Raw genomic sequence first — 72,089 nt, forward strand, 5'->3', positions numbered from 1 at the left:
CAGGCTTTCATTTGTAACTTTTGTGGGGTTTTTTAATTCTCTCATTTACTCTAATGCACAAAATTACAATTCTGCGTATTACTGAATACCTTGCAGAAATTCTGCTCTGCTAAAATCAATTCCACGTGGTTTTGGAGCACTATCACGTCAAGGTTTTTTATGGCTACAGCACTACTCCATGTAAAGGTGAACACCCAGCCTGGATGACTGATTTTTGTAATATATAAAACCAAAACAGTACTAAATTGCCATCTATAATCTACTGGGAGTTTATATGACAAGGGTACAACACTTTGAAAGAGCATGCGTTCTGAAATCGACCGTGTACCCAGTTTCATCCTTTTAAAATATCCTTAGTGAGGCAAAATCCAGCTCCCTTCCAAGTCAGGAATTTTTATTGAAGTAGCAGCGTCGTAATTACGATGAAGGTTGTCATACAAGTATAAATCCCTGTATTTGGTCACCCCTCCTTAGGAAGTTATAAAAGATTCTTCTAAATTGCAATTTATTGGTTTGGTTTCAAGGATCTTAGCCAAAAAGATGAACAGCAGAGGACTATTTCACAGCATTCCCAGCAGGGCAAGCAAAGCTCTTGAGAGGTGCTGTGTAGACATCTCAAGGAAAAGTAAATGTCAGAATCTGCAGATTTCTACATCTTTGAAGGTCTGAGGCTTCCGAGCACCTAATGCTGCAGCATAGCTGTGCCTAAAAGCCCCGCTGAGGGGAATTAAAGCTCTGTTTCATAAGTTACTGAGAACAGATGCAATAAGAAAGAGAGTTTCTGTCCCAGGGAACATTAGACCTTGTATGTGATGAGACACAATAGACAAACACACTAAATATGTAGGGAATTTGGCCAATGTAAAATCATCAAGTTTAGTATGTGCATCAGTTGAAGTTGAAAGATAGTTTAATATCTCACTTGAAAACTGAGGGGAATAGCAAAGCTGAGTGTAATTTTTCTGTGTCGCTACCAGGACTTCTAAAGCATTGGTGTGTTATCTGTCTTCCTTCACACACTCCTGAATCTCCATGCAGAGTTTGCATGACACCACCCAAACCTTTTTTCCCTCCACTGCCTGCTATACAAACAGCTGCTGATTTGTAAGCATCAACTTTGGCCAGACTCTGCTGCGCTCAGCGAGTGATCTCTTCTTCTGAATGTTCAGAAGAATAATGGAAGTGGTTTTGTTATGAAAGGGAGAGGAAGGAGGAGGAGGAGAGCTGAACACAATAGAAGAGAAAGTTTCTCTGCACCAGAGTTTCTGACACAACAAATTCCCATCGATACTTGTGTCTGAACTAGTAACAGTGAGATGAGAAGGCAATTTGCAAACACTGGGGAAATCAAGTCCCACCTCTTCATGCGATCAGAAGAGAAGTTTTTCAGGTCACTGTGGTCTTGCATATTTGCATGTGAGAAAAACACAAGCTCTAGGTGCCTGAAGGGTTTGAAGTTTGCTGTCACTGATATGACTGTCACTTCTGGTTCTCGGTTATGGCTGCATAAACTCAATATATTAATCTGAAGTGCTGAAGGCAATGAGATTAGCTATAGTGCATTAAGTTAGGCACACTATTGCAGGCTTAGGATCTGTATGTATAAACCTATGGTAATTGGATTTACATACGCTCCTGAGTGAAAGCCCGGGTTCCCCACGTCTCAGTAAGGTGCTGCTTTCAGCACTCTTGGGACCTAGCAGGGCTGGAGAAACATCTCAGCTTTCATTTTATTCCACGGAAACCTCCTTGTGACCACAAAAGGCAGGACTGTATTCCCGCTGTCACCTCTTCGTCTGGATTGCTTTGTCCTCAGAGCATCAGGCTCCTGAGAGAAGAGCTCAGGGCGCTGCCATTGCGGGGGGCGGTGGGCACGGGCGCCCCTGTCCTGTCCTCCTCCTCGCACTGTCACCGGCACCATGTGAGGCCTGTCAGACTGGCAAGGGCCATGATGGCAACATGGAGGGGCGTCCCAAAATTCAGTGCATCAAGCGCAAGCAGCACTGCAGCGGCCGTCCTTGCCTGCCTGGGGACTAGGATGGAGTGATTAGTGTTCAGCCCAAGGCCTGATGCCCTGTATGGGATGGCAGGGAGGGGAAAGGGGCAAGGGGAAGGGGAAGGGGAAAGGGAAAGGGGGAAAGGGAAGGGGAAGGGGAAAGGGAAGAGCCCCCATGCCACCTTTCACTTGAAGGGGTAACTAAGTGCCTAAGTTTGCCTTCTCTTGTTCCAGGGCTCAGTTGGGAAATACTTGCCCAGTGAAAAACCTGGTTTGAGAAACAGGGACAGTGCAACCTAAAGAGTGATCCCTGCTACCCCTTAGGTTCAGGTGGACAAATCCTTCCCTGTAATAGCTTCTTCCACATCATGTATTTAAGATGAGAAACCAAGAAGGACTATTATTATCCATAAAAGGGTATTTTCCTGTTGAAAGAAAACTAGCTGTCCGTGTTGTCCAGTTGTGCCCGGTTCGGTGGCAGCAGGAGCCGTCACACCGTCCCGACGCCTGATGCCAGGCAGGGATTACAGAGCGGTGTTAAGTCACAGCCTGCCCGTGCTCACAGTTCATATCTGCTTGCTTGTCCATCCCGTTCACTGGACTCCTGGTAGTACCACAGGGGTGCTGTTTGCAGGACAAACAGCTTGATATACAGCCAAGCAAATTATGAGAGTCCAATTTTTCCTCATTTACAGCTGCGATGTTGCTTCACCACTTTGTAAACAAGGAGGTGAAAGCAACTTAAAAACTCCTTGGCACAACACGTGGAAGGACAAGCACAGAAACCTCTCCGCAAGGTGGAAGAGCTTAATGAGGGGCACCACGTATCGGCCACTGTATATGCTACAGGGTTGCACCACTCTAACACACAAGCCTGGCTGAACAGTACAAGCTCTGCTGCAAACAAGCTCTTAGTTCTCTTCTTATATTAGGAAAAATTTCTTTGCTGAAAGGGTGGTCAAGCATTGGAACAGGCTGCCCAGAGAGGTGGTGGAGTCACCATCCCTGGAGGAATTCAAAAAAACCTGTAGATGTGGCACTTTGGGACATGGTTTAGTAGGCATGGAGGTGTTGGGTTGACGGCTGGACTCAATGATCTTAGAGGTCTTTTCCAACCTTTATGATTCTATGATTCTGGACTAATACCTTCTGACAGTTTCAAATTGAGGGGCTTGACTAAGTTACCACAGGGATGAATTTAATTGTTTGGCTGTAGGGAGGTTGTCAGCAGTCTTCCCATACCTTCACTAATTTTTTTTGTCCTCCCTCTGTCACCTGGCTGCAGGATGAAGAACATCAGAGTAAAAGAGACATCATGCTGCTCCTCTTGCTGAGGGAGGCTCCTTGTCACGGCCCAACTCCAGGGAGGGTGGCACGTGTCCTGGGGTGATACTAGGATTGTGGACAGGGATATCAGCAGGAAACATCACCCACTCAGATAAACAAGGGGTGTGTAGAACAGCTCGTAAAAAAAAAAAAATCTATCGGATAAATATGATCCTGTCCCTTGAATGCTTATGCCTCTATCTGAAACGTCCTTTTCTACCCTCCTTTCTCTGGGGAAAACAAAATCCACCTCCATCTTAATGATCATTCTGTATCTTGATCAGGGGTTCCTGAATTGTGGTAGATTTGGTATGGAGTGCATAAGCTATTATTTCAGATGCTACAGAGCTGACCAAACAACTGAAAATTTTCTGTAACACACAGAAACCAGGGAAGCAGCTGACAACAGTGACAATGGTGACAGCACAGGAGCACAACAAGTTTGGGAACATCTGCAGAAGACAAAGCAGACAGTACCGGGCTCAAGGGAAAGGATGCTCTTAGAAATTTTGTTCATGATTTTTCCTGTTATTTCCCTGTGGCCATCACATGGTACTGATTGTCGCTATTTATTGAACATACATAAAATTGTACATGTTCCTTTTCCAGGTTTAAGTAAAGGACCACCTAAGTAAAGACCGGTAATTAATGTCTTTTGGCAGGATAGATAATGCATCATGATTCCGAGCCCATAACATCCCTACATACTATCAATAACCTAACACAAGCTTTTGTCACCCTCGGCAGCTTTTGTCGCCTTTGGCACTCCTGGTGGGGTCTGTCTCTCACCTTAGATAGATCGATAGAATCAGTTTATTAATAATTCTTTAAGTGATACAATTACAATTCAATAATTCATTAAGATCTTAAAATAGTCCATGCTTGGCTAGTAAATATATGTACAATATCCACTGAAGAAAATAGCACCCAATTTGATAAATGACAAGCGACCTTTTCCTGTGAGGAACTGGAGAGTCCTAATTCTGCTAAAAACTTGTATTTGCCTTGATACCATTTTCCACGTGCACCTAAAGGAAATCCTATAAATTTGATAGTGTTGGTATTCGTCAATTCTTGAATTTGATCTTTTAGGTGTTGATATTTCTTAAATTTCTCTGCCGCTGCATCTGCCAATTATGTTAATTTACTCTCATTTAACTGTGATGTCAACTAATAGGGCCTGATCTTCTTTAAGAGATACTAAATCCAGTTTATATAATTCATTTTGTTGATCTTTCAACAGCAGTTCCTGACATACGATCCATTCTTTCTTTTTGAAAAGCCTCATCTGCCAGTAATTCACATAGTTGATTATGTCTTTTAATCCTAGCATCCTGTACCGCCGGACAATATCCAATAATACGTGAACAGGTCTCATTCTCTGCCTGACAATGTCAGCATGATTTAATTTGCGTCTCTTGTCTTCCCCTTGCTAAAAATTCTCTTGTGGGGTAGATGTTAGCTCTCAGCTGTAACGCCATGATGAGCTTTCTGTGGGGAATGCCTCTGTGAAATTCCAGCCAGTTACTGATTTTATCCTTCTCAAAGTTGGAAATTCCACAGCCCTGGAATGCATATACAAGTACTTTACAGTCTCCATGGCCCAACCGGGAGGTAGGGAAGCCTTATTTGCCACATTTTACTGACGGGCAATAAAGGCACAGTGAATCTCAGAGCTTTGTCTAAGGTCACTTGGGAAGACTGTTTCAGAGAAGAAGAATGAATCTAGGTTCTTGCAGTCCCTTCTTGTACCTCAGCCACTAGCCCATCATTCCTTGGTGGTTTGTCAGCTTTTTATATTTTAATTTCTCAAATGCTCCCACTCTGTAATGTTTCATCCTAATGCTTTTTTAATGCTGTCCCACTTTTCTGTCTTCTATCTATCTTGTCTGATTTCAGGGAGAAAGACAGACAACTGATGCCAAGGAAACCTATAAATCACTTTATATAATTCGTAACACTACTGAAAAATCTGTTTGGGATTTATGTCACTGCAAATGAAATATGCCATTTGCAAGCTGCCTTTTATAATTTATTAAGCAAGTTGAAAATGTTCTTTAAAACAAGCTTTGTCACCTTGTCACCTACTGGAGCAGAAGAAAGAGTTTGCTGATGGATCACAGAAATTGGATTTTTATGGTGTCCCATCCATTTCGAAGGGCTTTCTTTTCTCTGACAGGTTTGACACAGGATGCCACTTCAGAAGCATTGCACATGCTCCAGAGCACCATCTCTATTTTTAATTCATACAACTATCCATCCTGCTTTTTTCTCAAATTAGCTGAACACCGTATGTTCCAACATCTTAATCTGAAAAAATAGGTATACACACACACACAAGTTAAATCCTTCGGGCTGATGTGATGCACATTTGAAAAGTTTTAAATGGAGCATTCATGTCGCGTAACCTGCTTCGGGCCATTGCTCACTTGTGGCTGGCTGCTGAACAACCCCACCAGGGAAACCTGGTGGCGGGGGTGCGTGTGCCTGTCCCAGAAGAAGGCCAAATCCCAGATCCAAATCCCAGTGAAGCGATGACAAAGTTCCACTGGGCTTCACCGAGGTTTGACAGAGGACCTGAAGGAAGATGTCTGAGCAACCTCTCTGTTTTAAGGCTTTCTTACATGAGCCAAAACACTGGGAAACTGCCTAGAGCAGGGACTATCCTAAGGGCTGTACTGGTATTTTGGGATACAACACTAGAAAAGCCTCCTGTGGGTGACAGCTTGAATACACTACATACAGTTACATATGTTTCTAATGTAAATAAGGCCCAGATGAGGAATGTGTATGTGAAAATCTGTTTCACAGCTTGCAGTACTGCAGGTTCTGCTTGCACACTGGCTGGAAATGTTATTAAGCCAACATCTTCTTGAGTGTTGATTTCATGCACCAAGAGAAAAAGAGAATATAATTATAGCACCCTATTATTTTCATTTTGGCTAGAGTGCTCATTTTGAAGAGAAGAAAGTGGTGGCCCAAACTGCCTCTGAGAGAGGCGAAAGCACCATCAACAAGCTCAGTAAAACTCTTTGCAGGCTGGGAGGTTGGACGATTGCCACAGCTGATGTGAGAGCTCATCTCAGAAAGCTATGGAAAATAAAATTACATAGTGACATTCCTTTGCAGGTGGCAAACATCCTAATCACGCTCACGTGTTAGGGTAACTGAGAGAAAAAAAAAATCTAAATAAATAAATTTCTATCAAAGCTGCATTGCAAATATGGTTCATTGCATTTTCCAGAATTCTCAAGTGTTTCTTTAGATTTCCTCTGAAAATAATAATGAGATATTATAGTGAATGTGCTTATTATTTTCTTGATGATTATAATTTCTCTCGTTCTCTTTTAAAGACGAAAAGTCCCATGTCTTCACCAAATAGTTACTTCTGTTTGCGGTATGCATGCTCAGCTCTTGGCTGCTTCACGTGCTCGCAGTGGTGAGGAGCTCAGAACTGGGGCAGGCTGAATCCAGTGGAAGTCATGGCCGGTGGCCACTGAAGTTCTGCAGAGGAAAGCTGTGATGAGAGCAGTGAGAGCGGGAGCATGGAAAAGTGACAGAAATGGGATAATGCCAGCACAGAAACTGCAGAAAACCAAGAAACTGTATTGCAGTGGTTCGTGATGGGGCCACCCTTCATGGGCTGGTCTGAAATCTCTCCATTTGCTCACTGGGTGAGAGAGGAGAAAGCTCAGGGGTGCAGGAGCCGAAGGCGGTGGAGCCCATGAAGGCAGGCATGGAAAGGTGCCTTGTGTCCGTGCTCTGCACGACTCTCCCTTACATGTGCTTGCCCAGTTGTGCCCTGCGTCTGGGGTAGAGTTTCTCGCAAACACTGAAGCACAGGAATTTTAATTTTTTCTCTGAAATGTGGCAATGCACTGTAGGGAATCATGAAAATCCTCTGGCCTTGATTTGTCTGTCTTTTCCTTCAGAAAATGCTGACAAAAAAAACAGAAGATAGAAAAACCCCCAAGGAAAGCTCAAAGGGAATTTGAAATAGTTGCCAGGGTGCAGAGGTGACAGAGTTATTATCGGTCAAGGGTTATTCATGCCTTTGCCTACAGTAAAATGAATGAAAAAAAAAAAAAAAAGAATTTACCTAAATTATAAATAGCAACATGAGATAGGATGTATTCTGTGAAAGCTTTGTCCTTCAAAGATACCCAAGAGGTGCTGCCCAGCGTTGTACATCACGGAAACATGTATTTCTTAAAAACTGCTGAAGTGGCATTTTAGTCATATGAAAGACGGCAAATTAACAGTGTAAGAAAACAGTAAAACAATTACTGCCTTGCAAGAGGCTCAAGGACAAGAAAGCAGTAACTGCTGCTGCTGAGTTTGTGCATTTGTTTTTTCCTGCGGATGGAAAGAAAAACAAATCTACTCCTTCACCCCTGTTGCAGGTGAGGGAAGGCTGTTTTCTGCCAGGAAGACAAGTGAGAATCCGTCATCCAAGGGGAAGGACCAGCCCTGTTTGGTGCAACTCCCCAGCGGCGAAGCAGCACGACAAAATGAGTGTCAAGCTGAAGCCGTGAGCTGGAATAATTGGAGCTCCTCTTTCAAAGGGAGAGGTAGACAGCATCTCTGGCTTTTGTCAGACCAATTTGGAAACACTTTTGGTCGGAGCGTGCGAGGCTGCGAAAGACGAAGTTGCCACTGACTGTGACCTTTCTTCAAGGCTGTTCATTCCTTTTGTGCGAAAAAAGGGACCTCGTGGAAAATATGGAAAACTCTTAGGACATTTTTTCTACTGAGGAGGAAAAGGAGTTTTCACAAATGTTGCTTTCAGGATTGACATTTGTTGTCTTGAACTTAACACAGAAGTTTTTTGGGGAAAATCAGAAGTTAATTTTGTCCAGTGTTCAGAGCCCTCTTTTGGCCTATTTCTCCAAACCCTGAACTTTACAGAGCTCAAAACCAGCTATTAAAATGTGTAAAACTGAATCTAAATATTAAAAGATGCCTTTTTATTAAGAAAAAGGGGGGAGTTAAAATGAAATTACTGTGGTGGTTGTTCTCTTGCATCTGTAGCGTGGGAGCTTTACTCATCCTAATGCTATCTTGAAGAGTGGAGACTGGCACACAGCCGCCTTAACACAATAAAACTTATTTGAGGCTACTTCTTCAACTAGATACAGCACATACAGTGCTTCTGACATGTTAAATTTGAGGTCCACAGGACTCCAGGCCTTAATGGCAATGTCTGGGTGCTGTTCAGACTTCTCTTAGTTGTTTCTTTAATTATAGAGGCAAAATGCTCAGAAAGCCTTTATTGTGCGTGTTGATTTGCACACTGTCAAAATTCAGCTTGACCTGCAACGCGTGAGCCCTCAGTGCCCTCCTCCCTGCACCTACAGCGAGGGACCTCCGAGGGACAAGCAGGGATGGGCCAACAGCCAGGAGGTAGCAGGAGAGGCGAAATCCTCTCCATCCTGACCTCAGGAGGGCCAGGATACTCCCAAGGCATCAGATGTCTTAATCGGAGATCATAGGTAGGAAAGAGACGCTAGGGGCCCTGTTTTCAGCCGCTCTAAGCGTTTGCACTCAACATCTCTGAAAAGGGCATTTTTCTGGAAAAATCTGGTTCTCCAGCCAAGCTCACATGAGGAAAGTGGGCACAAAGCCACCAAAGAAGCAGAGGTGACATGGCTGCTGTGTGACCTGCACTTCCAAAGTGTGGGCACATCCAGGCCTAGAGACCTGTTACCGGCATGAGCTCGGTCCTTTGCAATTCAACCAGCAACAACAGTCTGTGCCGTGGCTTAGTTAGATGAGAACTGCACCCCAAATCTTTATTTCCAACCTCACAGAGCTTCCCACATCACTGATCTACTTGTCAAGCTACTAAGTAGCCTAAACGTGCCCGTTCAACATTTATTACTTCCTTGCATGTGAGTTCCCTCCGCTAACGCGTTCACCACGGGTTGCATCAGCTCCACCTGCAGCATGGAAGCTGGGAGGTGCTCACGATGCCGAACTTCCCCCGGGCCCTGGCGCCTGCCCAGCCTCTCCCACGCCAGCTCCCAGCCGGGATCCACTCCCATAGGGGAAAAGTCATTTTTATTTTCACAGGGCAGTTCTGCAATTATGGAGGAGGGGAGTCAGTGGGGACAAGAATGAGTAGAAAAGGTGGGAAGGGAGAAGTGGAAGCCAGTACTGCTGCTGAACTCTTTATCGTGCATTTTAACATGACTTTTGCTCCCGGAGCAATGTTAATTCTGCAGTGGTGGAGGGGATACATTCTCTGTCTTTCCCCTTTTTATCCATAGTCAGAGCGCTGCTGTTGATTAAAAGAGGCTACGTGCTAGCTGAAGGCAGACGACAATCTGCCTTGCGTGGAGTTAGTCTGCACTCCTTCAATAATTTCATCTACCTTTTTAAAGAAGGCAGCTAAAAAGGGGGATTTACTCCTGTAAGGGCACTTAAAGGCTGTTTCAGCTGGGGCTTGATAATTAAAAAAAAACCAACAGAAAAGATACTGATGTGATAAGCTATGGCCAGTCTCCTTTTTGCTAAATTATGTCTTAGCAAAAAACACATCAAGGAAGGAAGGAGCCTACGGGGATTTTCTTAGAGAATTCAACCTCACAACCCTTCTGAGAACATCAACAGTTTGCATTCCCACCTGTTTATCTCACCCTCACCTCCTAAGGCCCCTCTGCATTTGCCAAACACCTCCATAAAGTCATTCAAAGATATCACACACACATCCTGCTTTTGCAGCACTCACAGGAAAATTGATATACTAATAAGAAAACCCAACAAGTTATTATTTTTTTCTCAACTATACAATTTTTCTTTTCCTGCACACCTTCATTTAGAGGTTTTAAGTTCTTTAGTGCAGAGACTGGTTCGTTCAGGACCTTGTTTTACGCTCTTCACTTTGACAGCATTTAATAAATAATGGCATGCCTGAGTTATAGCTGCAGTGGGAATCAGCACTGAATTTCTCAACTCCAGTGCAATCATACAGATAATGCTATGCTGTCATTTCACACTGAACATGCTAATTGTATTTTATACAACTTTCAATAGAACCTTACTAATTTTAAATGTACCTGCCATTGCTTTCAAGAGCAGCATTGGGAAAATGTGCTTCATCCAAAAAAAAGAAAAAACCCGGAAAAAAAGGAAATGTCATGACAGATACATTCTTCACATTGGTGTTGAAGAGGCCTCTGCAAGTCTTCTGTCTCAGTACAAGTGTTATACAGAAGGACTGTCAGACTATTCTCTGTCTGCTCATTTTTCATTGTTCGTAGCCATCAGTTATCTATTTGTAATGATGTGAATCATGGAACTCACCAACACTTGTACATCCTCTCCTTGCTTGTTTTGCTGTATTTAACATGTCCTAGAGATCACTAGGTATTATATCTGGTGCTGTTAAGCACCAGACTGGATGGTATTCATACAACCCAGCAAGCAGCACCTAGCTTGGCCAGCCAGTCTCCCTCGACTTGATGAGCAGTCAATGGAAAGTGGCAGGCTCCTTCCCAGAGGCCAGTTCAGAGCAAGAACTGAACCGCAGAGGCTTGCAACCATCTCTCCTCCGGCTCCAGAGGGACCCCAATATTACTCGCCTTCCTGATTGCCTCTTTAATACAATACCAACCAACTAACTCATTCACTCTCATTCATCTGCCTTGTGTCTAATGTCCAGTACTGGAGAGGACGAATGGATGCTCTAATGGCTAGTCCAAGAGTGAGGTCATCTGCAGCCTTGTTTTATCATGTATTTTCCAGGGAATGCAATGCAAGCCTTAGCCTATCCCCTCCCAGCACCACAGATAGAACAATATTCCCTCCCAGCCCCCCCCCCCCCACATTACGGAGACATGCATTAAAGAGGCGGAGGTGTCCAAAATCCATACTTTTGGGGACCATAAAAATATAAAGCATATGAATCTTGGTTCATACAAGTGATGAAGAAATTGCATCTGAGAGGCAGTAACTGTGAGAATGGCTCTTGTTGATGTGCAGGCTGATTTGACTCAGGTCAGCCTACAGTGAAAGAGGATCACTTTGCATTTGTGGGCTTACAGCACCACAGCTGGGTTTAAGTGCCCAGGTAGGGCTTACAGATGCAACTCTAACAAAAAGCAGCAGCTTTACTACAGTGAAATGATTTTTTTTTCTTTTCAAATTTCTTTCTTGAATCCTAATGTCACTCAACTGCAAGTTGCTATCGCTTCAATATTTTCTGCTTTCACTTCCATTTGATCTCATCCCCTCAAGTCTTCACCACAATAAACAATTCTGACCCAAACACAGCTTTACATTAGTCTATGTAGCTCTTCTCATGAGCAAAAATCATTAATGGAGTACCACCTTAAATCTGGAATGTCAAACTTCCAATTTATTTATAGAACAAAGATATGAAAGGATCAGAGCCCTGCACAATATGGATGAAATTATATACCTAGAAACTATTTAATAACGTTGGGTTTCTTCCCTGTGCCTGCATGGCCTCCCTCAGTCTCTCCTCCTTCATGCAGCTCAGCCTTTCGCTTCAAAGGCATCTGGGTTGCTTTAAAAATTTCCCATGCAGCACTATGTGGGGGCAATTAGGTATGGGGGCATTTCAGCTTTTTAATTAAAAGTTAAACTATAAAGCAGACTGGCCCTGCTCAGTGCTGAAACAGGGTTAGGGCAGAACTATAGATCCTCTGCCTTTGATGGCTGACAGGAACCCATTGCATTCCTCTCACCAGGACACAGACAGGATTCCCTCACATTTCAAGAGAAAAATATGAGAAGGTGCCCATCTATCTTTAAAACAACTCACTCCTAGTAAACTATTAAATCTGACATCAAATGCACACCACCAAGTCACAGAGTGGTCTCTGTGTGAAACACTAATGAGGTGAAGGACCAGACTTGAACAGCACTACAATTCACAAGAGCTTATACAGAACAAACATACGGCAGAAGGAAGGGGAAGAAGAGAAAAAAAAAAGACAAGACCTTTCTTCCGATTCAAATGATTAGAAGAAAGGATGGAGAAACACACTGGTCTCTCTCTGACTACTGCTAATAGCAGATGCGCAAGTGAAAAAATAGGGGGTTGGATGGGAACCTCTCCATGTGGAGTTTATGGATCGTAAACCAGAAAAAGAAGTTTGTGCCTTACTGAGCTTGTATTTGCTGAAGGAACAAAGGCACAGTGGAAACCAAAAACATTCTCTGCCTTTTGGAGCTGCAGAGGGTACTGCAAATTAAATACTGCGTGAACATTTTATTCAAATATTAATTCCCTATTGTAAGATTACTTTCAGCACTAGGTATGGTGGGGGTAAGCCCATCTTGTAGAGAGTCACAGGAGTAAGTGAATTCAACAGTCAAAGCAGCCATTTACAGTGATACTGTCTTCATTTGGTGCACCTTCAGAAAAGGCTGCATGATTTCCAGGATGGTCTGCCAAGCCACAAGTATTTATTTATGTCCTAAAAAGTCTTAGTGCTAAAAATCAAAGTCAAATACACTGTTCTTATCTATTGCTTATTTTTTGAGGTGATTTAAGTACAAAAATCTCTCATCAACTCTGGTAACTGTTGCATGCATCAAGTGATTGGCTTTTAAAAAAAAAAAATCTGTGACAATTTTGAAAGATTAGAAATCTTTGTATATGATTGGAAGATTTTGCAAATCCTATAGCTCTAGGGAGTCCTCCAGCAAACTTGTTTATGAAAAAGAGAAATAACAAAGCATATTTTAAACATCAAGGACAACAGTATAGTATGGCTTTCTAAGTTGTTAAATCTTGGATCAAAATGTTGGTAGATCCAAGGAAGATCTGCGTGTTCAGGATGTTGCATTATACACACAATCAACTGAAGATCAGATTAGATTTTTTGAAGAAATCTCCCTCTGGTGGTTAAAGAGGGAATACAATTATTTTTAACCATCTGTTGACTCAGCCAGCCATATTATAATAGACTGTTCAAGTCTTACTAAATAAATATTCTCTGTAAAAGTCAGACGAGGTGGAGGAAGCCTGGTACTATTGTGTCCACTCCATACTGGCTACCTGTAATTTGGAATACAAAAAACCCTAAAAAAAAGCCAGAACCAAAACCTCGGACTTAAGTTTCCCCTCACTACTCACAACTGCTGAGAGTTCAGCAGAGGGCCAAATGCAGTATTTTGAATTTTAAAAACCAGCCATACGACAGCCATAATCCATGACAAACATAAGTCTGAAATTACATTGGAATTTTGTCTTGCTGTGCTAGTACTTTAGAAAGTAAATTTGGTTAGCTGAATTTTAAAGGGTAAATTATTTAACTCAAAGAAATCATTGTTAAGAATTCATTTTTAGACCAGTACTGCTGAAGATGCAAGTGTAGATTTTAGCAGAAGAGACACCTTATTTCAACTAGTGGGCGTTCAGCATCTTCAGAAACCTTGGTGAAACCTTCAGAAACCTTTGCAGAGAGTGAGTGTGCATGCTCAGAGGAAGAGACAGTCTTCCCTTTGCCTTTTGTAATATGTGAACCATGTAAATCACTAATTCTGCTAGGTAAGCAAGGGCTCAGGGTCCTGATTTGTAGCACTGTTAGTGGGATATACAGCCTTTAAGCTCTAAGTCAAAAGTTCAAATGTAGTCCAGTATTGATGAAACACAAGTTTTTCAATGATTTGCTAGTGCCAGCCCAGCTGTGGCAAATCACCTCCACATAGTGCAAGGCCAGTGTATTAAAGCTGAATGAGGGAGCTGTTTTTGTATGCTGCTGTTGCCTGCCACTGCACTCAATAATTTAATTTTCCAGTCCTACAAGAGAAAGGAAAAAAACAAACCAAAACGAAGAACACCCAAAGCTTTAAAGAATTCCAACAGCTCTCATGATTTTGCTTCTGAAGACAGTTATCCAACTTCCTCGATACTATCTCTGAAATCCCAGTGACTGAGAACAGGTGCTAGTTTAAATATTAAAAAGGACACTCTGGGTCCCACATCAAGCACCAAAACTATTTCAATACGAAAAAAGACAATTCAGAAAGATGCCTGTGGTGTTAGCATTAGCTCAGTTAGGATATGCATGCAGAATAGCCACTAAACATACTGTTTCTACAGGCTTTTCTGTTTGTGTGCCCAAAAACTGTTTAGGAAGAGAAAGAAGTCTTAAACACATAGTTTCACTGCCAACAGAAATTTGCAAACCCATGACCAGAATTTTGCTTCTCAAGTCCGCCCCAGAAAGCCTACGGGAAGGCCTGTACAGAACGGTCCACTGGATTTTTGAAGACCAACTATGTTCATCTTGTTATCAAAACTGAGCCCAATGGTATTAGTGTTACTCGACTCTGGAATGGAATACAATAACTTTTAAACTAAACATACAGGATATAACAGGCAAACGTTCTCCTTTCAGACTATAAATTCATTGAAGAGCACTCACAGTTCTCTGTTACTCAAATTACACTTGGCAGAATTTAGGATCCAAGTACAATACAAATGACAGCAGTTTCCAGCAATCCAGGTTTGCTGTCCTTCAAAAACAGACAAAAAACTTCCACCCATTGAATCAACAACTCCTTTTCATAACTGTTAAATTTTTACAGAGAGGTATAAATCAGACCTGACCTTACTAATGTGGACTCTATTTGTACGGGCTAAAATTGGCATTATTGTAAAGCTGATAGAGAACTTGGGACATGGAATTATACTTGCTATGGTCAATCATTATTTTTAAGGTAATGGGTATGGAAAATAAATAAGCTTAACAATACTAACACAGTCTCTTAAAGTGTTCTTTTTTTAATTAAAAAAGTTCGTCAAACAAGATGAGTATTAACAAAACATTGAGCCTTTCAATTCTGTTATCAAAACCTGCTGAACACAGTACACATAAAACTTAAAGTAGAGTATCATACAAATCTAAAATATAATAAAATATCAATAAAATTCATGTGATTGACTTAATAAAAACTACACCATTTCCCAAATAGGAAAGATAAAATATGAACCAGCACAGCTTGAACTGAGTATGCAGACTTCCAATAGCTTCATTAGAGACAGCCTCTGGGTAGTAATCTAACAGTCTAGTAATCGATGCTAGACTGTTAGATTACTACCCATGGCTCATCTGTTGAATGTAAACTGTACATACAAAATTTACAGATATTTTCAAAGGCTCATTCTTAGTCTTTGGAAAGATGTTACAATTAACTCAATACAATTGATGCAACCTCTCTGTCTAGGAGCATTTCTATATAAGGGCTTAACTTGTCTGCCCAAAAGACAGAAAGAATTTAAATTCTTCTGTTGGACAAAAAGAATAGAAATTTTTAATAAGGCAGAACCCAAATTTAAAAAGGCCATTTTCTACCAGGCTACATACATTGAGTGTCTTTTCATATCACATACAGAAAGAAAGGAAAAATCCAGATGACTCAAACGAGGATAGGGAGCAGGATATTGTAAACTCTTCAGAAATCCATGCATTTGCTTGCAGAGAATCTTTACTCAGTGCTTTCAGAGAAAGGCAACAGGTACCTCATCTAGTGTCCGATATAAACAGGTAAGAAGACTGGCATGCATAGAGTTAGACAGCTTCATTATGCAAAAGAAAACAAAGCAGAAATCTGTACATGGTTCTCTTTCCTTTTATACAGCATACCAGATTTCAGATCAGCTGATCTTTCACCTTGTTCAGTAACAGAAGGAAGCCTTCACATCAAGGCCAGCTGAACACTTCATTTCACTGTGTTACTGGCAAAGCAACATTAACAGGCACTTGGCTAGGCTGTTGTGCTGGTGACCCATTATTGAGAGGCTGTTGTGCAACAGCAGCTGGTTCCATTTTGCTGATGTGTGTTATGAAGCGTAACCGAAGTTTCAAAGCTGGTCTTAAATTACAAATTATTTTTTCAACCTGTTTAAAAAAAAAAACAAGCAGACATACATTTGGTAAAACAGGATTATTTTGACATATGTCGCTACTGTACACAAACATCACATTAGCACAATGAAAAAAGGAAAAAGATCTAGTAAATAGTGGTATTTATGTTAATATTTTATTTACCATGTTGACTTCTGGACCTCTTCTGATAACTAACCTTAAAGAAAAACCCACCCTCACTGGTGTAACAGTTGTACACCAAAGCTTTGCAAAACAAGTCACACAACTGACACTTTTAAAAGTGCATACTGTTATAGACTAAACTTAAATTGGGTGAACGATTTTTCACTGAACATAGATGCGTTCTTGCTTTTGTCACATGTCAAGTTATATTAATGAATCAGAAATTAGGTAAAAACTTAAAAGATACAGACTGAAATGAGGAAAAGTTATGAAACATCCAATAGCTTTATTTCTAGTGATTGCTTTAATAATAGTACTTAAAGCACCCTCAAGCTACATCTTACATTTCAGACCGCAGAAATTAATCTTGAAATCTGAGATACCTTGCCTACTGTATCTGAAGATTTTAAATGTGTAGAAGTGCACCAGATTCCTAATTTGCATATAGAGACTAGTCAATTGTTAAGCATTTTGTTGTACTGCTACCTATGAAAACAATTCATTAAAAGATTAAATTGCTATATGGAAAGAAAGATAAAAGTTGTTTACTTACTTGGTCTTTCACACTGTCGCCTGTAAACATATACTTCATATGATACAAGAAGTCACATATAGGATCCATGTAGTTCAGGTGTGAGCTGTATCGATCTGCATTCAGAAGCATTTCATAAAATGCCACTCCAATCTGTTTCCACAGACACAAAAAGCACCCCAAATGAAAACATCTTTTAAAATGCTTTAGAGTAGAAACACAGTTAAACACTGTAAGGAATATATGTACTGCTTTTTAAGTATCTGTGATTCCTAACTATTTACTTTCTTGCAAGGACAAATGGGCAGGTCTAACTCACCCCATTATGCTTAACTAAATGATCCTGTTTTCCCCAAGTTAACTTCCAGTGAGCGCAATGATGGTGTTTCGGTACGTGCTATGTAATTAGTGCTTAAACATCATTGACTGCAATATGGTTTGAGTAAGCGCCTACAAAATTTGGAAAAGTAGACCTAGTAAATAACTAGGAAAAGTTTAGCACAAGATTTGAGTCTTGCAGAGAGAAGACATTACAGTTTACTGCATTGAGCTTTGACCAATTCAGCCCTGAATTGGCCAGGCAGTTGGACTAGATGATCATTGTAGGTCCCTTCCAACTGAAATAGTCTATTCTATCTAGACTCCAGCAAGGTCTTCAGTAAATACGTACAGTGCATTTTAATGGTTCAAGCATTCTCTACAAAGAGTTTACAACTACAGTGTTTGAATACACTTACTAAGGAAGCGTTGTGTGCAAACATATGTACGCTTATGACCATTTAAAGGTGGCAATGTGAAACTTGAACTTTGTGCTTGGTTGTTTAAGTCACAATAGTTGCTGCCCACTCTGAGGGCAGTAACTCCTCGCAATTTCTTCACACTGAAATCAACTCCTCGCAAAGAAAAAGGAGCGGTATGGAATGTTAAGAAGCAGGAAAGATGTCAGCTTTTTAACTTTTCTTGTATTTTGGCTCAATACAGAGAATGCAGGCACAGAAAAAAACTTTCTTCCTGACAGAGGAAGGAAGAAACCAGTCAAAGCAATACTTACAAGCTATTTATAGTACTATACAGGAAACTATAAAATCATACTGATCCATGCCTAAACAGTACTTTCTGTTGCTCTCCAGTACTTTTACTTAAGCACTGCTTTATGAAAAAACTTTTCGGAGTGACTTTTATTGTAGCTTTAAGACCAAAAAAAAACAAAGAAAAAAGAAAAAGAAAGGAAAAAACCCACATTCCTACAGAATTCCATATGTATTTTTTGTTTCATACTTCCAAAGTATACTTAAAAAGAACCAGAAAAGGCCGTAACTCAGGGGCAAAACTGAAAGAAATATGTAAACAAGTATACAGAAACACTGCCATATGATTATTTAACTACCTTATACAGTTTCTTACCATATCCTGCGTTCATGATATATCCAAACCCATGAGTTTTGTAACTTTTGTTCCCTTCTCCCACTGTGTATGCATCCCTACACTTTTTGACTTCTTCGCAAAACAATGTATGCAAACTAAATATTTTAGAAAGAACTGGGCAGGGGGGAGGGCGTTGCAGCACAGGAACTAATGGGGACCTAGGAAGGTTAAGAGTGAAGTCCCCAGCACAGGCATTGGTAACTGGGGATGAAAAAGTAATCAGTGGTGATGATAGACCTATATGTTTCGTTGGTCAGACTTGAGAAGGATACAAGATGCATACTTGACATGTAGGCTTTGTGTATATTTCCTGACAGCATAGATATTTAAAGACTTAGGATTCCCAGGTTAAGCTGTTCTTTCTAGAAGGGTCTCTGCTACCAGCCATTTTTCAGCTCACCTGCCTACTGGCCAGCTCCATCTCTTTTCTCCTCCCCTACCCTTATCCACACTGATATGAACGTGAGAAACAGCTTGTACTCCTCCATCCTCACAATCCAGCTCTCGCATACTTCCTTCCCTTTAAAAGCACAGAAGCTTTTAAAACAGGCAGTAAGTCTGATGCATATTCTGCAAGCAGTTTGAGAACCGAAGAAAGCATGTCTTGCCTGCGATTTTGGGGGTTGTATTTTTGTTTGTTTTTTGTTTTGTTTCTGTTTGCTGCTGCTGTTCTGTTTTTTTTGTGGGTTTTTTGTTTTTAAAAACAAACAAACAAACAAAAGTGCTAGGTGTTTTATCCTGAACCAAGCTGACAAGATTTCAGTTCACTGGGTAGCTGAGTACCAACTCAGCAATTCAGATCCTTGACAATACTATTTAATTTGTACAGAATTTAATTCTCAAAGTTTGTCAAAGATCTCTATCAGATTCTGCCTTGTAATATAATTGCTAAGTTAAAATAATATATACTGTATAAAGTAGACCAAGAGCTACACTTTACCTCTATCATGCATCGTGTCCTCTCCTGCTGGAACCGTTGTAGAAAAGGACCAACAAGGTGGTAAACGTAGAGTAACTGAAACTCTGTTTTCACTATGGGTATCAATACTTCTGTGAGGAACCTGTAGTATTTCAAGACACTTCATATTTCAACTGGAGGTTTTCGGTTTTTTTTCCTTCTTTCCCCTACCCCAAATTCTAGCCAAAACATCACATTTTCTCTCACAGATTTGGGCCTTCATTTTAGAAAATACAGTGTAGTTATGCAAATATTAGTTATTTCAAGTATTAGTTATTTCAGTGAAGCTCTAGCACATTTCCAGACATTATTACTGGCCTAGAACAGGCAACAATTCTAAGCTCAGCAGAATGCTACACACAGTCAAAAAGCTGTCCTCTGATGTTTTAACACTAGCCTTAAATCAAGGTTCAGTATTAACTGAGAGGAATACATCATACCACCTTCATTTTTGTCCAATATTTCAAGACTTAGTAAGTGAAGTCTGTTAGTTCTCTCATTAACATGGCACTGGGGAAAGTCTAATCAACTTTTTAATGCAGTCGTATTTTTCACTTGCTTTAATGATTAAGTGGACCACTACAACTTCCTTCAGTCAGCAAAGCATCTCAACTTGCAGCTAGAGGGTACTTACTAGAATTAAGGATACATTTACTGATTACATTTGATGCTTTAGGAATATGCTACCGTCAATGGTTTAAGAAAAATTGAAATTAATAAAAGCTAATGAAGATAAAAAAGGCTCATTAAAGGCAGTCACACTCTAGATGAAAGCCCTGAAGCTTAGAGATAACTAGAGTTATGTCAGTGGAAGAGGAAGCTGGAAAAAAACTTGTGATCTATATGGCGAGTTTTGGAGCTCCCCTGTACATATTTGCTGGTATAAGTGCTACGGGTACAGCTTTGTTATTTACAATATGCATGGAATTTAAAAGATAGATTAAATCATCAAATATCATTACACCTACTTAGGAATGAGAGAAAGCTGTCCAATGCTAGAATGATGCCAGACAGCATGTGCCAAAGCCAAAGTGTAGCTACAACTCATCTCGGAATAAGACTGGTGACATGCTGTGAAGTCAAACAGCTGGAATGGGTAACCAACCCACTCTGTTTCTGACGTCAAGCTGGGACTGTTGATAACGCTCACAATGCGATCATGGAGAACAATCCAGTACGGCTCCTGGAAAAAACAAAAAGTTGGAATTGCTTCTGAAAAGAACACCATCTAAGACAATGCTTCCTCATCTCTTTCTAGTATTATTGCATTTCTAAAATGTTTTCAACTGCCTGACAAACACTAAATTTAAGAAGCACAATACAGAAAGCATCCATGTTAGCGGATGTGGCACACTCAAGGGTGAGGCATTATCAAGATATATTTCACGAATTTAATTATTTAGCTAGCTAATATAAAGGTCTCCAAAAGAAGCAGAGCAGAGGCAAAAAGCCTTAATGGAAGGAGACTGAGAATCTTCTGAGTACAGGCACAAACATACCAAAAATCTAAGATGGAAACAGGAAACAAAAAAGGTATAAAAGTCAAAGAATACAGATGAAGATGCAAAGAGATGGAACAGGAAGAATAACAAGAAGCATTATAAAAATAAGGATTAAATCCATGTTAGCTTTCTTCCAAGAAAAGGAACCATTTTGCTGGGGGAGAGAAGTTGCAAGGAAAGGGTAACTGTTGCACATATAAGCAACAGGTAAGCAAGATCAAAATTATTCAGGCACTCCCGGTCAGGTATCAAGAATCATTATATTTTGAATATCAAAGTTTCTACTGATGCACGAACTCTAATACTGCATACATTTGCTTTTGCAGTTTTAGGCACCTCATTTACATGGTTTAAGAGATACAGGGTGTGCATGTGCAAGCATTAATAGAAAATTAGCTTTGCATCAGAACCTTTATAGTCCTTCTTATTTCATAGTTCCAGTTCTCAATTAATACTACACAGGTGGCATTTAACTATGTTTTTAAACTGGGGTGATTACTTCTTTTCACCCTAGCCTCAAAACATAACACAAAACCAGAAAACCTGGTCAATTTTTCCATGCAGGAGGAAGAGATGTTTCTCAAACATGCAAGTAGCCTTCTGAATAGCTCTCTGTGGAATCTACAGATGTTGGCTATCACATTGCAAACTGTGGAAGCTTTTACAACATACAATAGAAAGATGATAAACCTTACATGGAAGGAGATTTTTTTTTATTTTAAAATACAACATATTGACTCACTGGTAAAGCTGTGATAATTAGTCCAATTGCATTCATCCAAGCTGTGATATTCTCTCTTGGCACCAGGGGTTGACTAGAGACAGAGAAAAAGAAAACTGAAGCTCTGAAATTCACAATTGGAATTTGTGCTTCTGGTGCACCTAAAGACAAGGTATACTTATGCAAAGAATATTTCTCAAGTTGAGAGAAGTATACACATACAGGTATTTAGGAGAGCAAACAGACTGTATAAATGCCATTGTGATGTTTCTTGCAAAACTTTGTTCAGGCATGATTTTGCATTAGTAGATTCAAAGGCTGTTATCACGCTGTTCTGCCTACTGAACAGGCTTTGGTGATTAAGGGTTACTTGTCCTTTATTGACTCCTTCCCTCCATGTGCCCCAAACAGAGCTAACAATAATATATTACGAAGCTGAAGGAGGCTGAAACAAATCATTTCAGTTTGTCATTGCTCAAAGATGACATGTGAATCATCAAGAATACTAGGTCCTTTCTTTCACCTACTTTTACCAGTGGCTGAGCAAGAAACAGCACTACAGGTCAAACTTAATAGATCATGACAAAAGGCTAGTCTTGGCACACCACTCTGTTTCAAAATACTTCTGATTTTACATTAGCATCAGGAGGATTCAGAGTCCTACCGAATGCTTCCTGCCCCTTTCTTTGCGTTGAAAGATGATGTGATATTAACTGATGAAATGTCCTCCTCCCAGCACAGCTGAAAGGAGAACAGACTTTTTCCAGCCTCCGTGCCACTGAACCCACTGAACAAGTTCTTTGCCTGGGCGAAGTCTTCCCTCTGTCTTTAAGGGGATCATGCTGAATCAACTGTTCCTGAAGCACACACAATCCACTACAGCACAGAAATGCAACACTTTTTCTGATCAATTTTTCTGATTGATCCCTATAGCCTTGTTTGTCCTCCAAAAATACTTTATATATAAAACTTAAAGTACTTAAAGTACTTAATTAAAAACTTATAAAAAACAAAGAAAATTAGTATCACAGACTACCTTAGCAATCTCTAATTATGTACTATATATTGCAGAAAACAGTTTCAGAGAGCCAACGTACCTCTTCAGCACAACATTCAGCAGTGCATTGCCCACATCCTTCCCTGGAACAACCAGAGCCATGAGCTCAACACAGGTAACATGGAGAGCGTGGGCAGCTGGGTTAGGAAACTCATTGAACCTCCAGTCACAATTCGGAAATGGACCGGGTGATTTGCCTGCCATAGGTAGCAACAATTAAGGAAAAAAAGCTGCCCCAACATGGACTAGTGTAAGCAGCACACTGCTTAAAAATATATGTATATACCACACATACTAAGTTGAATTGAAATGAAAGATAAGTTACTGAGAACAAATAAAATAACCACATTTCATAAAAATAAGACATATGGACAAAAGTATGAATATAAGGCAATGATAGTCAATCACTGAAGGACTTGCATGAATACATAGCTATAAATATATCACACGCACAAGGTCATGCAGAGGATAAATGTGCCCAATTAAGAGGTGGAAAAAAACAACATCAACCATCTCATTCACCATCTGCTTCCAAGACAAGAAGATGAAAATAAGAAGAATTTTCTACTCTGCATAATCTGAAACCATTAATTTGCTTCAGTATAAGATCTTCTAGCAGACTTCCAGGGTGACATTTTATGCAAAATGAGCACCTGCTTAGTCTCTGAAAATATTCTACTTTCCCAACCAAGACTAACTCATTTGAGCTACATATAGAAACCATCTCCAAACACACTGTTAACATTTGCATAAAAGTAGGGGTTTATATAATTTTAGCTTTCTTGAAAGACGTTTATTAGATCTCTCAAGTTACACATAAGAGAAAGGCAAGTTAGGGAAGAGGAGTGAAGGAAGACACATAACATCCAGCAAATTGGTCAATTCCCATAAAGATGACCCAGAAAGAAGACAAAGTTCAGGGAGATTCCACTAGTGCTATTCTCTAGAACATAGCTGCATGGGTTCACCAGCTATTTCCACAGAAATTTAAATCAGCTGTAGTGATAATTGTAAAAATTAAAAGGCAGCAATTAAGAAAATGTAGGTTTGCATTAAAAATATAACTTCTAGCTTTTCGCTCCTAAAAACCAGATTCTCAGCAGTTGCTAACAGCACATATACCTATCTTCAACTAGACACAGCTAGTTATATACCATCTTAATTGTGGCACTGTTTACAATATTTTATTCTCAGTAATATTGATAATGGCATTAGAAAAAAGTAATCTCATTTTCTACATTTTTTTAAAATACTCATTCTTTGTATCAAGCTGATATTACATGGCAATTAGAATTCAATTCAGAATGCATAACATCAGTATTCGTATTTATAAGTGATGCATTAAGCAGTGAAATATTTATACAGCTGTACTGTACTTTGTTTTCACCATATCTTCCAAGATGTTTTTACTAGGGCAGCACAGTTCCTGTGTAGAATAAAAAAAAAAGTACATTGAAGTAAACTAATATGAATTTAGACTGATATATGCAGCTAAATAAAGACTCCAAGCTTTATTTTTTATCTGAATAGATGGAAATCAAACTTTATATTTTGATGAAACAAAGCTATAAGACATTGGCACAGCTTACTTAATGCAAACTTTAAGAAGGATATTGTCTACTAGTCTTCCAATGAGTTTACAATAGTAAGTGTCATCAGGAATCCATGGATTATCTTCTCGGGCATTCATAGCACATTTGAGATAAGTATCACTTAGACACCAGCCTAGTGGGCGATTATCTTTGAGAGAGCCAATTATGGCATGAACAAGTTTTCTCTTGAGGTTTGTGCGCTCTCTGAGATGCCTCTCATAATAATGAAGAGTGTTGTACAGGTAAGTCACTGGACGGTCTGCCAAGAAGAAAAGGAAAACAAAACCCAGAAATAACTTCCAGCATCACTGTTATGTTTATGGTGGCAAACATAAAATTAAAATCAACAGCTCTACAAGACTAAGTTGTATGTATCTAAAACCAGCACATATGGAATTGACTTGCGTTCTTTATTTCACTATACTCTACAACATTGATTTTTCTTTGTCTTGTACATATTCTTTAATGTGTGTGCAGAAGGGTAGGAGTCGAGCAAAGAAAATCAGTATTACTAACAGTTTATATCTTAATAATACTAATATATTTGTAAGTAAACTGTCTAAATCATCTCTTCGTATACAAGGTATTAAGTAGGAAGAATCCAGCTGTGAAGTCACAGTAAAGAAAGAATATTGTCTGGGCATAAACATAGCAATGACATCTATACTAAAACTTATTATAAAAGTACAGTTAAAAAAGTGTTGAAAAAAAGCAAGTTCACTGTTAGTAGGCTGAAATTCACTAAATAGGGATCGTACTTCTCTGTGGAAATGTACACAGGGCTTACAGAATAGGAAAGGATTAAAACACTGCTGTGCTAGTAGATGAAAAGTATGAATGAAAGAGATGAAAGAGAATAGAATGATTGCAACAGGAATAAAAGTCTGTATTCACAGATAACTTACCATGGAATTTGTATAAACCTCCCAGATGATCCAATAAAGTTTCTAGTGATTTGGACACTGGAAGCAATTCCAGAAATCTATGGATTACAATGTCAAACACTGGCAGAAAGCGCAGGCATACGTTTCCAAAATAAATTGGTAGGTACTGGGGCTGGATCTGAACTGGGGGATTGACTTGCTCTGCCAAGCCTTCAAAATACAGTTTTTCAGGATATTTCTGGAGGGAAAGAAATCCAACAAAATCAAAAGCTCTTTTCATAAAAGCAGTTCATTAAACATTCAGCATCTACATTGCTTTAAAAAGACACTTCTTAACCCTCATTATCACATATGAATGCAGTGAGACGATCTCACTGTAAAGCTTACTGAATAAAATTCAACTCTGAGTTAAATTATTTAGTTATTAGACTAGTAGATAACAACTTCTTCAGAAAAAAACAAAACAAAACAAAGCTTCACCACCGAAGTGGGCATAAGAGAACATTAAGCATCCCAAGGCAAAGCTGAAAGCAGCCAGTACTTATGTGTCCCTTGTCAAATACTTTAAGAGAAAACCAAGGGGAAATCAGCACTACTGAAAGTTTCTGCATCATATACTGAATCAGAACACTAGAAATAATATGCATGTAATAACTCCCTGGGAAAGAACTGGAGCATACTCAAATACCAGATGAGTATAGCTGAAGGCTGAACTCATAGTGTGTTACCTGTGACTGAAATTTCTATATGCCAGATTGGGTCTAGTAACTATGCAGCCATGTCAGAACACTTCCCAGGCTAATATAATTTGCTTCCCTGCTACCCTTATGCTTTTAGGCACTTTTAAGACACTGTACGGCTAAAGCAGAGAGCTAATACAGACCAAATAGCTTCTGGATCAGAACTAGATTGTATGTGTTTAGCTACATGAGAGTTTGCTTGTATCTATTTCATCTCGGTGTTATCTTCTGACAGAACACTCCATTGGTACATCCTTTTCTAGCCAGCAGAAGTCACTATGTTTACAGCAGCATTAAAAATCTCAGCAATTCCCTTCCCTAACATATCAGGATATCATGTTCTTGCCACACAGGAGATGGAAAAAGCTTTAATAATTAGGAGAAAACATAGGTTTAAGTATTGTTACAGTCATAAAACACCAGAAGGAAATACCTTCTCCCTGATGCACAAAAACTCTGTTCTAAACGAATTTCAGTAAAACCAAGATTTTTTAAATGACTGGAATTAGATGAGCAAGAATGAATTTCCAACCAACTCTTCAACTGCTTCTATCTTTGAATATCACTGCATTATAATTTTAACGTTATTACATAAACATAGTGATTTTTTTTTTTATACTAGCTCAAATAAATGATGACTTACTAAGTAACTCCTGTCATTTACAGGACAAAAGACACTCTGGCTGACCTCAACTCCACAGAAAGTATTACAATAAAATAATTTTATTTGCTTGGATACCTTGTGATAACTCATATGCTTAGTATGCCAGTCATTCTGCAGCCAGTGCTCCGGAGAATTCTCTTTCACAAAATCACTCACTCTGTTTCTGAAATCGTTAGGCTTCAGTAAGAGTAACTGAATTATGAAGTAACAGACTTGAGCTTCATTTCCTTCATGACTACGCATAGCCTTAAACAAAACAGATCAGAAAACATGGAATTACAGTTGACACTGCTGTCTGCTTTATAACACCTAAATATTGGCTAGCAAATTTGTCTGCACATTAGGTACATCTGCACACAAATTCACATGGAACATACGGTCTTTCAACTCTATTTTTCAAGTGAAGACACAGAACAGAGGCAGGTTCAATCACCTCCTGTGAAAAGTACCCATCACATTTTTTATTCCATAGGCAGAAAGTCTTACAACTCCCCAGTGATAGCACATTCTCCAAGAATTCTAGCTCTCTTTTAGCTGTCAGTTCTCTTACCGAAAATAACCAATTAATGATAATGACGTTAAGATTGCTTCAAACGTCTGGCCACTCTGACATGTTTGGACTTCAGTTTGAAAGCCAAACTAAAATTCAAACAACCAGTTTTACATTAAGAGGAGAGTTTAAAATATAAGTAAAGGATAATTACTGAAGGAAAATTTAATTCTCTCTAGGTGAGTTCTGCTTTATTTTGTAGGATAACCTGGAAAGACAGAGAATGCCATTTCTCTCCTACTTTTCTGATGGAATAGGCTGAATTCTACACAAAGAAAGCATACTCTAATGGGTACAAGATTTTCCATTTGCTTCTGAATCATGGCATACCATACCCCTTCCACCTTTTCAGGCTGCAGAAATAGTTGCACAGCTCTGAGGTCAGAGGCCCAAAGCACTTTACTAATACCAATTCAATGGTTGCCATTAAATAACCAAGAAAAGCTTCCTCTGAAAATTCAGAGAACTCTAAGACTGTTAGTTTTATGTTGCTTACAGAAGTAATCTATTATTTTACTTTATTATTGGATTAGCAAAGAGTCACTATTTAAAATCAATACATTTTTAAAAAGATTGCTCCTACAAAAGTGATTCAGAAAGCAGACTCTGCATGAAGAACTGGCATCTTATCTTCTACAGCAATACTTACCAAACACAGTATCAACCTATCCAGTGTTACAATGTTGTATTTCCACACCATGTCATTGAGAATCTCAATACATTTATTGAGCTGCTGGCCTCCTGCAGAGGTAGAGAATTCATACACCAAGAAATCTGCAAATGTCCTGACATGTGCCACCAGAGCTCTGGCCCCAATTCTTTCTAACACTCTAGCAGGGAAGAAGAAAAGAAAAAAAAAAAGGGAACAAAAAAAAGTATTAAGAAGAGTAACAATTGCAACTGGTCTATTTTAGAAGAGCTGGTGGGTTTTAATACAACTGTCTTAAAAAAAAAAAATCCCTCCCTTTATTAAGTGAACTTAAGAAAATCCCAAAGCAAAGCAAAAAAAAAAAACAACCTTAGAGTGATGGAATTCCAAAGTCTGGATACTAATCAGAAGAAATGCTTCAAGTTCACCAATTCTTATGTATAGTATTCTGCCCAGAACCCATGCTTTAGTTATGCATTTTTAGTTACGCAGTATGTGTTTTAATATAACCATAGCATTATACTGGTATTTCCTCATTGCACTGAAGAGTAACACATGCTATCATAAATATTAATTGTTTCAACAGACCTAATAAAGACTGAAAAGAGAGAATCTATTTTTCATGGCTGGAGCCGATGCTGTTACGACTGCGAACAAGTAAAAAAATTGTAGCACTAATACTTCTATGATGAATTTTCATCTTAATCCAACATTTGTTTTTTAAAAAAATATCTGGCCTTTATTCATGTATAAAGGCTAGCTAAATAAATGCTTTGTAATTTCTGTTTACTATTTCACATTGCCTGAAACACTGCCATTACAAGTAAATTGCTTAATTCGAACACCTCACATCCTTGTCTCTTACCAGGAAGAGCATGCATTGCAGAACACTGTGTGGTGTAACCAATCTTAAACACTGCACAATTATTATGATATGCTTGCTAATACCTAGCTCCACTCCTTTTTTCCATGCTTTGCATGCTCTGAATTAATAAAAAAAGTACAAATCAAGCTGCTAATGTACAAGGCCTATGTCCTCAGAACTGAGAATTTTGCTGTAATAACTTTGAAATAGCACATCTTTTAATCTCACCTGTAGCCAATTTGATTAATGTGATCAGTGTCTAACAACATCTTCCATAGGAGACAAAGGAAAAGTGGGGGTGAACCTTGCATAGAAAAGTGTGTGATTATATCATTCTCATTGGTCATAGACTTCCACTTTCGGTATTCTTCTTCCACGTTCTTCTTCAAGTTAAAACGGCTTTCCTGAGGCACGTTATTCTGCTTGAAGAATACCTAAAATAAAGTTGGCTTTGCTGTGACTGAGAGCCTAGAACAAAACATTTGAACAGGAAAACTTTTGCCTGACTTAGCACCTTGTGAGTTCCTACTTCCTCGTAAAATACAAACCTACTAAGTAGGGTTGTTGCTTCACTGTGACACCACAGTGACTGTTTTCTCACTAACGAAGCTACACGACAAATTGCCACAAGAAAAAAGGCTTCTCCAATTTTTTTTAAATTTCATTATTCAATTTTTAAAAGATCTGATTTACCTTCCACCAGAAGTATCAGTTGGCCAAATTTGGCCTTCAAATATTCCAGGAGAAGCTAATGCATTTCTGAAGAAATAGTAATGTTACAATCAGGCTGCATTCTTTAGGGACTTGAGATTAATGTAGTCTGGACAGGGGAAGAATCTCACCAACTAGCAAAAGGCAAAGGATCTTGTTAAGAGAGTAAATTCTCTGTATTTCCAAATATAAAATCATCAGTTTGAAACTATTACCTGCAGAGGAGCTGGAAAACAGCTTAGTGTATGTGATGCCCAGTTATGTGGAGTAAAACTCATGATAGTCTGCAATATATCCTTGCACCAAGTCCCCTGAATTGAATCAGAGCCTGTGAAAAAGTCTAGAAAATGGATTAATGATATTAGAATTTCACGCAAAAAAAACATTTCTTATTGGTATTCCTTTTGTAGTCACATGCATCAAGACTTTGCTAGTAAACAGGATTTCCTTTTTGGCCAACTTCTCCCATACCCTTTCTTTGAATCTTATTTACTCCACAGAACAAGCTGGATATTATCTTTTTTATGCTAGTAACAATAACAAAATTATTTTTAGGTTTTGAGCTAGAAATGAAGCAATCGTGATTTCAAGATTTTATATTTAATTTCCTGTAATGACAGTAAGACAAGCTTTTGCTGATTAACTGATTAGACCTAAAAAAAAAAATTGAGGAAGATAATGATGATGAAATTGCCAGATGCCATTTTATATTGCTTTAAAAAGGCTGCTCAGCAGTACCTTTCCCAATTACACTGTAGAAATAAAATACGAGCCTCATCCCCCCAACCCCAGTGTTGATTTAACATTAAAGGTTGAGCAAAGGTTAAAAAATAAAAAACCTAACACAAAGAAGTTCTTTCCCTTTCAAATCACCTCCACCAGTTTTTGTGAATGTTGTTCTAACTCGCCAGCAAGTCTCCAGATTAGAAGCATTAAAAAGGAAATAGAGGAAACATCCCCCCTCAGAGCTAACAAAAACCTGATCCATGTAATTGCACATTGTTAAAACATCAAAACACACAAAAAAAGCTTCCCCTCTCCCTCCCTTCCCCAAGAAAGAAAACCCAAAACACACATTGCTTTTTCTTAAAGGTAAGCAGTAGAGGGGGCAGCTTCCATGAGTACACACTTGCTGTAAACATTTCTTTTTTTTTTTTTTTTAAACGGCATGTATCAGTAATCAATCCAAACGTTTAAATTTAAAATAATTAAACTGAAAATAAAGACAGTAAAAAAACCTAGTCACACTGTATTCCTGTATAAAAATAAACTTTTAAACAATGTCTGATTTCACTACTGCTTTAATAATAGCTTTTTGCCTAAAAACAAGTAGTTGGATATTAAAATTATACTTTTTTCAAAACCAGCCATGTATGGGATATGTTTTATGACTGGGTCATTTCCATGATATTCTATTGAGCAGTATTTTAGAAAAATGGCTTGACTACAGCTTTCACTTAGTTGTCACCTCACCGTATTGCTATTACCTGTCACATGTGTTGCCCTTGCTAGAGTTAAGATCAAAGCCCTGTTGAGTTCTTCTGATTCAGCTGAAAGAACTGTTTTGGGATCACTGAGGAATCGTGTAAACTGTGGTTGGACTTCTGAGCTTCCCAAAGCTGTGATTAGCCTTAGAGCAGTACTCTCAACACTAAAAGCAGGAAACAGTCCAGTTAGCAAATAATGCTTACACTGCTGCTTTTAAGATTCAAAAATTACCTATTTTTCCTCCATTTTCTGCTTCAAATAATACAAAAACATTTGTTTTGAAAGTGATGTTCTTAACAATTTTATTAAACAGTGGAAAAAGCAAACTTTTCCAAAAGGTTATCAACCATTTAAGTACTTTATTTTCAAATAAAGCCCTCAAATGTTGATTTAGTTAAAATTCCAGGTGCAGAGCCCCTGAAAAAGAGCCTCAAGTCTCTCCAATTTAGAGACCCCTTTTGTTATCTTTTGAAAGTCTTTGTCTAAACAAGGATACATAGATAAATAAATACATGCAACAACAGAATAAAAAAGCATGAATAATGCATGGGAAGTTTCAAAGCTAACTATCACCTTGAAGAAGGCAGCACTAAATTGTCCTTATTAAAGAAATAAGGAAGTACTGCTTTTGATTAAAAGTGCTTTATTTTCCAGTGCTCTAGTTGGAAGCGCTTTTCACACCAGGTAGTTTGAAGTAATTTAAGAGACTTTTATAACATTGTGTCTTTGAAATGCCAAAGCCGTAGGTTAGTTTACTCCAATCTAGTTGCATGCAGTGCTTATCAAAAGTGACTGATTAACATTCATATTTCACAGACTAAGATGACAAAACGAGATTTAGGTGAGTAAAAAGAGCAAGATCTTGAATTTAAGGAAAAACTTGTCTTCACTTATTCTCTTTATTCTTGATAAACAACTGAGCAATTTGAATTTGGACTAAGAAATTACAGTGTAATTAGACTTCCTTAATATGAACTGATAATAATGAGGTTGCTCTGTCTCCCTCACATACACCTACAAGAAGTATTCTACTCGAAGAGTGAATGGACACTCTTTTCCCCAACTTTTCTACAACAAACCCCAGGTTCTACATACAAACTGAATCTCATACCCTTCAACTTTTTGAACAGTAAGTTAAACTCAAAGCTTTTCCCTAGAATTAGCTGCATATCAATTCTAGAGCTTCTTAGCTTCTTTAACCAGCTTTTCCATCTTTCTTGTATCCAAATTAGCCATTGTTTTATGCGTGGTTTACATTGACACACACCATTCAATGGAAGTGACACTTTTTTCTCCACTCAGGTTCACCTACAGCCACCATAGCTTTGCACCAACTCCTTTACAGCTGCAGGATGAATCAGATTATTTCTCTGATCTGACTGAAAACTAACTTTGCTAAAGAATTAAGTGGAACCAGCTCAACTCTTGTAATGGAATTAAACATCCTCTGCAGGAGTAAGCAAGCACAGACCTACTGGCAGACAAGCCAATCACTGTGACTACAAGTAGCAGGCATTACCCTTTATCTCCAGTGCAAGCTCAACATTTGCCCGACACTTCCTGACATGACGGTTCTGGTGTGCATTCCTGTGTTTTGAGCTCTGATGCTGCTGCCATGTCTGTGCAAGAGGCTGCCTTGTGCAAATCTGCAGAGTACTACTGCTAACATCTAACTGTATTTCTGAAACATGACCTGCTGAGATACCACAAAACAATTTAGCCACAGAACTAAGACTGGGAAGTACTTATGTCCCATTTAAAACACAGTTCTCACACAGCTTTCAACATATGATGAAGGAGGAATCCGAGATTATGGTTAAACATGGTAACCATCACTCACCACAGATGAAGCTGGTTCTGATTAGTCTGTGGCACAGCTGCCAAGGAATGAAGATGGCTGAGCAGCTGGACTCTGTAATGAGGCTGGATGTGATGCATCCGATAGCTAAACATTTCTAGCAGAGTGTGCAAAATTCCCCATGCGTGAGATTTGAACACTGTTGGCAGGAGCTGACCTTATGAAAGAGAGTTTGTAAAGTAAGTTTTCCAAGTGATTACACTTTAAAATACAACTACAGAGCACACTGTGGATAGATCGTTATATTTAGCTGCAAGTCAGATATTTGATTTGAAAATTTTATTACCTCCAAAGAGTGCATGTGCAAGCGTTGTCTGAAGATGCTGTAAATGTGTAGAGCTCAATAATCGTTTGAATGAACATATACAGCAGACATGCAAATTATTTTAATGAGTGCAATTAAATATCATTTGCATCTAATTAAGTAACTTTTCTTATGATTTTCCATTTAGCATATTTTTGCACAACGCAGCATAACTAGGAAGGTCCTGACCATAGAAGTGATGGCATAAAGGGAGAGCAGCACACTCATCTAAAACTTACTGCAGGACTAGGATAACTATTACAATTTCTTTTATATTAAAATAGTTTATACATTTATTCAACATGCTTCATCATTACATTTTCATTTTTACTATGGTCTCTAGTTGCCGTTAAAAGAAAATGCTACTGAACAAAAGGAAGGGGGGGGGGGGGGGGGGAGGGGGGCATAAAAAAAAAAAAGGTTTTCTTTCTTACTGATAAAGCCTTTGATGCCCAAGGACTCTATTTCCATATAAACCAACAGGCGACTATAGGTTTCCACAAGAGCAGGAGCCAAGGCCAGGCTAGATTTTGCATGAGCCAACTTAATTACCCTTGTAGCTATGCTATGAATCAGACTGAGAAAAGAGAGAAAGTATTTTTCAATCAAAAACAAGGACTTGAAAGTTAAGAAATTTATTAAGTAAATCAGCAGATCTATACATGACATGTCCAGACACAGGAAACCTTTCCTGATGATAATGAGTTACAGGTTAAAAAGAAACTGTAGCTGCATACTGTACCTCATTTTGGCATGAACTGTGAGTGAGTCCAAGAGGTTCATTGGCAACGGGGTAATAGATCCTGATGCCATGCAATTAGTCCCTGGAAGAGGTATCCTCATGTTGCCATTTCCATAAATAGTCTCTACTAGTACACCCATTGGCAAAGTGAAACACTCTGAATTGGTTGAATAAGCATTGCACAACAGGGCAATCTTGTAGTCATTCATCTGTAAGCTTTTATTTCTTAAACTCTGTTGCAAAAACCTGCATGCCAAAGAGATTAAACATTAAGTGGAAAGAAACAAGCAGAAGAATACACATGCATTCCAGGATTACAGCCACAATAACCCCAGCCAAAAATCCATTGTAAAATAGTAGAAAAAAAAATATTTATTAATTGCACCACATCAAAATGACTACATCTTATGCCATAGTTCCACTGTGTTACCATTCTCCTATATCAGAGAAACACCTCATGAGAAAAATACACTTTAAAAATCACCTTTCCAGACAAAACTTAACCCAATGTACTGCTTATCCACACTTTCCAAACCACAGCATAATAAAACAAAACACTCAATTTGCTATCAGATTCTCCATCAATAAAAAAGATTTATTAATCTGAGATGTAATATATTATTTCCATTAGCTGTATGATAACAGCATTTCACTTTCTATGAAATATTTTGACTTTGAGCTCTTTCTTAGTCCTGCTTCATTCCTTTGGTAACCCTTATACAGCATCCTGTCACACAATACATTCTGAATACAGACTTGGAGCTTCCTATTCCATTATGTCTAGAGACAAATCAAAACATAACAAAGCCCCCAAAACTCACTCATGGTGAAGTTTAAGAGAATGAGGAATAGGAATCTGTAACTTGGAGTTGTCACTATGGGCCTTCCGATTCAGATGAATCCAAATACAGGTCATTGCAAAAGCATGAGTTGACTGGGGTTTGTTAATATCAGGTACAGGAATACACTAAAGAAAGAACACATGAATGTGACATATTGCATGTATTAATGCACAGAAAACCAACTTAGCCAGCATTCACAAGGTCAAGTTTTTCTTTTTTTGACTTGCAACACCATAAGTAACATTTTTAAAGAACAGATTCTACCCTTGTCTGTGTATGCAATTTTATGCAGGTCTCTCTGGAAGAGACCTGGACCTCAGTAATTATTCTGAAAAAAAAACGCAAAACAAATAATCTAAGACCTCAGTAAATGGAAGTCCATGCTTAGAATATACAAATTCAAGGCATATATAGTTACAAAGCATATACTTTTACTCTCAGCCTCCCACTTATACATTATTCAGAAATCAGTTATGGTATGTGCTTCCATAGCAGGTACTCAGTGGTTCACCAGTATTTTCTGAAAAATCTAACTTGTCTAGCATCACCATTATACTTGAAGATTAATATAGTTCCTAAAAAAAGGAACAGATACACCCCAAAATTCAAAAGGTTTTGGCTACAGGCTCAGGCATATTACTGCCATTGAAAAAGGTACTCTGTCTCTCTCCTTTTGCCAACATCCGCATTTCTTTCCCTTTGGTACAGTTACTACCACACAAGCACCACTGATAGCACAAGTGAGACAGCAGCAACACATAATCAAGGGGAGAGTCAAACAGATCCTCTTAAGAGCAATGGCCGTAGATAACGTTTAAACTGCTTGTGAAATTCAATCCTCAGAAATGCCCTAGTCCCACACTTTACACAAGTGTAACTCAGAGCCCATCACTACAGTTAAAGTAAATAGTCCTGTCACTGTTCCCATATTTTGTGCTGACAAAAGCAATTGCGAGCTCATGAAACAAATTGTACTGAAGAATTTCTGTGGGTCAAAACTAACTTAAGAGGGGGAAAAATTGCTATAGCAGTTTGGTACACCACACATTTGTGTTAACATATCTACTGACCCAAAATAGAAGGCACTATGATAAGAGCAAGCAATCAGGACTTCATGCTGACGACACTGTCATAGTGGAAGTTTAAAAACTTCCCTGAACTCCCCCTTCCTCAGGAACCTTCATGCTAGAGGAATGTACAAAGCATGACTAGGATTTGATTTACTACCACAGAATGAATTTTAAGTAACCATTAATACAATACAAATTTAAAGCATCTTATTATCTTCTTTGGACCTGAAAGTGTCTCAGTATATTATTCTGTTACAGCCCAGATGTAAGAACGAAATTCCACAACATTATTCCTTAATAGTATCCTCAGTGCTTTAACAAACTCCTCAAAACCCTAGTCAAACCTACGTCAAGGAAGAGATGATTAACAGAAGTCTTTTTTGCCCCTAAAAACATGGCACAAATGTGGTTACTGGAAAAACATAGCTAGGAAATCCTCAAAGTTTTCATTTAATTATGAAACATCTCTCTCCAACTGTGCAGCACACTGCTGTAACAGTGACTCAAGAATTATAGTAATATTGACATACGAAGGTCTCAGGTTGAATTAAAAATAAAACTTTTAATTTCAGAGAGAAGACTTACTTCTTTCTCAGGATACAGGAGGTCAAAAAGCTTCATAACTGGGAGGAAATCAGCCAGTGCATTCTTCTGGATGCTGCCAGAGATGAACTGGAGTAGGACCCACATCAGATGGTCTCTTCCTTTAATGAGACCACGGCCTGCCAACTGTCAAAAACACTCAGTAACAGACAAATACTGCACGCAGAAGAAAAATCACTGCAAAGATTCCTATAAAAGTAGAAGGGCAGACTAAAACAGTTCCAGCAGAGATTACTGGGATTTTATAGCAGGACTTAGGCAGAAATGTATGTTGTGTTTTCAGAAAGATGGCAAACAGGTACATTAGTTGTTACACAGAAACAGACTCTGGGAGGGCCACAACAATTAATGGTAGGATTTAAAATGTATTTAGCTCTTGAGGATCACTGTTTTGAAAAATTAGCAACTCTTAAATATTGGACTTAAATTGCTAGCCCTGTAGCCAATACAGTATTGGCCTTGCTAGCAGAAGGCCACAGGTTTTATATTAACTCTATCTATAAAGAAAGTCTCTGAACCAGAACAACTTGAGCTCACTTCATCTGGACCCATCTGGATGTTTTATTTTTTTGCTATTTAACTTGCTTTATCTGTAATAGCAATTCTCTAATAACCAGTACTCTACTCTTAACCTCTCTTCTTATCTAGTTTGCTTTAGTTTTAGATTAGATTTGTGCAATTGTATTGTATAGTGCCTATTGCTTCAATGGTTCATTAACAGTAATTAAATGAATGCAACCCTGGTAAAACTAATTTCAGGGATATCAAAGAGAGCAGAGAACTAGAATCCATCAAAAGTAAAACATAACATACATAGTCAATTTTGATGTAACACGGAACTGTGGACAAATGAAGATTTTGATGACTTACTGTAACCCCTCCTCTCCTTTCTTATGGAGGACTAGCACCACCACCCTTAGAATTCAGAGAGGCACTGAGCACCAGAGAAAAGGGTAAGTACTAGAAAGTGTATCAGTTTTAACGGAATTATTATTAGGAAGTAATAATAACTTTGGACTGTGATTGCCAATATCACTGTAATTGGACAAATGATCTTTGATTAGATTGCTTTGATTAGACTGATTAGACAAACTGTAAGTTCTTGCACCCATTGACATGGCATGTTTCTTTAGCTCACAAACTGAACAGGATGTTCGCTCTGTTTGAAGCTTGGTTGTAAATTGGATGTAGCAGCACAGTACTAGGTTCTTCTGAATTATGCCGGTTTATCTCCTTATTCTAGTTACTAGCACATTTTGAATTCAAATATAATGCAACATCCTGTAACTGAATACACTGGAAACAGACCTAGCTCACAGCAATGTAGCTTGAGAATTTGACTGACTTCTACAGAGCACAACAATCAAAAATTTAATTCTTACACATAAGGTACTTCTTGCAGGGGTGAGTGACCTTTTTTTTTTTTTTAAACTTGTTTTGTTTTGTTTTTAAAATCTCTCTTACCAAGTGGGAGCGATACAAACAATTTACCTTTTGATGGAGTGACAGGACCATATGAGGAAAACTTGCAAACTGAAAGAGCACAAAGAAAATGAGCTGGCTGGAGAGATGCTGCCACAGAAGCTGACTGGTTCCACCATCATCAAACTTCTCTTCAGTCTCAGACCGTTCCATGGCATACACCACAAGATCCACCAGCTGGTCCTCCAGCACAGGGCAGCGCTGCTTGTGCTGTAAGGCAGAGATCAGATAGAGTATTCCAAAAGCCTTGCCATTAACTTCAGAACTTGTACAGTTGCAGTTATAGTACAGTATTTTGACAGAAGGCTGGGAAGCATGAAATGAAGTCTGAACTTAAGTTAAGGATAAGCCAGTGTATTAAAGCTGCACTACGTTACAGGTCATGATGATTTTTACATTTTATCACACATTACATAATTCCCTACTCAGCTCCAAAACACAGATCATCAATGCACAAATAACATCTGGGGGTTTTGTTTTTGTTTTTTTAATAAATTCATGCAGAATGTTATTTCTCTGATCTTGCATTCATGAAAACAAAGTCCACTCTTTTATAACACTGGTGGGGGTTCTTTTGTTTGTTTTCAGGCTTTTTTGTTATTTTTTTTTCCTTCCCTCTTTTCTCCTTTAAAGTCCATTTCAAAAGTAGGGATCACCGTAAAGAAAAAGATATATGAATTACACCACCAAACCCAAAGGAAACATCTCAATACACAACATAGGTGTTTAAAGACTATTCTCTTTTTCACTCTTGTTTTAGGCTCACCTACAACTAGCAGCAGAATTAACACCTGGTTAATACCCCTAGAATTAGGTACTGTCCTACTGACACAGCACCAGCTGCTACAAGACAAGATGAGAAAGATTTGAAAATTAATCTGATAGAAGTGGTATGTTCTACATATTGCCAATAGAACAGAAATTACATATCATAGTGACGAGCTCCTTAGATGTTAGATTTAGACTGCCACAATCTCCACAGTGAGCTATGCAAACACAGAAATCATTTAAAATACACACCTTTTGTGATGACTTTTAATAATGATCAAGTAAGGAATGTATTACATATTCAGATACATATGTTAATACAGATGTATGTAAAGCAGGCCCACTACCAGTAGTTTGGAGCTCAGATTATAACTCTTCAATTTAAGACCATCAAGTATAATATCACATATCACAAGTTCTTTAGTACAACAACCTTTTATTACCCTGCATTCATATAGTTATACTGGTACAAAGTACTATTACTAAGGACAAAAAGCTGTGTGGAATTTAACCTATTTCACACAGTGCCAGCACTTTGGAAATAATCTAACCTCTGTTTATTTCATTACAATCTCTATTCAGGAATGGTTTGTTTTTTTTTTTCCCCTCACCTGAAAGTTAGTTTTTTTTCCTCGCCTGTAACATAATGCAGCCTTAAAGAAGACATTATTACTTTGATGATACAAAAGAAAAGGAACTGAGCTGCTCAAACACTAATCATGAAAATGCAGTATCCCTTTCTAGAGGCAAAAAGGTGTATGTAAAAAAGTTTAAAAAGGTCTCCCAAATACTCATAAAACATTTCAGGGATGCCTTAGATGAGTTCTTTGACTTACTAGCCAGGCAGTCTAAAATACCCCTTTTGATTAATACAGAAAGAAATAATAAAAGGAAAGAGAGATGCTGAAAGGAGATGCTTGTTCTACCTTCATGAATGGTAATCTTTTGCCATGAAAAAAAGAGATTCTCTCCAATTAAAAATAAAATGCAAGAATGGGAAAAGTTGAGAAAATATAGTGAACAGCATCCCTTGCTGCATGCTCTTTGCCAGCTCAAAACTGCAGAAAGCTACAATTCTAGCTGTGCTTTCTTGAAGCATGCTTAACACAAACCTCTAACTAGAACAGAAAGCATCGATTACTGTTTCACCTTTTCTTCCAGTACGCAATGCCATTATCATGGATCAACCATGTTACAGGTTTAGAGAGAGCAGTATTAACACCACCAGTTGAGAATACTTTGGGTTTTTTGCGGTTCATTTTTTTCCCCCTCCCAAAGCAACTAATTATGAAGCAGAGCAGGGTGCAACAGACAACACTACAGACTAGTTTATAATCCAGCATGCAAAACTACTACGTACAGGGCTTGAAATTTAATAGTTTGCTAAGCACTGGGTTAATGTCCAAAAGCCTAATCATGTTAGGCTATATTAATTTAGAATAAAGTTATTCAAAGAATACAACAGGAAAATATTACTGTTAAAAAGAAAGCCAGAATTTCCAGTAGGAATTTTCACTATTCTGAATAATTCTAAGATTGGGAAAAGTTTAGGAGCCAGGAAATTAAAAAAATAAATTACTCTTTTATTCTGAAAATCATGCTTTTATTGCTTTAAAAACAATTTTCAATAAGAAATACAGCAGTACTTCACATTCTATCTTCATTAATTTAATTTTCTGGCACTTTTTTTTTCTGTATTTTCAGTCAATATACATTTTTGCACAAATTTTGTATCTATAGTTTTGGAGCACTCAAAAATAAAATATCATGCTGCATAAGAATTTGCAGGATTGGGGCCTTGTTTTATTAATTACTCATGACTGAAAGAACATCTCAGTCTATACTGAGATGAATAAAAACATAGGTGAGAGCTGATTTTCCTCACAAATAAGTAGGAATTCATGTTTTTGGTATGGTTTAACACAAAAACAAAAAATCAAACCAAACACTGTTTCGCATTATATATGGGAAAATATAGCATTCAAAACAACTATGCTTTTTTCTTAAAGAGAACATTATTCAAATTTTTGTAATTTGGTTATATAAATACATATTCTCCATTTTGCCTTGAAAATAATATTTAAAGATCTGACAAATTCATCATCTCATTGAGACTAGCCCTCTGATGGACTTGTGGTACTTTTTTCACTGGATCAAAGCTTCAATTGGGTTTGGGTTTTTTTCAGTTGGTTGGGGTTTTTTGGTGCGTTGGAGGCGGTGGGGCAGGTAGAGTTAAAAGTGTTCCCTAAAAGAAAAGTGTTTTAAGTCAGTAAGGCTAGCTGCAAGCTATTATAGTTTTTGAATATTTTAAGCAAACAGCATTTAGCTCAAAAATATTGAATAAGTATCTACACTTAAGGAATGGATTCAGAAGACCAAACCTCAGAGCCCAAGACCACTGCAAGAGTAAATGGTTTCTCTAGAAGTCCAATTGAAAAAGGGTAAGTTAAATGTCTGAAGCAGTTAATACAAGACAGAACTATAGCCCCCCTCTCACTTCCATTTTCCAAAACTGTATGCTACCAAGACACAAAACCTTAGAGCTTGTTGTTTATGTTATGCCTGATTCTGTTTCTACCAAGTTCAGTGGGCATTCTCCAGTTTTCCTCATTTAAAAGTGGAGTAAGTTTCAACAAGGAAGTTGCACTGAAGTGTTCTCAACACACACTCTTACAATCAGAAGTACATAAAAAATTATCACACCCCTTAATTTAAGTACTTTGTCATGCTAACACTAATAATATTGGATACTAAGTTCCCAGCATCAACCTACAATATTTTAAAAATAAAAGGGAAAGGAAAGTCAATTTTTGAATACTGCGTTATGTCATTCCTTTCACTTAATGATTCTGCTTACACAATGCATGGACAGACATGAAATAAACAACATCTTCCCCAAGCAAACTATCCTGGTTTGTACCTAGGAGAGAATACAACTACACATTCACCTGAACAGAGGATGGCATAGATAATTTCCTATGCAAAGCTGCAGATCACCACTGAGGGTTTAAAAGGTGACCAGCCAAACATACTATTTAAAGAGCAAAATCATTAATACAATAGCTTCTAATTAAAAGTTTGTATAACATTATAGACACGAGACACCTGAAAATTACCTCCTCTTTCAAATATTCCCCAACCCAGAGTAATCAAAGTTTAACAACGTTTCTCATTGTTTAGAGGACTGCAATACAATCCTGACTGCAATTATGCAAGCAAAAATGGCATTTTATTCGTCATGCAAGTCTGTACATACAGAGAAGGTAAAGATATAAACCAAAATGTTCAAAGTGACTTCATGTCCTTAAGACATTACTAAAGCTCGATTTTAAGAACCAACTGTAGGATCTGTAAATTGAATCTTAATTTGGCATCAGTGTATTAAGACACTTTGAACTGTTAATAATTTTATAAAAAACAGATTGCTACATACCTCAACGAATTACTTAAAAGATAATTAAGTATTAGGAGTATCACCCCAGCTAACAGCAGAATATAAATTGACACAGAATGATAGAATCATTTAGGCTGGAAAAGACCCTTAAGATCATCGAGTCCAACCGTAACCATAACAACATACATGACAAAATACAATTTAAACCTCTACTTCCTATAGACCAGTTCAAACAGGTATACAAGAGAAGGTACTGTCCCACACAGAAGTAGACAGTAGCAAAAAAATAAAAATCCCCAGATTCCAACAGAAGGAACATTTTGAAGTCTGTATTATTACGTCTGGACTTAAAGCCATATACTTCATAAAGGTATTAGAGAACATCATCCCACAACAAAACTTAGAATCCTGAAAGGAACATATGAATCTACAAATATATCTAATTTTACCTTCATTTTTCTCTCTGCAACATTAACAGGACAGTTGGATTTGTACTTTTTTTACACGAGTCAGAGATGGTTTGAGTGAACAGTTTTCTACCATAGATCTGCTTAGTTAAGATTGAACCAGAAAATTTCATTGTTCATCTTCAAGAATATTTGAGAACTAGGACAAATTTGGCTGAACCATACCTAGTTTGTGATGCCAAAAGATTCAAATGAAGGCTCCAATCCTGCAACTGGATCTGTGTAAATAGTTGATAGGGCATACAAGCAGCTTCACATAAATAATTAATGATCATAAATAAATAATGATCATTGCTTTGAGGTGTTTCTGTATTTATTTTGAAACAAACTTGGCACTACTTGCATTTCTAAGTGTCTTCTATTATACTGACAATTCATTTATGCAGGTTAGTTCAGTTCTAATAATAAAACACAAAATTATCAGCCATTTTACTGAAAGCATCAATACAGTTACATAACTTCTAAAAAGCATGCTACTGTTTTTTGTCAGGTGACTACATTAACAAATTCAACTATAACATGAAGTTAATTTGTACCTAAAAGTGAGTAAAATTTTAATGTTTTCCACAGTTTTAAACAGAGTATATTAATGTTTAAATGGAACATTATTTCCTGTTCTATACCACTACACCACCCTACTCTATATATTTTTAACTCACAATTTTTCAACAGCCCAAACAACTTTATGCTCATGTAATTGTAGGAGCACAGCTATAGTTCATGTTCTGTCAGCATTTCCTTTATAAGCTACATTCTTCAAGTTTGTTCCTTGGCCATAAAAATTCACGCCAGGTTGAAACTTTGTGTAGGAATTCCTATACTAGCAAACAAATTTTAAGAAGTATAGTTCAATATATTTCATTACTTCAATTAAATTTTCTGCGATTACTTTTAGAAGACAGTAAAGTACAAGTTAAAAAACAGCATTTTTAACATCAATGTTTTTTGAACTGAAGGCACAGACCACCCATAGTTAGAAGAATAAAATGGGTTCAATCTATTTTTTGTCTGAATCTGGTATTATTTACCAGCTACAAGATGCATAGAGGAATAGTTTGACTTATTAACTGAATGTAGACACAGAAATAGACACGGAATACAAATACTACTCATTTCAGCACTAAACCTAGCAGCTCGTTTCCAAGATTTAACATTTCAGCTGCCTTAAGTCTGAAATACAAAAACTTGTCATATACACCACAGAGTACTGTTTGTCAAGATGTAGGAATCTGCGCATTCAAAAACATCGTCCTAATCCAGAAAGAGCACTGGTGTATTTCACTTACAATGGGAAATATACACAAGGTTTCAGGATCATGTAAATTTATAGTCAAGTTACAAATCTGAAAAAAGTTTCTTAAATGGAAACACTGACACAACCTTCACTATAGTATTGCAAACAGCAACGCTATTTTATAAATCTTAATGTTTTTTTAAAGTAGGCGTGGAATTGATTATTGTAACAAAGGATCAGCTGTAAATATAATACCCATAATTTCAAATTTCAAGCAGAAGTCCACTTGGTTGATTTGCTCAGGCATTTATTTATTCAAACAAGTAGTCAAATTTTAAGGAACTACTTTTCACATGGTATTCTGCACTACCTTTCTTTCACCTAGCTTGGAGAATATTATAATAGCCTGTTGGGAAGTTTGTTACAGAGGCTTCCTAATGATAAGAAAATTCCACTAGTAAAGCTTTTTTTTTTTTTTTGGCTTTTTTTTTTTTTAAACAATGATGTATTTACAGCTTTGTAATTTTACAATCAAGTGCAGTGGATGTTTTTCCACCTGCATAAGGAAAGAAATTTTGAACTAAGAATCTCTCCTCATCTGAAAATTCCAGCAGACAAAGTAAAAGTTCTTATGACTGGTAAGGGAAATGGTAGCAGTCCATTCTAACCAAAATTTTAGGACCAAAGGACCACTGACTGTCAGCTTTATGATAAATCTCTCATTTCTCTAGGGATTTGTAGTGAGAATTTGCCCTTGACTAATGGTCCTCCCAATTTCAAGCCCTGACTGTACATGTATTCTCTAACTGGAATCAGTGGCTACAAAGCGGCCAGCGTATCGTTAGTCACAATACAACAGTAAGGTTGTGAACATACCTGAGCAATGTTCAAGGTCTAGAGCATTGGAGGATGGGCAGGACAAGACAGGACAGAACAAAAATAAAGGAAGAAAAAAAGAAAAGACAAAACAGTGACTATGAGGCCAGCCTCAAGGATCCCCAAGTCAGACTAAGCCCTCCCATTCTAAGGTATAAAAAGAAAAAATGTAACAAAACAAACCCCAGCTTTTCACTATTCTAGTACTATAACATGCCAATATAACAGAGTACAACAATGCTTTAAAAACTAATGAACAATAACCATTTTTATTGTTTGAGCTAGCAGTCTCCTACTGTCTGTCAAAGGTGTACTTGAGGCTGGCCTTATAGGAAAAAAAAGCAATGCAAAAAAAAAAAAATCATATTTTAAATCTCTACTTTTCAATTTAACATTCGTAAAGCAATATACAAATGATAGGAACAACAGTGTCCAATTAACCTCGTATGATCTCATAAAAAAATAAAAATAAAAAAATAATAATAAAAAAAAAATCACTCTCCGGACCTAGACTGTTTTGCTTAGTTAGCTATAGCAAAGAAAAGAGAAAAAGAATAGTGCAGATTCTATGCAGAACTAAATCACGTGTTACAGCATAGTACAGTACCTGCTTATTCAGACCTAGCATATTGCAGACCATATCCCTTGAATACGGTTGTTCCAGCACGTATCTCAACAAAGCAGTCTGTGGCTCAAACAGATCCTTAAAAAAAAAAAAGTAATCACATACAAACATATATTGCCTCAAGATTATGTTTAATACTGAGTTTACGTTTAACTGAGTTAAACAACGTAAGAATGAATATTTAATTTTGCAGATATGTATTATCTGGCAAATCTTTTTGCTCTGATACCCCAAAAAAAGGAGGAAATAATCACAGCTCTTGTGACAGATTTTATGTGGACCAAGTAGGAGAAGATTCTTCATCCAATAAAAAGATGGTACACTTTTTGAAACAGCCTTGAAATACTGGAAGACTGTCAAGAACTCAAAGGAAGCCAGGTAAGACAACTGAGGAAGCACATGACCAAGATTCACAAAAATCATGAGTAGCGTGAAGAAAGGAGATACAGAACAACTGCTCACTGTATCTTCCAATAGCTGAATGACTTTAAAGAAAAACGTTATCTGAAGCTAGGTTCAAAACAAACAGAAGGAGCCGATTCCTCATGCAACATGAAGTTGAAATGTGGAACTCCTTGTCAAAGGGATGTTGAGGATGCTAAAAGTTCACACAGGCTCAAGAGGAGACTGAACAAATATTTGAAAGATGAAGGTTTACCAAATATATAAAAACCAAATCTGTCTCAGGAAACACCCCAAATGATAATGGCTGTAGAGTGTGAACACTATGTAAGTCATTAGATATACTATCTTTATATTCTTCCTTAGACACCTAGGATACAGGGAAAGGGATGCTGGACAATATGGATTTTTGTCCTGATCCTTTACAGTTTTCAAATTCTTTCAGTATACCACTATTTCACACTCAGAGTTTTAAGTTTAAATATGCTAACTTATATTTAAGTTTGAATTGTAAAATTATCTTTCCTATGGAATAACAAAGAGCACAGAAAAGAAGAAATTACCTTCCATTCTCCTTAATCTCCCCACTGCTAAACTAATTTTCTAATCAATTCTCTGCTCTCACTTGCTCTCTCACACGCACACATCCACAAAGCATGTTAAACATCTCATGTTCTTCAGCATCCTGGGCAGCAGTTGTACCACACACTACTTTAAAGGTCCTCTGCATATAGCTTGAAATAATTGAAATATATAAGTGTCCTGGTTTTGGCTGGGAAAGAGTTAATTTTCTTTTCAGTAGGGGATATAGTGCTGTGTTTTGGATTTAGTATGAGAATAATGTTGATAGCAACAACTAAAACATCAGTGTGTTAAGTAGTGCTTATACTGGTCACGAACTTTTCAGCTTCCCATGCTCTGCCAGATGCACAAGAAGCTGGTAGGGGGCACAGCCAGGACAGCTAACCCACACTGGCCAAAGGGGTATTCCATACCATATGATATCATGCTCAGTATAGAAACTGGGGGGGAGTTGGCCAGGGAGCAGTGATCGCTGCTTGGGGACTGGCTGGGTGTCAGTCGGCAGGTGATAAGCAGTTGCAACACTTGGTTTTTTTCTTGGGTTTTTTTCCCCCTCTCTCTCTTGTTGTTTTCCTTTTCATTACAATTTATTATTATTATTATATTTTATTTCAATTATTAAACTGTTCTTATCTCAACCCACGAGTTTTCTTACTTTTGCTCTTCAGATTCTCTCCCCATCCCAACAGGGGGGGAGGGTGAGTGAGCAGCTGTGTGGTGCTTGGCTGCAACTGGAGCTAAACCACAACAATAACACAGTGAAAACATCTACATCTTCAATGTTAGCCTAGCTGGAACATTCGGATATTCACAGTTGAAATTATTTCCCCCCCCTCGCAATAATATAAGAGCTTTGTATTTATTGACTATAACATGTTTAAGAAGCTTAATAAGGCGTACCTTATCATATGGTAAGAGACCTTTCAAAGGAAAGCGAAGGGTTGTAGGATCCAGCTTCCATGAGTTACACATGGCACCTGAGTTATTTACCACAGGAAGAAGACTACAGCGACCTACATGCAATGAAACATTATAAATTCTACAACAGTGAAAGTGGCCTATTGTTTAATCATTCTGATGCAAAAGCCAGCCTGAGCCACTTTTATGCTTTCCTTAAATTTCCACCGTTTAAAGCTTTTTACCATAGGATTGCTTCAGGCTAATTTTATTTTTCTAACTAATTTTCACGCAATAAAATATCTAAGGAGTAAAATCCCCATTTGTTCAGATTGGGTATCCCAAAAATACAAGTCTAAAAAAAATTAGATCTAAAAGTTAATCTAAATTAGATCAAAAAATTAATCTAAAAGTGCCCTTTTAGGTTACCAGAAGACCGTTCCATTGCCATTGCTTGATCTAGGGATTTAATTTTGGTGCACTAACTCTTTCCACGAAGAAAATGGTATTACTAATCTAAGTATATAATCTAGTCTTTCAATTTCCCTTCATTCACCTTGTAAGACAAACTGTGGGCAGGTTTCTGTTCAGACACTTGTATTTGACTAGTTTAATGTACTCCAATTACAGTCAATGGAGATCTAGTCAATTCAGTCAGTGTAGGCCAATGTGATTCAGCTGATCACATATGAATAGTTTTTTGTAAGGTAAATTAGACTCGTTAGTAAGTGTAGATTAGACACCTGGGATTTATTTCAGTTGCTTAAACACAGGCATCTGAACTGAGCCCATAGCGCACCTGTATATCAGCATCTAAATTCACGTGCCTCAACTTTGACCTGTCAGTTCAAATTCCATGTCAGTTCAAATTCCATGACTTCTATTGTCCAGACTGGCCATATCGCTAACAGATAAAACAAGGAGCAAATAAGTATTTCTTTCTCCCCTTCAACTGTATCTGTACAGGTAATTTACACATACAAGACTTGTAAAAATTTGTGTGTGATCCCTGCAAGTCATATGCACAAAAGCTATGCCACACTTTCAATAGAAGAATAACTACACGCTTCTGAAACCCAAAATGCTTTGGAGTATTACAGATGAATTTACATTCTTCATCTCTGCACTGAAGAAGCTCAGTTGCAATAAACCTTGCTCAGTTCTAAGATATAATGCAGCTGTTATTAAGCTACTTAATTCTCGAAGCAAACAGAAGACATTTTTATCTTTTTGAAGAAAAATGCAACAGGCATCACAATCGAAACAGCCAAATTGTAATCTTCAGTTTTCTGGCAATAAATGAAGGTGAGTTTTTCTTTCACAGAGGAGGACAGACAGTACTCATTTGAGCTAGAAAATGTTCACACAGAAGCCTGCAACAATAGGGATAAGGCTGAGCAGCTACAAAAGCTCCAATGAAAACTGAAGTCAGAAAACACTCCATGACTAGCACACCAGTGGATCTGTATTAACTCAAAATCCTTGAGCGTAGAAAACCTACAGTTCTCTTAACGTCTACTGTAGTGAGAAACTATATGGCCTTGTAACAAGTAGTATACTTCCACTACCAGCTTGTAGCAAAAAACTATTCGATGTCATCAATAGGAATTTTCTCCTTCAAAGCAAAAACTGAAGAGAAGCAAGTCTGAGAACAAACTGACAAGGGTAAAGATACTACATGAAACATAAGCTCTGAATCATTTTGCTTAGATGAATATATGCCCCAAAAGGTTATAAGAAACAAAATAGTGCAAAATAAATTAATTTACTCTGAAGTCATTCATGAAGTCATTCTCTTACCACAAATGGAATTTATTCTTGCTGTAGGTCTGAAGGTATCCACAAAATCCGATACTAAATTACCTAGTAGCTGGGTGAGAAGGAGAAAAAAGTAAGTTAAGGGTTTAAGTTGCAGATACTGATAAGCAATATTTAAGACTTAAAAACCAGTTTATACATTTTAATAAAATATACAGGAATCTACTAAAATAACTAGCTTCCTACACATTTCGACAAGTTGGAAAAATAATCCAGAACCTAAAACCACAAAAGGAAAAATGTGACTTTATAAAGAGGGGGCAGGAAGCACTCTTCTCAGTTTACACTTGAATGAGAGTTTATACAATAACTGTTTCTCCTATGAGTACTATATTATTAAGTGCACACTATTTACTAACAGATGATTTAAGACAGGCTTTAGAATTTCTGTTCACAACAAATCTCAGTTTGCCTCTGGATAACAATTCCACAAAGACAAAGGAGCTAGATTAGTACACTCTGGATTAAATCTTGGCTCAAAAGAAGTCAGTAACAGTTTTCCCATTAATTCAAGGGAGTCAGGACCTAGTTATTTTAACAGAATACAAAATTAAAAACTGGATCAACATTACATTCTTTTTGGAAACAGTGACCATTTTCATTGCACCAGAGCCCCAAATAATAAAAGTCATTTTGTTTTGTGTAGAACAAAACTCCAGATTACATGATTTGATATCATATCATTACCCAATGGGGAAGTTTTCCTTCAGGATATAGTTTTCTGATTTCTGTAACTGCAAAGTAGGCAGGTAACAAACATGCATTTCTTTCCAAAATGTAGGCTACCACCTATAAATAAAAAAATACATCAGTGTAAAAGACTTTGGATAAGGTAAACAAAGGTGTACTCTACTACTCTAAGGCAGCCCATGAAAAGAGACAGAAGAATTCAAATACTTTTTCTTAAGTTGTATTCTGATAGTACTACATTAATTTAAAGCCTGTTTTTAATTGTACAAGTATAAGTTAGACTGTTTAAGCCTAAGTAAAACTATGCCTCTATGTCTGCCTACAAACTATTGAAAACAATTACTATTTTTATTCACTAAGAAAAAATAAAGAAACTAATCTCAATATTATATCTCATATATCTTACCTTAGGCAAGTCAAGCATTGGGCCTGACTCTTCTTTTAGGCATTTTAGTGCTTATCTACCATATCCCCCAAAAGCTCTTTGTTTACTGTATAATATGCAATTACAGAAAAGAATTACAGCACAATGAGTAAGTCTTTGCTGTTGAACTATACCAACTCTCTAACAAAGCCATCCCAGCTATTAGAAACTCATTAATGATAAAAGAACGAGGCCTATCTTCCTCTACAGTGATAATATAAAATTCAGATAGTTACCTCTCTTGCTGCTAAAAGCTGCTGTACAACAGCTGAGCTCACAGTGTTTGGAATTGTTAAGATTTTCTCTAAGATCACTTTCAACAGATCACGCACACCCTAAAAGAAAGCACACAAAACTAAGGTTCCCAGACATTTTTTATTTCTGCCAGAAAGGTTACACAATCAATATGGTCAGACAGTACTCTGACAGACAAATTAGCTGTTTGTTGCTAAGTGTCAGAAGATGACTGCTACTGAGAATGTGAACGCTAATGACATTAAACTCCTTAGGGAACTTCTCAATCTTAGGGTACCCTGACAAGAAAGTAACTGTTGAAATTTTGATGTGCATCCAGAGACATCCAGCCTACAATGTCTTGCACAGACTGACCAAAGTACAATGTTCTATTTTCTGTTTTTTGTTCTAACACGCTCAGCAATGCTGGTGAGGTGGTTCTCTGCGAGAGATGCATGGTTTCCTACTCCTCCTGTTAAGAGTTGTACCCTGCCAAAGACTCAGCTTCCAGGACCTTTTTCCTATGTAACAACAAGGGTCAGAGCAGACGCGAGAACTTCAGCCTTAATGCTTGATCATATTACTTTTCCATGTGTACCACTTCTGCAACTACATTAGGGTTATTTAGCTTGTAACTGGAAGAGGGATGGAAGATGACTGTGTAATAGAGTAAAGAGTAAGTCCATACAGAATTATCTATTTCAAGGTAAAGCTCAACTATGAAAAAGCATTAAAAGTGGTCTCACTGAATTATTTTTTGCTTTCATAATAAAAGCAGACTTTGAAACACTGGATGTCTCTGACATAAAATCATAAAAACAAAGGCAGAAAATAACATGTCTTATCACAAAGAAAGGAATGGGGGAAGATACCTTGTAGTCTACACCTCCAATAATCTTCCGGACCAATTTAAACGTTAATGCCCACAACTGTGTCCTTTCCCATTCAAGCGTATCTGAGTTTATCAGAGATTCACAAACCATCCTAGCAGAAGGAGACAATGCAAGAATGAATGACGGATAACAAGCACGTGCTCTCCAGCAATAATTTTACAATGTCATCGTAAAATACCCTCCAGTATTAAAACTTCCATGTATGCTATTTATCGATTCATTCTGACATAGCTTACCTGGGTGGCAAAAGTCCAGTTTCTACTGCCATTGCTAAACAGTCATAAAGAAAAGAAATTCTTTTAGGACTATGTTGGCTATGAATGAATCTTACAATCCACTGCACGCACTGTTCATGGGATTCCTGAAAAAGCAGTAGAGGGGAGAAAGAATGTATTTACAGGTAGTGAAACAAACTGTAAAATTCATATAGTATCCTACCATGAAGAAATGAAACTAACAAAACAAGATTATAAATGGTAGCAGTTGTCCAGTTATCCAACATACAGTTTTCCCTACAAGTCTTTTGATCTTATTTTGAAGAAGTCCAGTTGTGCAACAGAAGTTGTCCAGTTGTCCAGTACTGGAAACACCTCCTAGCTGAAACATTGACTTCTACAGTCAACTTTTTTTTTCACATATAAGTTAACACAGAATAGAATAAAATGGAACTGTTCTATATTATTCTTTCCTTTTCACAGTTACAATAAAATTTGGTGAAAACAAAGATGACCAGGTCTCCAATTACAGAAGAGTACCTAGAGGTATCTACCTTTTGGAAGGTAATTTTTGAACATAAACATCTATTTTCTTTCTTTTTTTTCCTACTTATTCACTTCTACCAGAAATCCTGTAACAAAGTATCTTTTTTTGTTTATTTCTTTACTGCTATACTTCCATTTGCTTGTCTTTATTTGCACTGCACACCAACCTCTGCTGAACAACTATATGATCTTATCAATGTCAAAACTAATCTTTTTTCTTGCAAAGTCTTCCTATATTCTTTACTGCGCCACATCTGAAACCAGATTCTGAATGACTGGACGCAGACCTTATAGCTTAAGTGTTTGTCTACTAGACAAGGTTTCACTATATTAAAAAAGTATATAAAGTACATGTAAGCAACAAATCAAAAGTTAACCTGGGAAAGACTGCTCCAGAACTGTCTAAAAGCGCCCAGGCAGCTGATCAGTTTGGTTCTCTCATCTTCAGGAGTGTCCATAAACATACTAATGCAAATAAGAACATTAGTTATTACCAGTACCCAATGAAAGAGCACAAGTAGAAAAATACATGTATACACAAAGTCTTGCACAAATAAACTAACATTACACTCACCCAGGAAAAGCTTCTTCAATTACTTCTGTTTTCTGTAAGAGAAAAACCCCAAGTGAGCTATTGTGAAAAGGTTTTCTACGAGTATCACACCACTAGGATGAAGCACAAAAGAATAACAGTCACGCTGTTATGGGACTGTATAAGAGACAGGTGTATTTCTTCTGCTATGTGAGACTCTTTCAAAGTTGAGATTGCTTTGTTTTCATATAAACAACATAGAAAACATACCTTGTTGTTCCAGATTAAGGCTCCTTGTTCTGTTTTTGGTTTGTTTTTTTTTTTCTTCTAAACACCTAGAGATTAATTTACATCCCGAAGTTGGAGAAATTGTTTCATTCTGTTATTGCAGCTCTTTTTTCATACTTTAAAAAAATTAGTATTTTTCATTCCCATTAAGTTTTTGTCCCACTTATGTTCCATGACACTCAGTTACACAAATCAATTACATACAGTTACTTTCTCATCTGAGTTTAGATCCATTCCTTTTTAAATTCCATTGAACGATTATATGGTCTTGTACTAGGTGAAAGACTATATAGACAGACTATATAGAAAGACAATATCCAATTTATCTCCTCTAAAACGTTCCTTTTTTTTTTTCAGCTCCATTTTGCTCAAAGGCTTCTACATCATTATTCTAATATATCAGCAAAGAGGTTCTGGAAAATACTATCCTACAACTTTTTTTACCTTCTATAAGAATTTCATATTATACTCAGATGTGATCTATAACTGACCACTATGTATTTTCATTTTTATATTGTAGAAATAAAAGCAGGTAATAAAATAATCTTTCTGGTGATCCTTTTCAATCGTATAGCCTAGAACTGCCTGTCACTGCTACTCATAGCTTTCTCAAGAAGCAAAAGAGGAAACCAATGCTCATCTGTTCTGCATAGAAACTTAGGTAAAGTTTCACTGCCATCCACCAAGTCGGTAATAGCAGCAGTGAAAGTAACAACTTGCTATTTTCTTAGTTATGGCTTCAAAAATGCAATGAAATTTTGTAAGGGCCTTTTTTTCTTATGACACAAAAATTTTAGGTAAATACCATTGCTCAAAAACAGGCAATGTGACAACACAGTCAAATCACAATGTTAAACATGTGAAAACATAATCTGAATGACAGTGCCAAAATGAGAAAACAACGGCGTATAGGCAATTAATATGCTATGAGCAACTTAACACCACTCAAAGAAATGTACATTGTGCATTTTATAATGCAAACTTAAAACAGAAAGAAAAACCCAACCTTCCCTCTACTGAAATTGATCATATGGACATCATTTTCAATTACATTTCTCTCTGAGACCTACATATTCTTTCCAGTTCAGACAGTTTGACCAGCCTCTTCTGTCTAAAACATCAGTCAGGCTCCTGTTCAGGGCCTTATCAACTACTGTCACCCCAGTGTTTCAGACCATGAAGTGCTCATATCTACCAAGAAGCTCATTCATTTGTGCTCTACAAAACAATGACTTAATGACCCAATGACCTGGGTTCACAAAGGGAGAGTCCTGTTCAACTAATTTGATATCCTTCTATGATAAGGTCACTGGCCTAGTGCATGAAGGGAAGGCAGTGGATGTAGTTTTTCTGGATTTTAGTAAGGCTTTTGATACTGTCCCTCACAGCACTCTTCTTGCCAAGTTGTCCAACTGTGGGATGAGTTGTTTCACGGTGCGCTAGCTGAAGAACTGGCTGAAGGGCAGAGCTCAAAGGGTTGTGGTGAATGGGGCTACATCTGGCTGGCGACCAGTCACTAGTGGTGTTCCTCAGGGCTCAATTCTAGAGCCAGTTCTGTTCAATATATTTATCAACAATCTGGATGCAGGAGTTGAATGCGCCATTAGAAAGTTTGCTGATGATACCAAACTGGGACATGCTGTTGACTCTCTTGAGGGATAAGAGGCCTTGCAGAGGGATCTAGATAGATTGGAGCATTGGGCTATGATTAATGGGATGAAATTTAACAAGTTGAAATGCTGGATTCTGCACCTAGGACAGAGTAATGCCGGGCACAAGTATAAACTGGGAGAGGAGTGGCTGGAGAGCAGCCCCGCAGAAAGGGACCTGGGGGTGCTGGTCAGCAGCAGGCTCAACGAGTCAGCAGCGTTGCCCTGGCAGCCGAGAAGGCAAACCGCATCTGGGGTGCATCAAACACAGCATAACCAGCCAGTCAAAAGAGGCGATCATCCTGCTGTATTCAGCGTTGGTGCAGCCTCACCTTCAGTACTGTGTGCAGTTCTGGGCCCCACAATTTAAGAAGGTTGTGAAGGTCCTTGAATGCATCCAGAGGAGGGCAACAAAGCTGGTGAAAGGGCTGGAAGGCATGTCCTGTGAGGAGCGGCTAAGGACTTTGGGCTTGTCTAGTTTGGAGAGAAGGAGGCCGAGGGGCGACCTCGTTGCTCTCTACAGCTTCCTGAGGAGGGAAGTGGAGAGGGAGGTGCTGAGTTCTTCTCCCTGGGATCCGGTGATAGGACGCATGGGAATGGCTCAAAGGTGTGCCAGGGGAGGTTTAGACTGGACATCAGGAAGCATTTCTTTACCGAGAGGGTGGTCAAACACTGGAACAGGCTTCCTAGAGAGGTGGTCGATGTCCCAATCCTGTCAGTGTTTAAGAAGCATTTGGACAATGCCCTTAATAACATGCTTTAACTTTTGGTCAGCCCTGCAGTGGTCAGGCAGTTGGACTAGATGATCACTGTAGGTCCCTTCCAACTGAAATATTCTATTCTATTCTAATGATCTACCGAACCATGCTTCCTTTTGCAGGTACCATTGTGCAGGTGTATTTCCACGATTTGCTCATGCCATTCTGTTGGCTGAAGAAAAATGTCTTCTCAAGACATTCATCGTCTCATAGTCTCCTTCAAAATGTCTCCTTAAGCTGCTTATTCTACAGTAAATTCAGCACACTATAAATTGGTTTTGGGCAAGCAATCTGCCTCCCCTTGTTTTATGCTGAGTCCTACTCTGCGTCGGCTTCCTTATAAAAATTCAGTAGACGGAGCATTTCAGCTCTGACAAACCACCTCGCCTCCACTGATCTCCCGGCCGCACCTCGCGATGGGACCGCCGGTGGTAACAGCACGAACTACCGCCGAGGAGGAGGGCGGTGTTCCACACCCCCGGTGATTCAACGCGCAAAGGACGCCAATAAAATAAAAAACCTCTTTCTCCCCTGTTTTATCTTCTTCAGGATGCTCCCCACACACCCCCGCGGGGGAGCACGGCGGGCCGCAGAGCCCCGGACAAGCCCCGGGCCCGGACCGGCCTGCCCACAACGCTCCCCCCCTCCCCGCGGCGGCGCTCCGGGGACGGACTCACCACCACCTCCTCGAAGATGCTCTGTAACTGCGTCTCCATAGGCACCATGGGGATCGCCATGGTGCCGGGCCTGGCCCCGCAGCCGAGCGGCGGCCCGCACCCGGCCCTTTGTCAAGCGCAGACGGCGGCGCGGCGCCTCCTCACCCGCCGGAAGCTCCGTCCCTGATCCCGCCCGCGGGAAGCGACTGCTCAGCCCGGCCGTTCCGGCAGCCGCAGCGTTCCGGGCGGAGCCGCCCGCCTCTCTCTGCCCGGTCCGGGGCTCGGCGGCTGCGGTCCCTGCCCCTGCCCCTGCCCCTGCCCCTGCCCCTGCCCCTGCCCCTGCCCCTTCCTCTTCCTCTTCCCCTGCCCCTCTCCCCGCGACTGACGGCCCGGGAGCCCTTCCTACGGGGGAAGAAAGCGGGAAAGAGGGCGAAGGGGGGAAAGCACCTGCCATGTAAAATTTGGGAGTTGTTTCTTTTACGAAAATATTTGCCTGGGCTTCTTTGTTTTTTGAATAATCTGTTCTTGGAATAATTTGACCAAGTACATGCTCTGGTTCTTACGGTAAAGTTCTTGTAGTAAGGGACTTAATACTTTAAGTTCCTTAAATTATTATGGGACTATTCTTTGCTGTAATTACGATAAAGTTAGAATTATTATTTCCCATAAAAATTCATAAAGTTAGAATAAACTGAAAATGCATTTATCTGAAAACATCTGAGGATACATTATACATGTGCAGTGGTTTTTAGATTAAAAATAAGTGTAAAATGCCAAATCAAGATAGTTTTAAAGTTTTGCGGCTCTCTGACACTGACACTGCATTTTCTGAGCTGCCTGTGGCTGTTTGGCCACAGAGTTTCCTGCAATAGCACTGAACCTAAATTCAGGTAGTGCTGGTAACTAGATACAAACTTAGGTCTACAGCACAAAAATAAAACTGATCATCCCAAATTTTAGCCTATAGATGAAGGCCTCAGAGCAGTGAGAAATTAACATTTCTAGGCTTGGAGTTGAGTGGAAAATAACAGGGTATACCCATAGGGGAAAAGCTCATGTGGAATTGGATAGAGGATTATTTGTTGTAAACGCAAACAGCTTTTGTGTAAACAGACCTAGAAGAACAGATAACTTAAGCAATGAGAAATGTTATAAATAAATTTTAAAAGTAGGAAATTGTGATATGAGGGTCACCAGGACTTGCACAGCTAGCAGAGATACATGCTGTAGCCAACAGGCAGTAGTACACATGATGGAAGTCAGTGCTTTCTTGTCAGTAATGGGAAATACCTGGTTGGGAAACAAAAATGAGTACCTGTATATTATTTACCTACAGATACATGTAATGAATCATCATTGGAAACAGAGAGGATATAATTGAAGGTCTGTTTGTACTTGCTTGTGTTGCTCTTATAATTGGGTTGCCCTCAGTCTTAACACAAAGCTATTTATTCCGTAAGAAATTTTCATTATAATCCTCACTGCGCGCTTATTTAAAGTGTGTTGCAGTACGATCTGACATGCCCTTGGATGTCCCGTCGACATCTTGCTGACATCGTCGACATCAGTACTTGCTGACCCTGGGCAGAGCAGCTCATATTTGGTCAAAATGGCAACACCCAGGATAGGTGTCTAATTCTATGCCAAGCTCCTAATCCTTTCCCATAGTGACCCATAACGGGACTGGAAATGGAGCCTGAGAGAGGTTGTTTTACTCATCATTATGTCTTATCCTTATTTTGAGGACCAGTCTACTGTTCTTACTTTTATCTGCTTTCGTGCTCTGTCACACTCACAGGCTAACAGCCATTCCTAACCATGCCTTGGGCTCCAGATCTTGATCCAACTTTAATATGTACCTAGCCATGATCTGTCTACAACTTTGTGCCTAATATGGCTTTATCTTGATTTTAGGTCATTAACCAACATTCATTCTAAACTGTACTTACCATGCCAGCCCAAATCTAACTGGTTACCTTTATTAGACAGACTTGGTCTAACCTTAACTAGAGTCCTGGTCCACAACTTGGCCCAAATACTATATGCAATTTTGGCTTTTAAAAGCGGACCACGTGATAGCCTTGAACCCTCTAAGAGGTGCCAACAGTGATTTATCTCCTAAGTTAACCCCTCAATCTAATCAGATCTCATTTTAACAAAACCGAACTACCTATGATCCTACCTTTCGCAGAGAATCTGGTCATTGGGGTATAGCTGAGGGCCAGGGGTGCCACAGCAGGTCAGGCCTAAGCGATGGTCATCCTGCTTTGCATAAGGGAACCAAATGTCCAAGAGGAGGAACAGTACAGAATTTATGTGCTGGGACTGCACCCAGGTGTCTCTGCCAAGGCACGAAGCCTTGTCAGACTCTATGTATTAAGTAAAGTAACACAGAGCCGCAAGCCTCACCAAACAAGGAAGAAAACCAGCATTTGAATAAGGAAGAAATTACCCTCGTCATCCAGAGAAAGAAAAGGAAATGGACTTTTCAAAATGACTGTAAATGTTGCGTTACTTGGCAAAAAGCCTTCATCAAAATGACCATTTGTTTAAGAGTGATAAACATTTATGAGAGAAATGCTTAAGCTTTGGGGTTTTTTTCCTATGTGAGTGCCATTCCTTTTGGAAGATGGATGACAAATGAGTATAAAGGTGTGTTTTAATTGATGATATGTAAGGCCTGTCTAGTTCTTGATGGCCTTAGAGGACTTTCAGCTGCTTTATATTAGTACCTTAAAATGACAGGAACTGTAGTGAAAATTGAAAGCAGCTACAACACAATGCTATTCAGAATTGTCTCCCTATTTCCCCAAGCTGCTTGTTAACATATATATGGCAGAGATGCCTGTATTCTTCAAAACCATCTTCCCATTTCTGGATGTGCCAGATGAACTGAGGACAGCAATTTGACTATAGGGGAATGGGTTTGTCTGTACCCTAGCCTTGCATTTATATAGTGTGTCGGACTGTATGCAGAGCAGTCACTTAAATTTATGATCAGTAACTGAGAACAGAAAGGATAATTGATAATTATTTCCTTCTTCCCTGTTGTTTTCTTTACTCTTCAGTATTGATCATATGGATTGCTTTTTTAATGTGAATTGTCTTTTGGTAGGGATGAAAAAAAGTGTTTTTAAATCATAGAATAGAATCATAGAATCACAGAATCATTTAGGTTGGAAAAGACCTTTAAGATCATCGAGTCCAACCATTAACCTAGCACTGCCAAGTCCACCACTAAAGCATGTCCCTAAGCACCACATCTACACATCTTTTAAATACCTCCAGGGATGGTGACTCAACTACTTCCCTGGGCAGCCTGTTCCAATGCTTGATAACCCTTGCAGTGAAGAAATTTTTCCTAATATCCTATCTAAACCTCTCCTGACGCAGCTTCAGGCCATTTCCTCTCATCCTATCGCTTGTTACCTGGGAGAAGAGACCGACCCCCACCTCGCTACAACCTCCTTTCAGGTAGTTGTAGAGAGCGATGAGGTCTCCCCTCAGCCTCCTTTTCTCCAGGCTAAACAACCCCAGTTTCCTCAGCCGCTCCTCATCAGACTTGTGCTCCAGACCCTTCACCAGCTTCATTGCCCTTCTCTGGACACGCTCCAGCACCTCAATGTCTCTCTTGTAGTGGGGGGCCCAAAACTGAACACAGTATTTGAGGTGGGGCCTCACCAGTGCTGAGTGCAGGGGGACGATCACTTCCCTAGTCCTGCTGGCCACACTATTTCTGATACAAGCCAGGATGCCATTGGCCTTCTTGGCCACCTGGGCACACTGCCGGCTCATATTCAGCCAGGTATTGACCAATACCCCCAGGTCCTTTTCCACTGGGCAGCTTTCCATCCACTCTTCCCCAAGCCTGTAGCGTTGCATGGGGTTGTTGTGACCCAGGTGCAGGACCCAGCACTTGGCCGTGTTAAACCTCATACAATTGGCCCCAGCCCATCGATCCAGCCTGTCCAGATCCCTCTGCAGAGCCTTCCTACCCTCAAGCAGATTGACACTCCTGTCCAATTTGGTGTCATCTGCAAACTTACTGAGGGTGCACTCAATCCCCTCATCCACATCATTGATAAAGATATTAAACAGGACTGGCCCCAAAACTGAGCCCTGGGGAACACCACTTGTGACCGGCCGCCAGCTGGATTTAACTCCATTCACAACTCTTTGGGCCCAGCCATCCAGCCAGTTCTTTACCCAGTGAAGAGTACGCTCGTTCAAGCCATGAGGAGCCAGTTCCTCCAGGAGAATGCTGTGGAAACAGTGTCAAAGGCTTTACTAAAGTCTAGGTAGACAACATCCACTTTCCCTCATCCACTAGGAGGGTCACCTTGTCATAGAAGGAGATCAGGTGGTCAAGCAGGACCTGCCTTTCATAAACCCATGCTGACTGGGCTTGATCACCTGGTTGTCCTGTACATGTCACATGATGGCACTCAGTGTGATCAGCTCCATAACTTTTCCCGGCACCGACGTCAGGCTGACAGGCCTGTAGTTCCCCGAGTCCTCCTTCCAGCCCTTCTTGTAGATGGGCGTCACATTGTCAAGCCTCCAGTCATCTGGGACTTCCCCAGTTAGCCAGGACTGCTCATAAAGGATTGAAAGTGGCTTGGTGTGAGGACCTTGATCTTTAAACAGAAAAGTCTGGGTTCTTGGTCAATGTTCATGAAGTTCTATATTCTTATTTTATCAGTGAGAAATTTCATAGAAATTCATCATGTGGGCAGTAAAGTTTGTGAGACTAGAGCAATGATTAGGTAAAACTAGCAAAATCAAATATATAAGATCACATCTTGTTCCATTTGCTAAATTATTTTCTTTGATATCAGTAGGAACAGAAATTCACCCTGGGTGCCTACACTGATGATTCACACTCTCAGAGGTTAAATTTGCTACTTCTGTAAATTTATATACTGGTTTTGGCTGGGATGGAGTTAATTTTCTTCATAGTAGCTAGTATGGTGTTGTGTTTTGGATTTGTGATGAAAACAGTGTTGATAACATACCCCTGTTTTAGCTATTGCTGAGCAGTGCTTGCACAGCCTCAAGGCCTTCTCTGTCAGTAGGCTGGGGGTGCACACGAGGTTGGGAGGGGGCACAGCCGGGACAGCTGACCCCAACTGACCAAAGGGATATCCCATACCATATGGTGTCATGCTCAGCAATAAAACCTTGGGGAAAAAAAGGAGGAAAGCGGGACAGTCAGAGTGATGGCGTTTGTCTTCCCAAGTAACTGTTACACGTGATGGAGCCCTGCTTTCCTGGAGATGGCTGAACAACTGCCTGCTGATAGGAAGTAGTGATGAATTCCTTATTTTCTTTGCTTGCGAGCGCAGCTTTGCTTTACCTGTAAAACTGACTTTATCTCAACTGTGCTGGTTTCAGCTGGGATAGAGTTAATTTTCTTCCTAGTAGCTGGTATAGTGCTGTGTTTTGGATTTTAGTATGAGAATAATGTTGATAACACGCTGATGTTTTAGTTGTTGCTAAGTAACGTTTACAGTAGTGAAGGACTTTTCAGGTTCCCATGCTCTGCCAGGTGCACAAGAAGCTGGGAGGGGACACAGCCGGGACAGCTGACCGTAACTGACCAAAGGGCTATTCCATACCACATGATGCCATGCTCAGCATTTAAAGCTGGGGAAGAAGAAGGAAGGGGGTACATTCAGAGTGATGGCGTTTGTCTTCCCAAGTCTCCGTTACATGTGATGGAGCCCTGCTTTCCTGGAGATGGCTGAACACCTGCCTGCCCATGGGAAGGAGTGAATGAATTCCTTGTTTTCCTTTGCTTTAGTGCGCGGCTTTTGCTTTCCCTATTAAACTGTCTTTATCTCAACCCACAAGTTTTCTCACTTTTACTCTTCCAATTCTCTCCCCCATCCCACCGGGGAGGAGTGAGCGAGCGGCTGCGTGGGGCTTAGTTGCTGGCTGGGGTTAAACCACAATATCAGCTCACAAGTTTTCTCACTTTTACCCTTCCAATTCTGCCCCCCATCGCACTGCAGGGGAGTGAGTGAGCAGCTGGGTGGGGCTGAGCTGTCTACCGGGGTTAACCCACAACAGTGCTTTTTGGCACCCAATGCGGGGTCAGAGGGATTCGAGATAACGACAGATTTGATTGGAATGTGCTAGACCAGATTTATAGCTGGAACAGCTGTTTAGCTTTTAATTGGCAGGCTCCTTGCTTGCCAGGGGATTTCCTTGCTTTGCTGTATATTAGCGTCTAGTGATTGTTAGTGGCTGCTATTTGCTTTACTGCTTATCATCTTCATTTCCTGTACCTGGGAACATTTTGGTAACAGCACTGGCCATGTGCCTGGGCTGGCATATGGCCAGAGTATTGCTGCTGTTCCTATACTGTGTAGTAGGCATGCTGTGACTACAGTCTGAACTCCAGTTGAAGGGACTGTGACCTGTGAGTAACTCCATGCTGGAGCAGATACACCCCAAAGCATCTGTGCCTGTGGATGGGTCCACAGTGGAGCAGGTACACCCCTGAATCATAGAATCACAGAATCATTTAGGTTGGAAAAGACCTTTAAGATCATCAAGTCCAACCATAAACCTAATACTGCCTAGTCCACCGCTAAAGCATGTCCCTAAGCACCACATCTACACATCTTTTAAATACCTCCAGGAATGGTGACTCCACCACTTCCCTGGGCAGCCTGTTCCAATGCTTGATAACCCTTGCAGTGAAGTAAAATTTCCTAATATCCAGTCTAAACCTCCCCTGGCACAACTTGAGGCCATTTCCTCTCATCCTATCACTTGTTACCTGGGAGAAGAGACCGACCCCCACCTCGCTACAACCTCCTTTCAGGTAGTAGTAGAGAGCGATGAGGTCTCCCCTCAGCCTCCTTTTCTCCAGGCTAAACAACCCCAGTTCCCTCAGCCGCTCCTCATCAGACTTGTGCTCCAGACCCTTCACCAGCTTCGTTGCCCTTCTCTGGACACGCTCCAGCACCTCAATGTCTCTCTTGTAGTGGGGGGCCCAAAACTGAACACAGTATTTGAGGTGGGGCCTCACCAGTGCTGAGTGCAGGGGGACGATCACTTCCCTAGTCCTGCTGGCCACACTATTCCTGATACAAGCCAGGATGCTATTGGCCTTCTTGGCCACCAGGGCACACTGCCGGCTCATATTCAGCCAGGTATCGACCAACACCCCCAGGTCCTTTTCTGCCAGGCAGCCTTCCAGCCAAGGGAAGTGACTGCAGCCCGTGGATAAGTCCATACCGGAGCATGGGCAAGGGGAGGAGTTCATTGCAATATTAAGCCTTCCAGCCTGGTTCAAAGGGACCAGGCGTGCAGATTGTAATGGAAATACATTTAGATTGTTGTAAGCCGTTGTTTGAGTTGCGTGTTTTAGGAGGTACTATAGCAGAAACCACCTGAACAGAGGACAAGCCTCACAAGAAGCCCTGCAAGTGTGACCCAACCTGAATAGGTTTTGGCAGCCAATAACTCCACACAACACACTGCCTCTCCTGTCCTGAGCAACCACCGTAACACATGGAACCCAGGTCATGGAAGAAGAGAACTCAATGGACATTTTATGGACATTTTACAGGGGTGGCCGATGGACTAAGAGAATGCTATCTGTCTATGTATCAAAGGATGGGCAGGGGGGAAGGAGGGTGATTAACTGGGCTGTATTGGATAATGTGGGACCTGAGCATGACACAAATGGTATAGAATAAGGGGTGGCGATTGTACTGGTTTGGGCTAGGATGGAGTTACTTTTCTTCATACCAGCTCATATAGTACTATGTTTTGGATTTGTTTTTACAATTATAAATAATATCAATTTATTTATTATAAATTACAGTTCATGCAGTACTCAACTTCAGAATCAGATCAACATTTGAAAAGTTACACTTGCATAGCCCTAATAGGCTATGAAGGTACATTTTCATAACAAACACCCTTCCATTAACCACCAAATTGAAAAACAAATAGATTGCAAATTGTACTTAAACAAACCTTTTTATTTTTTATTGAATTTGATTTGGCTGTATGTCATTTTTTTAAATGAGTACATCTATAACTACTGAAAAAACATGTAACAAGCTGAAAGAAGTATGTGACAAAGATGGACTGAAACTAAATGAGAGGAATCCTCTGGTGCTAAATAAGGAAAGGGACCTGAAAACATAGGCGTGACACACAGCAGGAGTTAAGAAACTCTCTACTTTCATGTTGGTTTTGTTTAATATATTTAAAACTTTCTTTGAAGATAACAATACTCTGGATGATAAGCTTTTAACCAAATAGTTGAGTACTTGTGTTATTTTTGCATTTTATTGCTTAGCAATGTTATTACTCCTAATCTCCAGTAAGAATTTGCCTAATGCTGTCCTTATCTTGAAACGTGGCATACAGGTTCTCTGTACACAGATAATGCTTTTAAACCTTTGACCTTTCTGAGTCATTTTCCTGCTTACTTTGGCTTCCTGCAAGCCTATCACTGATGCAAAAGCTAGGATCTCATAAAAAACCTATGAACAAAGTACCTACACACTTGAAGTGGGAGTAGCGTCTTAGTTGCAGCTAACCCAGCTGGGGAGGCTGAGGAACACAGCATACGTGCAGCCGAGAGGCAGATCTCGGCAAAATGGAGCTTCAAGATAATATCATCAGTCATCGAAGCGGACATTTGGATGAGGTGTCTTTAAAACCAACAGAGTATGTGAAGAAAAAAACCCTCCTGAAATACAGAGCCATCTGTGCTGTAAGTAGGTGCTGTTCTTCAGGGCTGCTGGTTTAACAATTCTCAAATTTGCAGAATTTTTAGAAGCTTCATTGTATTAATATACTCATTCAGGGTAACTTGGTAATTGGTGCTTAAAGTTTTACAGCATGAATGCACTAACTTCCCTGGCAGATTTCTAAAGTTATTCTGGTACTTATCAAGCAAACTTGTTTTTTTATGGCAGTTAACTGCACTTTTTGTTTTACTGCCATAACCTGACAATTCTTTTGCACAGCAAAGACATTGCTTCAATACTTTATTTTATACATTTGTTTAAAACAGTTGTGTTTGTGGCCAAAGCAGCCACAGTTCCTTTTTGCTTACGTTTTTATCTTTGGATTTGTCATTAACAAAACAGAACATGCGGGCAAGACCTTGGTGAAAAACACTCAGGAAGCAAGGCATGGGAAAAGACTAATGAACCGTTTTGTACAGTATTGTCAGTTCCACATCTCAAATATTGAGTAAACTTTTTCCCTCTCCTCCAGTGCTTTGAGAGTCATGCAGCTGCCTTGTAAATAATAATGTGTAGGGGGTTTGTTATGCTTTTTAAATCTTTTGTTGTAGCCAATACAGAATTTTAAGCTTCTGTTCGTGACCACAAAAGAAACGAACATTAAAAAAATATATATGTACGTGTATATGTTTGCACAAGCTCTTGCATCTGTAAATTGGAATTTAGAGAAAATGACAGGTGCTGATTTTGGAAAGACTCAAAACTTAATTTGGAAAACAACCCTATGAAAAAGAGAGTCAAGTTATGATAGTCTTCAGCTCTATGTCGTCAGAACAATTCCACATAGTACAACTTCCTATTTAATGCTGCATTGTGCAAGGATTGCATAAAATATGAGAGAAATATTGGAAAATGAGAAAAAAAGATAAGATAAAATGACACACATTTTTTCCTTAAGTCTTCAGTGAAAATAAATGAATCATGAGAAAGAATGTGGGAAAAATGCCTAACTATGAAGGAAAGTAAATTATACTTTCTAGAGGTACTTGGAAGAGTAAAGTGAGAAATTTAAGTATCATAAAACATATTCATTCTTCCAAATGCACTAGTTGTCAAATGCCTGCCTATATGAAAAACAAAATCTAAATATTGGAGGTGTAAACTGTTAATATTCTGTACCATTTATCTACGTTTTTTATAAACTATATGCATGAAGCACTTCCTTGGCAACTTTTTCCTGAAAGTTTAGGCAGAGAATTGTGTACTCACAGTCACACTGTCTAATAAGTCCTGAAGAGAACAGAGCATATGCATTAGGAACAACTTTTTTATGAATAAGTAGTCATAGTCCTGAATTTAGACATAGAAATTAGCTGTGGAAAGTCTGAGGATTTGAATAATGCTCAGTTATATCAATCAATGTTATTTCACCTTAAGGATGAATGTCCCAAAATCAAGGGTCTTTGTGTGAATGCTATAATAAATGCAGCATCTCATCTGTATACCTGCTATGAGTTTTGGGTTTTTACTTCAGCTCTCTCATTGCTTGCAGCAGTGGGAATGTTTGTTGCTGTAATAGCTGTACTTTCAATTTAGTATCATCTATTTATTTCAGTTACAAATGTGAGTTTTAATGAAAATGGAGAGTAAAACCATAGTGAATTTTAAGGTGAAGAGTGCATGCCCTGGTGATTGGGCTGACCTGTACTCAGGGAAACGAGACCTGTTAGGTTATCCTGGCAGTGTTATCCTCCCTACCCAGGAAGAGTGGCTGCTGTTTAGCCCAAATGCACCCCCTGATTCTCAGCCCTTGCTGACTGGATGTAGGATTACACTGCTGCCTTCATGCCTGGGCTCTCTCTTCAAGAGACTTCAGCATTTCTGCCACTTTGGGCAATCTTGCCAAACACGCTTATCCCATCCGTCTCTCTTAGGCAGTTCTCTCACCAATTCTATTTCCATTCCTACTTTTGGGGTATTTCTCCCGTACAAAAACCAGGGAGTGAGCAGCAGGAAGGAAGTAAAGGTGGGAGAGAGAAAGTGAAGGAAGTAACTTTGGTGTTGCTGGTGTTTGGTGTTGCTTGGGAAAAAGTCAGTGACATGAGGCTGGAGAGGGTGTGCAGCAAGGGAGAAACAGGAAATTCTTGAGCATGGTCACAGGGAGCATAGCAGCAGGAGGAGGAAGTGTGGGGTCTGGAAGGAGCCCCTCTGATTTTATCTGTCCAGAGGAAGAGGTATGTGCCGTGCCAGACCCACAGTTAGGTTTCCTGGTTGTCCCTGTTAGAGGGCTTAGTTGGAGTGTGCCACACTACTGACTTCCTGGCTTGCACGCCCGGATCTTCCTGGTCTATGGGAAGGAATAACATGCGCTTAGGCTATCCCAGCATGGAGCTGCTCCATGGCCAAAGTGTAGACCCACGCCTGAGAACTGCGCAGCCCTCCCTGCTGCCAGAGTTCTGCCCAGCACCTGCAAGGCAGGACGGGCAGTAACAAGGAGCGTAGGGTGTTTTTGTGAGCAGGGATGGGTGAAAAGTAACAGACGGCATACGTGCACTTGGTTATATCCTACCCACATATACACTTTTTGTGAGCTCCTTATAATTGCTGTAATCTCAGTTAAGAGGCTCCATTATAGTAATACTGAGCATGAGAGCAAGCGTCTCTTATTTCTACTCTATTTTGAATCTTAGTATTTGCTAGTGCCTGGTGGTTCCTGGAAATGGCAGGAGACAAAAGAAGGCTCTGAGGCAAAAATGGGAAAAAAACTGGTCTGGTTTATGGTTATTTTCCGTGATATGCATTTTCTTTCCCATCGTTGCCTTAGTGAAGAGGGAAGTGCACACACTATTAAATACTCTGAGAGGGTTGTCACTTTTCACTGTGCCTTTCAGCCAGCATACATCGCCATTCATCTTGAGTGTCTGTTAAACTGATAGAAGCTTCCTTAGCTCTTCCCCAATCTGCCAAACGTATGCTGCTTTCCGTTATGGGGTTTCCTTGCGCTGTTTGCCTCTTTCGTATTTCCTCTAACCTCACTAACGGGGTGACTTATTAACAGAAACTGGCATGTGGATGCAAATTTGATATTTGCAGCCTCAGTCCAGCTGAGTCTCTTAAGAAATCCCTGTGAGCATTTCAGGAAAATACAGAAGTTAAATAAAAGCAATTTCCTTCTGTTTTCACAGATTAATAAATTGTGAAACAGGTAAATATATTGATTACTTTCTACTGGCTTTTGCCCAGCAAAGAATTCCGCGAATTACAACATGGGACTGGTCACAGGTTAAAAGTGCAGTATTAAGGCGTTGGCTTGTAGGCAGTTCACAAGATTGTAATTCTTGTGCCTCTCCTATCTTCAGGCTCAGAATGTCTCCAATTTTTTGATGAGCAAGTTCAGAGAAATGATTAGTTCATAAGAAATCATACTTTCATAGAAATAATAATCATACAGTTAATTTCTAATAAACATAACAGTTTATCACAATTGTGAACTTTAATTTTCCTGTGTCTGTGTGACAGGTTCTGCTGTGTGCTTTGGTGGTTGTATCCCTGGGACTAGGTTTAGGACTAGGACTGAACCGTGGAGACCAGGAGCAAGGTATGTTTATGATACTTTCAGCATAATTACCGCTGAAACTAGATCTGGTAAAGGCCTTCAGCAGAGGCTGTTCTATAGCGTAATGTAAATGCTCTGTGAAAACTTACCACCTGTGAAAATAAAGTTCTTGCATTTTTCAAGTTGGATCATATGAAAACTGTACACTCACAATCTATGCTTGAAAAACATATCCTAAACCACTGAGCACCTTCCTTCTCTTTCCAGAAATGTTAAACCTAGTTCACAACAGGTTTGGAAATTTTATTATAATGCTACTTTTAGGAAATGTGAGATAGGAGTTATCTTATTACATATAATACCTTGCACTTATTTAAGCAACATGTTTTGTAGAAGAGATATCATTGGACCATCTTCAGGACTCATGTTTTGGGTACATTGGGTATAGTTCAGGTGGCTAATGTTAAAACTGATTACAAATTTTCTCTGAAAACATCAGTTTCTGTAAAGCTATGGTAAAATGGGGATAATGCTTTGATTTGGTGGAATGTTATTTTTTAGTTAGAAAAACAAAGTAGCATTTTGATGTCAGGAGGTCAAACTGGATGAGAACAAACACACCACATAGTGAATTAAATAAAACACTTCCTTTAGAATCAAAACAATAGTAATCTCATAATGGAGGATTTCAAAGAAGCACAGTCTCGTTCTCATTTCTAATCAACACATATTGAACTTGTTTACCTACTTATTCATCAAGTTTTCGCTCCTTCTGAGATCTTTCAATACTATGGGCCTAGCAAATAGGATGAGATGGAACTGTAATTGCTTTTTGATGATGCATATGTTGTAGTACAACTTTCTGTGTAAAATATGTAGATACCCACAGCTTTAGTCTTCACTGACGTTTACCTGAGGAACTTGGTCATAGTTGCAGTCAGTGAAAGATGGCATGTTAGCATTTTGGTGTCTCTGACTGCAGATGTTACAGAGCAACCCTAAATAGGGACTGACTAACTTTATTTGCTATTTTCCTAACCAGACCTACCTGGGAAGGATGAATTAGCAACACACAGTATTACACTGCGGAGTGGGAGGGGAAGCCTCAGCCCTGAGCAGCACACCCTTTGTGCAGTTGCATTTGCTATGAGGGCAGTGGGAAAGAGTGCTGCTGTTCAGGAGCAAAGGGAGTTGTGGTCAAGACAGGTGCTGGGGGCTTGTGGTCTCAGGAGAAGGGGCCTGGAATGGAGTCAGAAGAACCTGTCATTCTGTGTGGTTAAAAATTAGCACAGAGTTTGCATTTGATGATAGTACAATTGATTCTGTTTGTGTACTCAAGGTAAATTTGCTTATAGCTCCTGTAATTGTAGTGACGATTCCAAATAAAAGTTAATGAAATAGGAAATCCCTGACCTCGCATAGTTACGTAAATATTGTAAAGAAATTACAAGCATGGGTTGCAAATTGTGAGGGGTATGAAGAGTTCCATTATAGACAGAGGAAAAGGTTTATATTTTTTCTGACTTAGACTCACTGTGCTATATTATATACCATTTTAAATCAGGTAGACCATCTGAACAACTTTGGGTTGTTCAAAAGCCAATGGATAGAGGAAAAATTAAATGAAATAGTCTAAACTTCAACCAAAAAAGCACAGAAAAACTGTTTGCATATGTTTATGTACATTTGTGAAAAATCATAGCTCTTTCTTGACCGAACAGACTCTAGTCATAAAACACCCTCAGTTACTTCTTTCCATCTCTCCTTTTGACAGATCCATTTATGCTCATTACATATATTGTTTATTATTCTAATTATTTGCAAAGCTTTCTTGCATTGAACAATAGTTGTTGATGTAAGCACTTAAAACTCAAGGTACAACATGAGAACTTTCTACATGTGAAACGAGCTGGCTAGCTTGAAAAAAATCATTTTAGCTCTACATGGTTTCTACACAGTGGATATTAAAGCCCAAATTTTGTAGGTAGTGCACCCTGCAAAAGCACGAACCTTTTGGCAACTGTCATAGAATTGCACCAGCAAATCTGAGCAGTTATACCTATCCCTGTCTAATGGTGTGAGTGGACAAGAAAGCAGGAAATATAGGTGCTCAGAGTGGTGCACACAGTATTTCTGCCGTACAGAGAATGCAGACACAAGGCTTGTCCTGGCTAATGTGGAGCTGCGGGTGATGTTTGGAGATTTGGGGTTGTCCTCGGGTGTCCTCGGGTGTCCTTGGGAGAACCAGAGCTCTCCCTTCTCCCTGCACAAAGGTGTCAGAGCTGTGGTGAGGAACTGCATGTCTCCATTTCCATCACGAGGCCCTTCATTTGGACCCTTTTCTTTCTTTTGATCAAAACAACCAAACCTGCAGAATTTTAAGGGACATTGTAATGATGAAATGGGAGAGGTATGGTCAGAGTCCCGAGTGCACTAATAAGCCTTATGGGCCCTGCCCAGCCCCCCAGGGCTGCCCCCACCCTGCCCATGGCCCAGGACCCCATTTCAGCCCTCCAGGGCCATCAGCCCCCGCCCCAGCAATGCCACAGCAGGTCTGGTTACCAGGTCCCCACAGCCCTGCTCTGTGTGACCATGGGTCCCACTGAGGCAAGCCCACCCACAAGCCAGCAGCCTGGCCTTGGCCTATCCCTATCCCCAGGGAGGTGCCCAGTGCCTGGGGTGGGGCTGCCCTGGTGCCCCCCCAGCTGCCCCGCTCCTGGCTGGGGCAATGGGACAGGCCCTGGCTGCCCGGCCCTGCCCGGCTGCCCCCGGGGAGCCCCGATGGCTCTAGGTGCCCAGCCCTGAGGGAGCCCCTGTCCCACACAGCTCCCTGGCAGGTACATTAAGGAATGTTCTAAGCGGGAGTCGCTCTTCTCTTGCATCCTGGACCCAGAAATGAGGAGGGGAGACACCAGTTTCTCCCTCCTCATGCTGGGATGGTGGGACACCCAGGCATTGCCTCCTGTGCCACCGGTCCTGGGGAGACCTGCTGCAGAAACAGCCCTGCCACAGGCTCTGGGCGAGCACGGCCCAAACAGCCACCAGGACGTTCAACGTCCAGAGGACTTCTTACAGCTTTTGTTTCACCTTGCTGACCCTTGTGCTAGTGACCGCATTGGAAAATGACTCAGGAAACGGATTTGAGAAATTATTCAGCACATTTTTCCCCACAGCCTGTGTCTGTGACCCATTTAACTGACCTGTCTGGGACAGGGTTATCTGAGCACTCACACTCGCTGCCTTCTCCTTACAGTCAGCTGCAGACACAAGTGCAATGAGCCACACAGGAAAGAGGTGCCTGGCTGCCGGTGCGACAGCGGCTGCAAGGAGCGTCGGGACTGCTGCTGGGACTACGAGGACACCTGCATGGAACCAAGTATGTTCCCTCACAGGCAATGCTCACTGGTTTCCATTTTATTTTGGGTTTGTTTTTTTCACATGATAGTAACAGGAAAAGGATAAATTGTCCTATTTACGCAGATATATGGAAGTTATGTCACATTCCCTCAGGGAGGGAAGGACGTGGCAGTGTCGAGTTGCTGCTGCACACTCAGATGGCTAGAGGGCCATAATTTGGTGACTGGCAGGACAGAATATCTTCCTCAGTCTTTCTCCAGTCAGATCCCTGTATTTTTGTCCCCTGTGGATAACCAAAGCATTTGCAGTGCATATTTCCTGGCCCAGATGAAGCTGTGGATGAGTGTGAGTGGAAATCGTAGGTTATCTTTGACCGGGGCCCTGAAACGATGCCGCTGTGCCGGCACCTTTTGCACTTTCGAAAATGACTGGGTGTTTCCCGGTCAGGTGCACTCTCCAGCCTCATGCAGCGCTCGGTGGGGGCCTGGGGCTGGAGGAATGCACTCGTCTTCCAGGGGACCGGCCTGGCTCTCCAGTTACTCCCTCTCCTCTCCAGTTACTCCCTCTCCAGTTACTCTCCTCTCCAGTTACTCCCTCTGCTCTCCCAGCAGCTGCTCGGATGTTTCTTCATCCTTATTGCTTTTTCTGCCTGCTTCAACCCTTACATCTCTTTTTTTGCTATCTGCTGGGAAGCACGTGCAAGAGCAGGAAAAAGATCCATTTCCTTCTCTTTTTCTTCTGTAGGAGAAACACGGGTTTAATTATTTTTTTTAGATCTTCCTGGAAGTGTGGAAGGCATTGAAGAGTGTGACTTTGGGGACACCTTTGCAAAAATAAATAATTCTATGACTCTGTGTTACCATTCAATGGCCACAGAAATAGGCTTTATGTGTTAAACAAAATCTTGAGTTTTCCTTTC

General features: G+C 39.5%; 2 protein-coding genes across 7 annotated transcripts in view; one reads left to right on the forward strand and one right to left on the reverse strand.

The window, feature by feature from the left end:
- Positions 1 to 15,062: 15,062 nt before the first annotated feature.
- MED23 (mediator complex subunit 23) lies at positions 15,063 to 55,741 on the reverse strand. 6 transcript variants are annotated; one of them, XM_072855870.1, is made up of 31 exons: positions 55,559 to 55,684; positions 54,456 to 54,835; positions 52,229 to 52,260; positions 52,032 to 52,119; positions 51,130 to 51,254; positions 50,873 to 50,984; positions 50,003 to 50,101; positions 49,340 to 49,441; positions 48,635 to 48,704; positions 46,838 to 46,950; positions 44,936 to 45,031; positions 44,329 to 44,346; positions 37,599 to 37,799; positions 36,090 to 36,233; positions 34,414 to 34,559; positions 33,593 to 33,838; positions 33,285 to 33,427; positions 32,529 to 32,703; positions 30,688 to 30,851; positions 29,416 to 29,540; positions 28,718 to 28,923; positions 27,625 to 27,805; positions 26,501 to 26,671; positions 25,043 to 25,259; positions 24,160 to 24,396; positions 22,586 to 22,751; positions 21,510 to 21,582; positions 20,234 to 20,448; positions 19,248 to 19,368; positions 16,904 to 17,035; positions 15,063 to 16,200 (listed from the first exon to the last, which is right to left on the reverse strand). In XM_072855870.1, the coding sequence occupies exons 4-31, from the start codon at positions 52,116 to 52,118 to the stop codon at positions 16,027 to 16,029; spliced, it is 4,059 nt and encodes a 1,352-aa protein (XP_072711971.1). In that variant the 5' UTR covers position 52,119; positions 52,229 to 52,260; positions 54,456 to 54,835; positions 55,559 to 55,684; the 3' UTR covers positions 15,063 to 16,026. The 6 variants fall into 6 exon arrangements, 5 of the variants coding, with proteins under 5 accessions (XP_072711971.1, XP_072711969.1, XP_072711972.1 ...); XM_072855868.1 differs by lacking the exon at positions 54,456 to 54,835 and having other exon boundaries at positions 55,559 to 55,739; XM_072855871.1 differs by lacking the exons at positions 54,456 to 54,835; positions 55,559 to 55,684 and adding an exon at positions 52,457 to 52,823.
- An 8,242-nt stretch (positions 55,742 to 63,983) lies between these two features.
- The window catches only part of ENPP3 (ectonucleotide pyrophosphatase/phosphodiesterase 3), a 45,630-nt gene continuing 37,524 nt past the window's right edge, over positions 63,984 to 72,089 (forward strand). Inside the window, exons 1-3 of the mRNA XM_072855875.1 lie at positions 63,984 to 64,280; positions 67,777 to 67,855; positions 71,067 to 71,189. Coding sequence (XP_072711976.1) covers positions 64,164 to 64,280; positions 67,777 to 67,855; positions 71,067 to 71,189 — 319 coding nt within the window. The 5' untranslated portion in view covers positions 63,984 to 64,163. The remainder of the gene's footprint in view (positions 64,281 to 67,776; positions 67,856 to 71,066; positions 71,190 to 72,089) is intronic.

The sequence above is a fragment of the Ciconia boyciana genome, chromosome 3 (genome assembly GCF_034638445.1).
Source record: "Ciconia boyciana chromosome 3, ASM3463844v1, whole genome shotgun sequence".
Taxonomy (NCBI): Eukaryota; Metazoa; Chordata; class Aves; order Ciconiiformes; family Ciconiidae; genus Ciconia; species Ciconia boyciana.

What these genes read in the sequence shown, in the direction of transcription:
- MED23 (XM_072855868.1), bottom strand. Translation starts at nt 55,618, where the DNA reads ATGGCGATCCCCATGGTGCCTATGGAGACGCAGTTACAGAGCATCTTC. An exon ending in CAGCTTTCTCTCATTCCTAA is followed by an intron (nt 19,369 to 20,233) that starts GTAGGTGTAATG and finishes GAAATACTACAG; the next exon opens with GTTCCTCACAGAAGTATTGA. An exon ending in GCGACAGTGTGAAAGACCAA is followed by an intron (nt 16,201 to 16,903) that starts GTAAGTAAACAA and finishes TTTTTTAAACAG; the next exon opens with GTTGAAAAAATAATTTGTAA.